Source organism: Chionomys nivalis, chromosome X (genome assembly GCF_950005125.1).
Source record: "Chionomys nivalis chromosome X, mChiNiv1.1, whole genome shotgun sequence".
In the NCBI taxonomy this organism is placed as follows: Eukaryota; Metazoa; Chordata; class Mammalia; order Rodentia; family Cricetidae; genus Chionomys; species Chionomys nivalis.
Window position 1 is genome coordinate 21,315,451 of NC_080112.1, and position 50,689 is coordinate 21,366,139.

Consider the following 50,689-nt stretch of genomic DNA (forward strand, 5'->3'; position numbering starts at 1 on the left):
TTCTTTGTAGCTTTGGAGCCTGTCCTGGAACTCCCTTTGTAGACCAGGCTGGTCTCGAACTCACAGAGATCCGCCTGCCTCTGCCTCCCGAGTGCTGGGATTAAAGGCGTACGCCACCACCGCCCGGCTATGTGTAGTTTTTTAACTGGGGTATTTGAAGGCTGGAGTCTGTTGAATGAATAGAAGATCACCAAATCTTCTCCTCCATACTCTTTCACCAAACCTGGTCCATTTTGCCTCTTTAAGAGTTTTCAAATTGTACCCGTTTTACGTATCCTCGTGTCCCAATCACCTTGGGCAGTATTCTTTATCTGTGACTTAGCTATCCGGCCTGCTCTTCATAGTAAGTGGTGTGGGGCGGTTCTAACACCTAGACATGACAGATTCCCTCTCATGCTCAGAGCTCTGTAATTCTCTGTTGCCTGTCAGATAGATATCAAGCTTCTGTGGCTGGAATTTAAAGTCTGTTTTCACCTGGCATCTGTAACTTCCTGCCTCCTTTCTCACATCTTGTTTACCTCTGCCCTAACCTCAGGGGCATTCAACGACATGCTGGTCTTTACTTAAAAAAAATGCAAAACCAATTCTTATCATTTCTCACCACATTCTTAACTATGAGGCCAAGGCCTCATCCTTTTTCACCTGGATTATTGAAGTGGACCAGAGAGCGAAAACCCTGCTCAAACTGGATCAAATACTGTCTTCCGTCTCAAAACACTTCACACTTCTGTGACTCCTGACTCGTTCAGGTAAACTTTGCAGTCCTCACACAGCCCACCAATTTCCGTGTCTACTGCCTCATTGACCTTTCTCCATGCTGTCCATCCCTGCTCTGGAAACAGGGCAAATCTGCTTCCTCCGCTCTCCTTTGCTGCCTCTACCTACACGGCTCTCTCCCTATCAAAGCAGTTAATTCGGATTGCTGTGCTCAAAGGGCTCTTCCTTGGAATGACTTCTTTGAATGTACTCTGTAACAATACAATGCTGAAGCAATTTTAATAATGATTGTGTGAATCTGGAGATCTTTTTGGATAAGGTGGGCATTTTAAGAATAGTAAGTTGGGGGGCTGGAGAGATGGCTCAGAGGTTAAGAGCATTGCCTGCTCTTCCAAAGGTCCTGAGTTCAATTCCCGGCAACCACATGGTGGCTCACAACCATCTGTAACGAGGTTTGGTGCCCTCTTCTGGCCTGCAGACATACACACAGACAGACTATTGTATACATAATAAATAAATAAATATTAAAAAAAGAATAGTAAGTTGGAGACTGGAGAGATGGCTCAGAGGTTAACAGCATGGGCTGCTCTTCCAGAGAACTTGGGTTCAATTTCTAGCATCCATATGGCAGCTCAGAATTGTCCGTAACTCCAAGCCTTTAATCCCAGCACTTGGGAGGCAGAGGTAGGCAGATCTCTGTGTGTTCAAGTCCAGCCTGCTCTACAGAGTGAGTTCCAGGGCAGGCTCCAAAGCTACAGAGAAACCCTGTCTTGAACCCCCCCACCTCACCAGAAAAGAACAGTAAGTCTTCCTTAACATAGGATGTTATATCATTTCAGTAATGCTTTGTAGTTTTTACCATACAAGTCTTTCATATCCTTGATTAAATTTGTTCCTAAGTATTTTGTTCTTTTTATTTTATTTTTATTATATTAGCATTTTGCCTGCATGTATAAATGTGCACTATATGAATTCATGGTGCCTACATTGAGCAGAAGAGGCATCAGATCCCCTGGAACTGGGGTTACAGATGGCTGTGAGCTGCCATGTGGGTGCTGGGAATCAAATCTGGGTCCTCTGGAAGAGCAGCCAACACTCAACTGCTGAGTCATTTCTCCAGCCTCAACTATTATATTCTTTAGATGTGGTTGTTAATGAAATTGTTTTCTTAAATTTTCATTATAGGCATAGCAAAACAACACATGTGTATGTGTGTGTGTGTGTGTGTTTGAACTCAGTAATTTTATTGTATTTGTTCACTCCAATAGCTTTCTTAAGAATTCCTTGGGGGCTGGAGAGATGGCTCAGTGGTTAAGAGCATTGCCTGCTCTTACAAAGGTCCTGAGTTCAATTCCCGGCAACCACATGGTGGCTCACAACCATCTGTAATGAGGTGCCCTCTTCTGGCCTGCAGACATACATACACACAGACAGAATATTGTATACATAATAAATAAATAAATATTTAAAAAAGAATTCCTTGGATTTTTCTATATAGAAAATAATGTCATTTATAAATAGAGAAAATTTACTTCCTCCTTTCTGCTTTGGTTTCCCAGGGCTGCAATACCAAAAAAGCCACAGGATAGGGATCTTGAGAAGCAGAATTGATTTTCTTGCAATTCTGAAGGCTGATATCCAAGATCATGGTGCCGCAGGGATCATTTTTTCTGATGTCTTTCAACATCTTCTTCCTATGTCTTACCTAGTTTTCTCTCTCCTTGTGTATCTGGAATGTCTTTTTTGATAAGGTTATCAGTCTATTAGATGGAAGCAATTCAGGAGGTGGATTTTGGTTCATATTTTCAGAGATTTCAGTCCATCATGGGGAGGTATGGTGGAGTTCATGTTGGCCAGAATGGATGGCCATGGCTCCATATATGGCACCAGAAGAGGGCTCTGCTGGAAGAAGGAAGTCCCTGGGTACAGGCATTGAAGCTGACCTTGGCCCCTGACTTCAGTCTGCATTTTCTGCTTTGCTGTTCTAGATGCCATTCCTTTCCTGGTGTGATGGGCTGGAATTTCTGAAATCATGAGTTAAAACAAGACCTTCCTCTCTAAAGTTGTTTCTTTAAGGTAGTTTGTCACAGCGATCAGAAGAGCAATCACACATAGAGAAAATGGTACTGGGAGTCCTTTGCTGTTATTGAGCCCTCACCACATGATGTACGGTCCTTTGCACTTGTTAGCAGGAGGAATGCGGAAGAGTTTGGAGCTGCAGGCTAGAGAAGCCCTAGAGAACATCAGCAGAGATTAACAGGCCATTTGGGTTGCGGGGACAAAAGACCAGAATGAGTGTACAAATGCTGATGGCAAACATTATGCCCTTGAGGATTCAGATGGGAATGAGGAATCTATCAGGAATTGGACCTGAGGTCATTACATTCTGGCAAAGAATTTGGCTACATTCTGCCTATGCTCTCAAAACTGGTGTGAAGCTGAATCAATTGCATGCATGTGCCACACAGACATACGTGAGTGGAAACACTTATGTATATAAAATTAAAAAAACCCAAATACAATATCAAAAAGGAAATTTTCAAGAAATAATGGACTGATATAATTGGTAGAGGGAACTTGACCACATCATACATCATACCTTTCAAGTGGAGGCATCATTATTGCTTGATGTACTTACCTTTACAGTGAGGAAAGGCAGGGTTGGTTTTGGCTCACGGTTACAGATGTTTCAATCCATTTTAACAAAAAAGGCATGAGACACAGCAGGTGACAAAAAGCACAGATCAGAACCAGAGCTGTAGAGAGACCTTCAAGACCTGTTTCCAGTGAATGCCTTCTGCCAGGCTGGCCCCATGGCCTGAAGCCTCTCCATCCCTGTGTGGCTAAGTAACACTTCAGATTTGTTCAGCGTCTTTAGCCACCAGGGAGACCCAGATTAAAATGACTTTGAGATTCCATTCACAGCCGGGCGATGGTGGCGCACGCCTTTAATCCTAGCACTCGGGAGGCAGAGGCAGGCGGATCTCTGTGAGTTCGAGACCAGCCTGGTCTACAAGAGCTAGTTCCAGGACAGGCTCCAAAGCCACAGAGAAACCCTGTCTCAAAAAACCAAAAGAAAAAAAAAGAGAGAGATTCCATTCACATAACCAAAATGACCATTGTCAGAAATACAAATGGCAGCAAATGCTGTCAGGGATGTGGGGGAAAGGAAAGCCTTCTATATTGTTTGTGAGAGTCTAAGCTGGTGGAGCCACCTGGGACTGCCATATGACCAGTGATACAACTCGTGGGTATGTAACCAAAGGACTCTGTATCCTACCTACTACAGAGGCACTTGCCTCCCCATGCTCATTGCCGCTTCATTCACAAAACCTAGGTAATGGACTCAGTCTTCACGTCCCTCATAACACCTGAATGGCTAAGGAAAAATAAATGCAATGGAATTTTATTCTGCTCTAAGGAAAACTAAAATTCTTAAATTTTCAGGGAAATGGATGAACTAAAACATTATATTGAATGAGGTAACCCAGACTCAGGGAGACAAATGCCACATGCTCTCTCATGCAGTTTGAATTGTTAGTGTTTGTACTTAACTCAGAGAGCATGTAGAAATTACACATTAGAAAAGGGATTTTTGGGAGGGGTGCATTAAGGAAGAGAGATTCTAGCAACTAGGTAAAATGAAAGAAGAGGGGGAATACTGGAGAAAGAGAGGTTCAAACAGCAAAGGGATGGTGGGATTAGGAAACAGGAGAATGGGAAGCAGAAAGGTTAAACAAAATGAACAGTTTATGAAGTCATTGGAAACCCACTGTCCTAAAGCTCAGTGAATACACAGTTGGACGGGATAGCAGAACACATGTTCTATGAAAGAAAATGGAAGAATACCTGGGGATTAAAGATTTAAATGAGGATGGGGAAGGGAGGATGGAGGAGAGGAGAAAGCAGCGGTTATTTAACCAAAATTAAGAATGTATACAAAACATTGTGGAGGGTCTGGAGAGATGGCGAAGAGCGCACTGGCTGTTCTCCCACAGGACCCAGGTTTCATTCCCAGGACACATTTGATGGCTAACCACATCTGTAACTCAAGTTCTGGGAACATCAGACATCGTCTTCTGGCCTCTGTGAGCACATGGTGCACAGACAGGCATCCGTACAGAACACCCCTACACATAAAATAATAATTAAAAAATCAAAGAAGAAAAAGACTTATAAAATGCATTAGTTTTTAAGCTAATTTTAAACAATTAAAGAGGGTAATGGGATGGCTCAGAGTGTAAAAGTGCCTGCCATCGCCGGGCGGTGGTGGCGCACGCCTTTAATCCCAGCACTCGGGAGGCAGAGGCAGGCGGATCTCTGTGAGTTCGAGACCAGCCTGGTCTACAAGAGCTAGTTCCAGGACAGGCTCCAAAGCCACAGAGAAACCCTGTCTGGAAAAACCAAAAAAAAAAAAAAAAAAGTGCCTGCCATCAAGCCTGGTCTGATGCCTGGAACTCACATGGTGGAAGGAGAGAACTGACTCCAGCCGGCTGTTCTCTGCTTCACATGTGCTGTGGCATGTGCACACAAACGCACACACACACACACACACACACACGCACGCACGCACACACACACACGTGCATGTATACAAAACAAATAAAATGCCATTAAAATTATTGAAAATATATCATTGAAAATAGTTTGTACAGAGGTACTGGGCATGTATGAACAGAACACATAGGCTATTAAATGAAAATCCCAGTGCCAGGCATGTGATAGCTCCCCGAGGTTCTGCTCGGGGAGACCGCAGAGGCTACCTCCCAGACAGCTTAGGCCACTGTCATTGCTCTTGGCTGCCTACCATAGCAAGATGGTAAGACCCTATTGCTGAAGACAGCACACACTTTTGTTTTTGGACATTTAGGTTAGCTCAATCATGAACTAACCAGGTAGCTTCCTCGCTGTTGGCTAGCTTTTATAGTGCCAGAAGGTGCTATGCAGGCAGCCAGGGGAGGAAAACATATCAAATGTTCTTACTCAGGGCTGGACCCTACATGCTACATACAATACTCGTATTTCAGGCAAGATGTGGCCTCTGGTGAGACTGTAGCATGACTGCTGTGCTGTTGTGTGAGAGACCTTTCGTGGGGTGATGCAACACACACCCACACAGACACCCCAAGAAAGGGAGCCCACAACAGACGAAAATAATGATTGCTCCGATGTCCGATTTGGTGAAACAATGCGGGTTTTTTTTTTTTTTTAATCAGGGTTGCTAACAGGAGTATGGATATGGGTTTACTTACAAGGATCGGGGGTTACCTCAAAAGCAGGTGCATCACCAGAAAGCCCACCCCAACATGGGTGATAATTCCTGAAAACCTGCAACCCTGGAGCTCTCTATGCAGTTTGTAGCAGCTCCACAGGTTTTTACAAAATGATTTCTTTCTTTTTATTTATGGACATTGGTGTTTTGCCTACATGCATGTCTGTATGAGGGTGGCAGATCCCCTGGAACTTGAGTTACAGACGTTGTGAGCTGCTGTGTGGGTGTTGGGAATTGAACCTGGGTCCTCTAAAAGAGCAGCCAGTGTTCTTAACTGCTGAACCATCTCTCCAGCCCCAAGTTCCATGGTTTTTATTTGTTTGCCTGCGACATGACCTTTTGTTTACCTCCTGAGGCTCCTGAGCCTCAACTTCCCTACTGCAACACTTTTCAATTTGAAAGGAATGTTGAAATCCGAGGAACACGCCGCACAGCAGGTTTTTAGGCGCGACGAGGGGGGTGGGGGGAATAACCAGCCACTTTCAGGTTGGATTTGAGACCTGCAAACCTGCTCAAAAGTCCATGGCTGAGCAGGACACAGGACCTAGGGTGGAGCCTACTATTGTTATTTTGCTAAATGGCCATGTTGTCAAATTGCCTTATAAATTCTTATATTTAGATCCATAGATCTGTGTTGCTCTCGATTGTGGTCAGAGAAGCCTGTTTTTGCAGTGGGCGGTGGTTAACTTAGAGACTCAGAACTGGTTAAAACGATGGTAATAAGTGACCATGAGTGCTTAGCTCTGCTTGGATCTCCCTCTCTCTCTTGAGACAGCGTTTCTCTATGCAGTCCTGGCTGTCCTGAAACTCTGTGTAGACCAGGCTGGCCTTGAACTCACAGAGATCCAGCTGCCTCTGCCTCCAAGTACTGAGTTAAAAGGCATGTGCCATCACTGCCTGGCTTCTTCTTTCTATTATTATTGTTATTGTTATTATTATTATTATTATTATTATTATTATTATTATTAATTTTACATCCTGACCACGGGTTTCCTTCCCTCCTCTCTTCCCAGTCCCTCCCCCAGGCTTCTGTCTTTTTTAAAGAAATGTATTTATTTTATGCATATGGGTGTTTTACCTGTATGTATGTCTGGGTACCATGTGCATGCTTGGTATCAAAGAAAACAGAAGAGGGTGCTGGATCCTTTGGGATTGGAGGTATGAAGGCTATGAGTTTCATGTAGGTTCTGGGCATTGAACCTGGCTTCCATGAAAGAGCTGCCAGTGCTCTTAAACACTGAGCCATCCCTCCAGCTCCTGGCTATATGATTCAACTCCCTCCCTGAGGCTCAGGGAATATTGTGGAAGGGGGGGGTGGTGGAATGAACGTCAGAGCCAGAGGATGGGAGGAGACCTATGAAATGCTGTCTTCTGAATATGGCGTGGCCCTTGCACTTAGGAACTCACAGCAGCTGCGGCAACCTGCAGAAGACCTGCCAGAAATCAGGCCAGTTAAAACTCCAGCAGGGATGAAATGGGGTCATGAAGCCGAGGAGCTCTTGGTGGTTGATGGCTACTAGAAGATAGAAAGTCATTTTTCTTTGGAAACGTGACTACAGGTAAGCTCCTCATGCTTCTGTGATGGCCTTTCACCCACGCACTGATGGAGGAAGGTCATTGGTTAAAAAATAAAGAAACTGCTTGGCCCTCATAGGTTAGAACATAGGTGGGTGGAGTAAACAGAACAGAATGCTGGGAGGAAGAGGAAGTGAGCTCAGACGCCATGTTCCCCTCTCTCGGGCAGATGCAGGGCAGCTCCTCTCAGAGGCAGACACGATGAAGCAAGCCGCCAGGTCAGACATGCTGAATCTTTCCCAGTAAGACTGGTGCTACACAGATTATTAGAGATGGGTTGATTGGTATATGAGAATTAGCCAGTAAGGGCTAGAGCTAATGGGCCAAGCAGTGTTTAAAAGAATACAGTTTGTGTGTTGTTATTTTGGGGCATAAGCTAGCCAGGCTACCAGGAGCTGGGGCAGCAGGAACACAGCCCGCAGCTTTTACTATAATGCACAGACAACACTGATTTGACTCAGTGAGTTATTTATAAAATAATGAAATAAATAAAAATAAAATAATAGGACATGAAGTAGGGCGGAGGATGTGTTTGGCGATCTTGGGGAATTTGGAGGGAGAGTAAGGTGTGGATATGTATACAGTATGACATTCCCAAAGAATAAGTTATTGTTAAAAATTACCTCCCCTAGTAAACCTGAATATACAATAGTAATTACCATAAGTTACAAAGAGCTATGGCATGGAAAGTGGATAAAGGCAAGGTTGGATTGTAACAGTGCCCCGTACCTTAGCACAACTGACTCCATGATGGAAATGCCATTCAGGCCTTAAAACTCAGCACGTAGACAGCACCATCTGCCAAAACTAAAAGGCCTAACCTATCAAAGCCCATAGTTCTGGGAAAGTCTCTAAATGTTCTGAGCTTGCTTTTGGCTTCTGTAGGTTTTCTTCTGCCTGACTCTTCTTGTTAACTGAAGCATGCCAACCCAGAACATGTTTCTTTCTTTCTGTGTTTATTGTGTCTTGAAAGCTCACCCTGACTCACCCTGAGAAAAGTTTGGTGCTACACTGGGTTCCAAAACACCCAGTGTCGTCGCCCTCAAGGCAAGCTGAAAAGACTCTACTGGCTTAAAGCCACGTCTGAGCAGTGTTCTCTGGTGGGTACCCCACAACAGGATTTGTTCAGTATAGACTGTATGCATGTGGACAGATCACACACTGGGTCGAGCTCCGGGAGTCCTCCCGAAGAAAGGGAGGAGAGATTGGACAATCCAGGATGTTAAGGTCATGACGGAGGAAGCCACAGAGACAACTGACCTGAACTTGTGGGAGATCATGAACTCTGGACCAAGAGTTAGGGGGCCTGCATGGGACCTACCTAGGCCCTCTGCTCGTGTGTGACAGCTGTGTAGCTTGGTTTCTTTGTAAGGCTCCTAGCAGTGGGATCAGCACCTGTCCCTGGCACTTAGCTGGCTTGAAAGGAAGAGGCCTAAACTCAGAGACTTCAACTTAAAAAGTTTAAGGCCAAGGAAGGTGTGCATCCGAACAGACCAGGATCCCAAAAAGCCAGTACGTGCAGTAGAAACAAATCCCAGTGCCATTATCAATGGCTTCTCAGTCTGCCCCCATTGTCCTGGATGGAGGGGGGAGGGCCTTGGACTTCCCACAGGGCAGGGTTCCCTGCCCTCTCTTAGGACTGGAGGGGGAGGGAGGAGGGGGAGTGGGGGAGCGGGAGGGGAATGGGAGGAGGGGAGGAAGTGGAAATTTTGAATGGTATTATTTATAAAGCAATAAAAAAAAGAAAAAAAAAGTTTAAGGCCAGCCTGGTCTATGTAGTGAGTTCTAGGTCAGTTGGAGTTACATAGTGAGACTCCCTATCTCAAAAAAAAAATGTTCCTTAAAAAAGCCATATTTTTATTTATGTGAAGAATGACATGGAAATTTTCATAGGGGTTGCATTCAATGTATATATTACTATAGGAAATACTGACATTTAAAATATTAATTCTCACAATCCATGAGCACTGAACCTTTGCATTTAATTTGTCTTTTTCCAATTTATTTCATTAGTGTTTTGTAGTTTTTATTGTGTAGGCCTTCCAATTTCTTTTTAAATTTATCTCTATATGTTATAATATTATATTTAAACTTTAAAAACATCTATTCATTTCACTTTGTGTGTTCTGCCTATATTCATGTATTGTGGCACATGTGTCCCTGGGGCTGGCAGAGGTGTTGGAGTCCCTGGGACTGGGGTTACAGATGGTCAGGCCACCGTGCGGTTGTTGGGAATTGAACCTGGGTGCCTTGCAAGAGCATCACATACTCTAAACCCCTGAGACATGTCCCTTGCCCTTCCACCTTATATTCTGAGGCAAGGTGTCTCATTGAACCCGAAGCTTGTTCATTTGGCTGTTTAGAATAGCTGGCCAGTATGCCCCTGGTCTTCCTCTGTCTACACCCCACACAACGCTATGGTTTCTGTTGCTTGCTGCCATGTCTGTATATTTAAGTCACGTATGGAGCTCTGAACGCAGGTTCCTGTGCTTGGGTGGCCAGCACTTTACTGAGTTGTTGCCCCAGCCTCAATTTGTTTCATGTTATTTAAGAATTTTGTGTCAACATTCATCAGAGATACTGCCTTGTAGATATTTTTGGATAATATCTTTGTACACCTTAGGTATGTTGTAACATTGTTTTCAGGAAGAGTGTTAGGAAGTATCCCTTCAGCTCTTTTTGCAATTTTTTTCTTGTTGTATTTTTTAAAGATTTATGTATATAACTGCTCTGTCTGCATGTTCCTCTGCTCGCCAGAGGAGGAGGGCACTGGATTCCCTAATAGATGGCTGCGAGCCACCATGTGGGTGCTGGGAATTGAACTCAGGATCCCTGGAAGTGCTCTTAACTGCTGTGCACCTCTCCAGCCCCTTATCTTGTATTTTTTTTAAAAAATTAGTTCTTTGAGAATTTCAAACAATGCGTTTTGATGTATTCAGTCCTCCCCCAACCCCTTCCAAACCCTCCATTCTCTTTCCACCCAACCTTGTGTCCTCTTTCTTTTCCTTCACTCATCAAGTCCAATTTGTCCTGCCCACAGATGTGTGACCTTCCACTGGGTTCTGGTCAATGGACCAGTAGCTACAGTCTTAACGAAAACTGACTCCCCCTCTCCCGGCAGCTGTCAATTGTCAATAGTTCCTTGGCTAGGGGTGGGATTTAAAGTTCACCTCTTCATGCTGAGATTTATTCTGGCTTGAGCTTGCACAGGGCTTGTACTGTGTTGTCATAACCTCTGTGAGTTCACGTGCGCAGTTGCCCGGTTGGTGTCTAGTGGCTACTGTTTCCATGGAGTCATTCACCATCTTTGGCTCTTACAATCTTTCTCTCTCCTCTTCCGCCAAGATCCCGAAAATTGTGAGAAGGGGGTTGCAGTGTAGATGTTCCTTTTAGGACTGAGTGCTCTGCAGGCTTTTATTCTCAATGCCTTGGCCAATTGTGTGTCTCTGTGTTAATTGCATCTATTACTAATAGATGCTTAACATTTCTTTCCATAATGATTGACAAGGTATTGCTATTCTTTTTCCATACACTTATTATTTGTGTGTGTGTTTGTGTGTGTACATGCTATAGTGTGTATTTAAAGGTCAAAGGGCGCTCAAAGGTTGGTTCCCTTCTTCCACCATGTGGTTCGTGAGGATTGAATTTAGATCTGCAGCCCTAAACAGTAGGTGCCTTTACCCTCTAAGCCATCTTACCAGTTCTGGTATGAGGTCTTATTTGAATGTCCTAAAATATTAATGCTGCAAATTACAGTCTCTCTTCCCCCCAGCCCCGAGTTTTTTGTTTGCTTTTGAAAGCCTTAATAATGTGTTTGTTTAGTGACTTCTCCAAACTGATTTTGTGAACACTGTATTCCGTATGCGTACCCACTGAACTCTCTGCTTCTTAGATGGCATTTTTTTCAAGTTTTTGTATTTTTTTTTTAATTGAAAAAAAAATTTTTTCCCCCGCTTCCTCCCAGCCTCCCATTTCCCTCCCCTTCCTCCCGCCCCTCCCCCTCCCCCCACTCCTCTTCTCCTCCCTCTCCAGTCCCAAGAGCAGTCAGGGTTCCCTGCCCTGTGGAAAGTCCAAGGTCCTCCCCCCTCCATCCAGGTCTAGGAAGGTGAACATCCAAACTGTCTAGGCTCCCACAAAGCCAGAACATGAAGTAGGATCAAAACCCCGTGCCATTCTCCTTGGCTTCTCGTCAGCTCTCATTGTCTGCCATGTTAAGAGAGTCCGGTTTTATCCCATGCTTTTTCAGTCACAGTCCAGCTGGCCTTGGTGAGCTCCCCATAGATCGGCCCCACTGTCTCAGTGGGTGGGTGCACCCCTCATGGTCCTGACTTCCTTGTTCATGTTCTCCCTTCTTCTGCTCCTCATTAGGACCTTGGGAGCTCAGTCCGGTGCTCCAGTGTGGGTCTCTGTCTCTATCTCCATCCATCACTAGATGAAGGTTCTATGGTGATATGCAAGATATTCATCAGTATGGTTATAGGATAGGTTCATTTCAGGCTCCCTATCCTCAGGTGCCCCAAGGAACTAACTGGGGACATTGCCCTGGGCACCTGGTAGCCATTCCAAGTTCAAGTCTCTTGCCAACCCTTAGGTGGCTCCCTTAACTAAGATATAATAGAGATTTCCTAAACATACATTCAAAACACGCATCCACTCCCCGAAACCCCTCCTCAAATCAAAACCAAGATTTATAAAAAGGTGTCAAAAGTAAAAGAGAAAATTTATTTTCTTTGTTTTGCAAAAACTGCCGTATTTAGGGCAGTGTTGGCTTAAAAATCAGCTTGTGGCGGCATCTTAGGGTCCGCTCAGTTCTTCTCTGAGCACTTACTTTCAGAAGTCGACCATCAATGCTTTTTCTTTTGAATATTCTTTTGTTTTTTCAAGGCAGGGTTCCTCTGTGTAGCTTTGGTGTCCTGGAACTCCCTTAGTAGACCAGGCTGGCCTCAAACTCACCGAGATCCCTCCCTGTGCTTCTCCCGGCCTGGAGTGCTTGGGATTAAAGGTGTGGAAACCACCGCCCAGCTTCTTTTGAATATTCTAATCTCCCATCTGCGTGTTCCTAGTTTTTCTTTCGTTAATTTTGAGCAATCCAATCTTAATTCTTTTTTAAATAAACATTTTATTCATTCTTTGAAAATTTCATATATGTATATAATGGTGATAGGCTTTTTACTGCTCTTCTTTTGCAATGCTTCATCTATCCCTCATAATTAGACTATTTTTATCGGTTCTGATAGTTTTATAAAAGCATATAATGAATGCATTTTGATCGCATCACCCTCAACTCTTCCCCTTACTCCTTCCAGGTCCACTCCTACCCCCTCCCAACTTCGTGTGCTTTTTCTGAGTCTAATTGTGCTGCTCACACTTATGGATGTGGGCCATCTACTGGAGCAGCTCACAATACTTTCTTGTTTGTTTTTGAAACAGGGTCTCTTTACACAGCCCTGGCTGTCCTGAAACTCCCTATGTAGACCAGGCTGGCCTCGGATTCACAGAGATCTGCCTGCCTCTGTCTCCTGAGTGCTGGGGTTAAAGTTGTGCACCACACTGGTTTACACAATTTTAAAACATGTTCTTTGGCCTGTAAAGTCCTAGAGTCTGGGAGTCATGTGTTTCGTCATTCACTCAGTTTGCTTAAAGCAGCCTTTTCTTCACATTCTGCTGACGCTTACTTATCTTCCAGGTCTCACTTCTGCCCAGAAGCCTGTTAGCCTCCACTTTTGAGCTTCTACAACCTTCTTTTGTCTCATGTTTTTAGGTTAAAAATACGTTTGTGTACCCAGAACCGGCCGAGGACTTGATATGTAGACAAGGCTGGCCTCACATTTGCAGCAATTCTCTTGCCTGTCTCAAGTGCTGGGATTGTAGGCAGGTACTACCAGGCCTCGCTTGCCTTAATTTTTGTTTGCTTCACCAAATTGGGACTAGTTCTGATTAAAAAAGAAAACCTACATAACCCAGTCACTGTGGTGCAAGGCTGTAATCTCCCACTCAGGAGAGGGAAGCAGGAGGGGCGCAGTGGCTTGAGGATTACAAATTCAAGGCCAGCCTGGGTTATGTAACAGCACCAACAAAATAACAAACAAACCCCAAATTGAATGAAAGAATGAATCAAAAAATAAAACAAAATAACTGAAGCCACAAACACTTATTGACAAGGTCCGGGGTGCCAGATCCTGTTATGGACTAGAAATGTAGATTGGATCTAGCTGGGATCCATACTCCTGAGTGTTGCTAGCGAAAACGACAGCACATGGAAGTGCTGTGCGCGCTACCTGACGCAGTGAGGCCCTCGCTCGAGACAGGGTTTCTCTGTAGCTTTAGTGCCTGTCCCGCAACTAGCTCTTGTAGACCAGGTTGGCCTCGAACTCCCAGAGATCCACCTGCCTCTGCCTCCCGAGTGCTGGGATTAAAGTGGGATTAAAGGCGTGCGCCACCACCGGACGGCTGCAGTTTATTGTTAATGGGTTAGCAAAGTTTATACCTGTTCGTAGATTTTTTTGACATAGTATCCACATTGGCCTCAAACCCGTGATCATACCACCCAGATACCACTTACTATTTTCTTTCTTTCTTTCTTTTTTTTAAAAACAAAATCCAAAACACTCTGCATCATAGGTTTTGTTTACAGTGTAGTCCCTGAACCAGACTTTGGAATTGTTAGAATGCAGTTTCTCAGGTCTCATTTTAATCTGTGCACACAGAATCCCTGCCAGTTCAAGACCCACAGCAGTCTTTGTTTTGACCTTCTAGGGCTCTGGGGTTCGTATGCCTCTATAGAAGTGGGGCTACTGCGCGGACAGCTACTACACATGAAAGACCCCCGGTAGGGACCTTCCCTCAGGTGGAGACCCCGGACCCAGAGACCAGGCCGAGACCACGGGTCGGATGCAAACTGTAAGAGGTTTATTAGGTAGACACAGGTACCTGCGGGCGGCAAAGTCTTTCGGAGGACTTGCGCACCTGCAGACTGGGAGGAGGACTTTTTATAGGAAAGAGGGCAGCAAAAAGCAATTTACAGAAGCAGAAGCTTGGTTATCGGAATGAGGCGGGGGGGCATGAATGGTTTTCCTCTCCCAGCATGGATGTCTGGCAGCAGACATCCTGCTCTTATCTTATAGGTATCCTACTTTGCAGCCATCTTGCTTTGTAGATGTCCTATCTTATAGATATCCTGTTTTCCTCTCACGAGAGCAGGCTAGCTGCTGATCTTGAGAATCTTTCAAGCAAACAGGACGTTCTCCCGGGGAGCCTGCTAGCTGCGGGTTCTGAGGAGGGAGTCTGTAGGGTCTTTCACACGAACCCTTTTTCTTCCCAGCACCTCTTGCACCACATGTTCCCCACTAGGTTCCAGATTACATCAGCCTCGATTTGGGCCCTCCCTGGTGTGCGAGCACTTGCCAGCCGCTCAGTCCACTAGCTGCGAGGAAGGTGGGGCCCCATCTAGACGTGTGGAGGAGCGGGGCGCCTCAGCTAGGAGTGGGCGATCTGTGCTGCAGAGCTGCGGGTACAATGGCCAAACAAATATTCTTGGGGACTGTAGCTTTTCTTGTATGTAACTGTCTCATAAAACCGCGAGTCTGGAGGCATCACCTTCTTAGTACTAGGTTTTCTCCATTTTTTTCCCCAATCACCGGGAAAAATCAGAGGGGGACCCCTGGGGCCCGTGGCTGTGACACTCCATCATTGGTCGGGCCAAGGCGCATGCGAACCAGTGACAAAGACGTCACTGCAGCTGGAGGAGACTTTGGGGAAGGGAAGTGTGAGAGCGCAACCTGGTGGGGAGCTTGAGCCAAGAGTGCAGGACGTTGAGTTAGGGGAGCGAGAAGGACAGAAAGGGAGGAGTTTTGGATGTGTGGTGTGGGGGAGTCCTGGGACTAGGCCCCGCAGAGGTGAACCGCTTGTCCAAGCGGCCATAAAACCACCCGAGGGTGGATAGGCTAGTGGCCGCCAGGGGGTGACCGTGCCCGCAAAAGACTGCAAGAGGGCTCCATGTAGTCTGCAACATATATTTTGAAAGCCTTTAGTTTTGTATCGGCTACCATTCCTGCCTTGACATACTAGAGAACATGGATGCTACGTGACCCGCCTTTGTCAGAGCAGAGCTTACTGAAGCGCTGATAGAACCTGACATATGATTAAGAGCCTTGACTGAAAGATGAGACTGGCTAAATAGATCAACAGCTGGAGGATAGTTCACAGATGACAACGTTCAGATCTTCATTTTTTTTTAACTTCATAGAGAAGAAGTTTTCAATGTCCTCTAGTTAATCCCAAGCCCCCACACTTTTTACATTGTTGCAGTTCTGGTATACACATAAGCCTATATCCTTAGTTACAGCATAATAAATTTTCCCTGTTGCTATAGAATCTCCACAGCCTTCGTCCCTAGGTAATAGTTGTAGAATGTTCCATCAGACAGCTGGGCTTAACTCGTTTGCTTTTGCTGGATGTCAAGACAACTTCCCAGTCCTCGATCAGGACAAAAAAATAAATAAATAAAAAATAAAGTCCCTACAAGGAATGGTCTTGTGTTTAGAACTTTTGCTTCTTGGGAGTGTACACGGATATAAGGGCATTGATGTTGAAGCACAGTCTCTGGGGAAATACCATAAACATTTTTTAAGGATTTTGTTAAGTCGCTTCCCAAAAGGGATCATACTGGTTGACTTCAGAGGTCAAATCAGAAATCGGCTCTGGTGACTCTGGGTCTGGTCTGTCTCCAGGCTGGGTTTAATTTCCCTGCCTTGCAGCCGCGCTCAACTTTATTATTAGTCTTGACCTTTGGGGCAAGGCAAACACACACCAAAGGTTCAGGGACAACTTTAGCAACTACGACAGCTGACATGGTGAGCCGCTGCAGCTCATGTTTCAGGCTTGAGCAAGTGGCTCGGATGAATTTGCCTTGTTGAGGGGGGAATCTGAAATGAGGAACAGGTTTGGGAGGGAGTGGATGAGATCAGTTTTAAATATGTTTAGTTCTAAGTACCTTTGGGATATCTAAGGGGAGGTAGCTAGGAGACAGGCGTACATATGGATAAACAACAGCCTGCCCTTCTCTGAACTCCCAGGGCCCCCTGTCTACATCTCTGTGGTTTATGTTGCCTTTTACCTTGTAGTGAGTGACCCTGGAGCTTCTTCAGGCTGGGATAAGGGCCTGCTGTGTGTGTGTGTGTGTGTGTGTGTGTGTGTGTGTGTGTATTTCTTTCTCGGGACCCAGCACAGTATTTTCTACCTTGAAAACTTTGAATGATTCCTGTTTTCAGGGTTCTGACCCGAGGAGGAAAGTTTAGAAAGATTGACAGAGTTCTGGGAAGGCTTCCTGTAGGAGGTGGCATAATGTTACTGTTAACAATTATGACCATTTGTTGGATCATTACTATATGCCAGTCACTCTGTGACCTACGTACATTGGAGATGTCACTTCTTGCCTGCCATCCTTACATCTCTTTGTGTGTGGAGTCTGGGAGTTCTACTCACAGACAGCTCTTCCTAAATGGTCCAGTAGGGAGTAACTATGTACTACATCTTTCCCTTCGGGGCACAGCACCTGAACCAAGTCCAGTGCCACCACCTGGGAGTGAGTGGCCCAGCTTTAGTAGATGAGGTGGGCCAATCCGATCTTCTCTCCTTGGGAATGTGAAATAAGAGATGCAGAGAGATGTTGCCAGTTAGTTGTGGGGAGCTAAGCCGAGAGGTCCAGTACAGCAAGATGCTGGTTGGGTTGGGAGTGCTATGGACTAGGTCAAGTGCCTGTTGAACAGCTAAGTGTGGTTGGCTAAGCAAGGAGCATGGGGCAGTTGTGCAGAGAGAAGCAGACATGTAACATGGCTGAGTCAGATTAACGACAAACCTCTAGAGCAGAGCTTCATGCCACGTCTAGACATTTCCCGAAGCTCCAGGCACAATGAGCTCTCTTTGTACTTGAATTCCTATCCTTGGATTTCTGCTTCCTGATCTTGCTTCATTTGGTGTCTGTTTCTTGCATCCAAAAGAGGCCCAACCCAAGCCACCCTTTACATAGATTTCATTTCATTTGTGCTTCATCCCCTCCCAGGTGAGTGTTCTTTTCTTCGTTTTACAAATGAAGAAACTGAGGCTTAGTGAGATGAACTTGACTAAGTGATTTACCCAGTCTCTCTGGTTCTCTGCATTTATTTTTTTTAAAGCATCAATGTAGCATTGTTATTTAAAATTGCTACCAGTATTTTATTTATAAAAACCTGAAAGAACATAAAGACTTAATCGCGTCTGATCTTACCCGATCAGACTGTCAATCAGTCACTCTAGTTCACCGCATCATTTTCTAGTTAGACTGCTTTTCCTCTTGATTCTGGTGGTTGGCTCCTTCATGGCACTTAAGTCTCAACTTGTTTGCCACCTCCTCCGAGAGGCCTTTGGTCAACCTCACAACATGAAACCACCTACCCAAATCATTTCCCCATTGCTATCTGTTAGATTTTTTTTCTTTTCCACACAGACTTTTTGCTGCCTGAGATTTTCTTGCTCATTTGTATAATTTGCTTTTTGTCTAGTTTCCCTTCCAAAATAGCTACCAAAGCCTCACCCGTATCCTCAGGACCTAAAAGATACTCCACAGGACAACTTAAATAACTATTTGATGAACGAACGAATGAATAAACTAAAAAAGTCCTTAATCAACTCTTCGCTCCCAATGTCAATCCCCAGAGGGTAAATAATTTCTTCCATATCTTCTAAGGCATATTTTATGACTCTATAATCATGCCTATATCTCTATATAAAGATAAGTATGATCACATAATTTTTTAAACCAGTGAAAATTCTGTAACTTTCTTTTTTAAAACATAATATACAACAGTTTATCAATAACATCTTTATGTATCAGAACCTTATTAAAGTGATAGCACCATATAGTATGGCAGTATGTTTATATACTAGAAATTATGTAACCAGGTTTCTTAGTGGGTGTTATTTTTCTCTTATTATTGTAAGAAGTAATGTTCAATAAATATTCTTGTCGAATACATATTTTCCCAAATGTTCTGCAAACCCATTTTTTGTCTTTTGACTTTCCTTGTCACATATGCGATGACCAATTTTATTTAAAGTTACATATGGTCATGTATATAACATGTTGGTAAATTCTTTTATAGAATCTGGGTTTTATTTTATGCCTTACAAAAATGTTACTAGTTCCAAATGCTGATATCAATAGTGATTTATCCAACCTTCCTGCTAGTACTTTCATGGTTTTAGTTTTACAGTTAAGCCTATGTGGAATTTATTTTGGGGTAGGGTTGGAATAGGGGTAGTTTCTTTGCCCTTGAAATGCTATGTCTACTTATTTTTTTTAGTATCATCCATTGAGTAATTTCTTCAACCCATAGAACTGAACCATGGTTCTTATCCTTGAGTTTTCATATGCGCTGTGCTTATTTCTGTCCTTTGTCGTCTACTCCATCAGTCTGAGTGTCTGTCCCTGTATGGTGCCATCCTGTTTTAATCAACGCAACTTTATAATACGTTTTCATAGTTTGGAGGGTAACAGTCCTCTGATTCCTTTTTCAGAAAAGTTTTGCGTATGTCCACGTAGTTTTTCATGTGAACTTTATGGTTCTCAAATACATGTTGAGATTATGAAAGATTATGTTGGGTTTGTCTGTCAGTTTGGGGCGTGCCATCTGCATATTGATGGCATGGAGTCTTCCTAGCCCAAAGGAAGCACTGGTTTTCTAATTATTCAAGTGCTCTCTGTTTCTCGGCACCATTTTCAAGTTTTCTAGCCTTTCTGAATATTTCCTAGTTTTGGTTGCTGCTGTGTAGAAATCCTCCCCCATTGTCAGCCTGTACTTGTTATGGAATAATGATTATTAGCACATCACTAAAATACATTATTGCTTCTAATGCATTTTCTACTCATTTCATCATATTTTCAAATTATATGGCCATGCCATCAACAAATACGATTGCTGTCTATTTAAAATTTTATATCTCCTTTAATTCGTTTGTCAATTGTATTATGTAGTGTTTTGAGAACAGTCTTAGTGGCGATGATGTGAGTTTATCTCCATTCCTGGCTTTATTAGAAAGTCTCACATTTCATTATTTATCATGATACTGATGTTTGGTTATAAACACATTTTTTTTTAAAAAAATTATGCTTTTGTTTGGGAATATGTACTTTGTCCAAGGCTTTGATGTTTTGAGAACTCAAACACTTTTGAAATCCTTGAATAGCATGAGTGCTAGAAGTTGTTTGCTCATTAAAGGGAATCTTGATTTCTTTCATTGAATAATTCTGAGTAAAGCCCCTCTAAGTGTTTATGTGCAGACTTTTGCATAAATACAAGTTTTATCTCACTTGAGTAAGCACCAGGGGTGTAATTACAGGATCATAAGGTAAACACATGTTTTGTTTTGTAAGAAATAGCTAAGCTGTCTTCTGAAGGGACTGTGCCACTTCGCGTTCCTCCCAGCAGTGCCTGAGAGTTCTGTTGTTCTGCATTCTCACCACCCCCTGGTGCCTTTGAACTTTGGAGTTGAACAGTTGTAATAGTTTTATTATTGTTCTTGTCTGACCTTTTGGTGCTCTAATGAAATAAGCAAAAGAAGCTGACAAACAAGCCTTGCATGCTTTCTCTCATATGAGAAGTGAATCTGAATCTAGAGTAATGATAGGAACACAGACGAGTCAGAGGCTGGGAGGTGGGCAAGAGGGTAAAAGGAAGATGGAGCTGGGTGGTGCTGGCTCATGCCTTTAACCCCCACACTTGGGAGGCAGAGGCAGGTGGATCTCTGTGAGTTCGAGGCCAGCCTGGTCTATAGAGTGAGTTCCAAGACTGGTTCCAAAACTACAGAGAAAACATCTGTGAAAAATCAAAACAACAACAACAACAACAACAACAACAACAAAAGAAGCTGGATAACATGTATTGAAGCAGATTTGCTACCTGAATATCTTCTTTGATAAGGTGTTTTCCAGGCATTCTGACAATTACATTTTGTTTATTTATTTAGGTTACATGTTTGGAGGGCATTCATGCATGTGCAGGTGCTCATAACTGTGGCTCATAATTGCAAAGACAGGAAAAAGTCACAGGATGGTCTCTATCATTCTCCATCTATTCCTTTTAAGCATGGTCTCTCTTTGAACCTGTGGCTCATGTTTCTTCAGCAAGGTAGAAACAAGCAAAACACAAGCAATGCTCCTGTCTCTGCCTTGCTAGAAGCTGGGGTTACGGGCATGCTTGGGACATCCAGGTTGTTATGTGAGTGTGGGAATCCAAACTCCAGTCCTCACGATTGTACAGCAATTACTCAACCACTGAGCCATCTTTCAAGCTTCATTTTTTATATTTATTAGTTATTTGTGTATATGTGCATGTGTGCATATGCATGTGTATGTTTTTGAGTGAATGTAAGTGGATGCACGTGTGTGGTCATTCATGTGGAGGTCAGGGGACAGTTTGCAGGAGTCAGCTCTCTGCTTCCATGTGTGGATTTTGGAGATCAAACTCAGGTCGTCAGACTTGGAGGCAAGTACCTTTACCCAAAGAGCCATTTTGCCTGCTCACTATTTTGCCAGGTTTAAAAGACTCAGTCATTATGGTTGGGGATTTGACTCGGTGTTGAGCACTTGTAAGTATTCACATGATCCAAGAGAAAAAATAAGACATTTATTTTCTTATAGTTGTGCACTGAGAATTTTTTACTTATTTCGAATAGCTGTCCTTTATGAAATACCTTTTGTGAGTAGTTTTTCTCGTCTTAGGACTTCTCTTTCATTCTCTAGACAATGTCTTCCACAGAACAGAGCAGAAGGAGTTTTGTTGTTTTTGTTTGCTTTTGAAACAAGATCTTTTTTTTTCTTTTGAGACAGGATCTGCCCTTGTAGCCCAAGTTAGATTGTAATCTATGATTCCTCCACCTCAGTCTCTTGAGTGTTGGCATTACTGGCATGTGCTCCTATACCAGGTTGCTGTTGAGTCGTTGGAGTTCCTTATATCAATCCTTATATTAATCATTTGTCACATATATAGTTTGAAAATATTTTTTCATATTCTACCTGTCTTTACTGTTGATTAAGGTCCTTTACTCCCCAGGAAATTTTTAGTTTGCAATACTCCTTCTGTTTGTGCTTTTATTGATTATGCTTTTGAGGTTTTCTTTTAAAAACACACTTGTCCAGATCAATAACATATTGTATTTCCCCTGCATTTTATTGTAGTTGTTTAAAGGTTTTAAGGCTTCCATTCTGAGTTGGTTTTCATGCATGCTATGAGACAGTGACAAATGTTACTCCTTTGTCTGTGGATATTCCGTTTTCCCATTTTTTTTCTGATGGTGTGCTATTGATAGACATTTATAAAAATCAGTTAGCTAGAAATGTGTGGGTTTGCTTCTGGGTGGTCAACACTGTTCCATTGGTCTGCATGCCTGTTTTAAATGCCAGTCACCACACTAGTTTGCTGGTTATGAATATAGTTGTAAAGAAGTTGCTATGAATCAGACATGGTGGCACATGCCTTTCACCTCAGCACCTGGGAGCAGATGACAGATGGGTCTCTGAGTTTTAGGGCAGCCTGTTGGACAGAGAAGAGAGACTTCTAGGACACCCAGAAAACACTGTCTCAAAAAGTAAAAAGTAAAAAAAAAAAGAAATTGTTATGAAAAGAGCAACAGAAACAGAGGGAGGCATGGAGGGAGGGGGAAAGGGGGAGAGAGAGAGAGGCTGTAGATGTCAAAAATATCTTCCTCAAGATCCACTACTAAGTTTTAGTATCAAAATAGCACAATCTTGGCATGAAACAGAAACAAAGAAAATCGCAGAATAGAGACCACAGGGAAAATGACCTAGTTTACAACCAAGTGAGTCTGGTCACACTTGGCAAAAATGGACGTTGCAGAAAAAGACATCCTCTGTCACAAATGAGTCTGGGGGAACTGAAACAAACATGCATGCAACAGGCACACTGACCCCTAGTTTTAATCCTCTAGAAAACCTGGACTCAAGATGAATTTTAGGCTTTAATATAAGACCTGAAATTCTGAAACGATTAGAAGGAGGCATAAACAAAATACTTCAAGATATAAATACAGGGAATGTTTTTTCTAGATAGGACTTGCATAATAAAAACAAACATTAGTAAATGAGATTGTATCAGATCCAAACACTTCTGCACAGAAAAGGAACAAGAGAGTGAGCAGACAATCTGCAGAATGGAAGGGACTATTTTACCAGGTATTTATTTATCTGTGAGAATTTATATCCTTAAAAAAGCCGAACCAAAAAAAACCCAAAAAACCAAAAGAACCAAAAAAAAACCCCAAGCAGTTTAAAGCAAAGATTTGCAAATAGTCTCAAGAGTAGCTTCTCAAATGAAGAGATATAAATGACCAACTGATAAATATATAAAAACTGCTTCATGTCATTAGCTGTCATGGAAACACAAGGCAAAAGCACAAAGCATTCCCCTGTAAGCACAGATAGAGTGGCTGTTATAAATAGCCCCGTCACCAAAGAAATGCTAGTGAGAGACATGGGAACCCTTGCACTGCTTGTAGGAATGGAAATTAATACAGCCATTAAAGTAGGGGCATGAAGCAATGCTTTGACACTAGTATTCACCTTTTTAATTTATGCCCAATGGCATTTTGGAGGCTTCTGGGAGTATATTCAAGAAATAAAGAGAAGAGAAGACCCCCAAATGCCAATGGGCATAAATTAAAAAGCTGCAATAATTTAATCTCATTGTGAATACCTGGTCAAAAAAGTCAGATGAGTACTTGGCAGCCATTTTCAGGATGCCACTCTCTTTAATGGCTGAATACCACTCCACTGTATGATTACGTCATATTTTGTTTGCCTACCTGTCAATTTAGGGACACTTGAGTCCACAGTTTTGCCGTTTAGATATTTTTAACTTAATTTAAATATTTATTTTACATACCAACCACAGTCCCCCTCCTGAATTCCCTCCCCCATCCACTCCTCTGAAAGAGTCAGGCCTCCCATGGGGAGTCAACAAGGCCTGGCCCATTAAGTTGAGGCAGGACCAAGGCCCTCCTGGCTGCATCAAGGCTGAGAAAGGCATCATCCCACCATAAGGAATGGGCTCCAGAAGGCCAGCTCACATTATAGATGTTTATGTATTTCTTTTGCTATTGTTCCTTTTTACCGTTCCTTTTTTATCTATGTAGGATTGAAATTTCTTGGTCATGCAACTGCCTAAGTTTTCACGCAACTGCCAACAGTTTTCAAAGTGGCAGCACTGTTTTCCAAGTGCAATTTCTGTGTCTCCCCGCTGGCATTGGTCGGTGTCCATTCTTTGTATTATAGCCGTCCTCATGAATGGGAAGATCAGAAAAGCAAAGCAGCCAAGCCACTGGAAGCACTTACCTCTACCAAGGCTCAGACGGACAATGGGGAGATCCCGCAATGCTCTCCACCGACCTCAGACTCCACACTCCACTGAGTTCCTGTCTCTTCCCCCTTATATTCCTCTCTCTGCCCAGCCATATCGCTCCTGTCTCCACCTCCCTAGTGCTGGAATTAAAGGTGTCTGACTCCAAACACTGGAACACCTTTGTGTGAGCTCTGTTTCTCTTTTAGACAGATTCAATCTTACATAGCCCAGGGTGGCCTTGAACTCACACAGAACTCACTTCTGTCTCTGTCTCCCTGGGATTAAAGGTGTGTGCCACCACTTCCTGACCTTCATGGTTGGCTAGTATGACTGCTTTGCCCTCTGATCTTCAGGCAGGCTTTATATATTAAAACACAGATAATATACAACTATAGGAATTGCTACCTCTTTGTGACTTTTATTCCTTTTCCCTCGTGTTTCGTGATGTTGAGTGACTTTTCACATGCCTGTAGGCTTTTTTCATATCTTTGTATATATTCCTTAGTATGCTTTATATATTCTTTACATAAACTTCTTATGCATAATTTACAAGTATTTTTCTCATTGGGTGTATTATCTTTTCAATTTCTTGTGGGTATTCTCTGAATTATTCATTCATAATGAGTCTTGTTATGTTGTCCAGGCTAGCTCTAAATCTGTATATCTCCTCCCTTGGCCTTTCAAGTAGCTGGGATTATAGATGCATATCACCATGCCTTACTTGAATCAAAATCATTAATGTTTGGGTATGATGTGTCAGTCTGGAGAGCTATTTCCTCAAAGTCCAGAATAATGGTATACATATCACACACACACACACACACACACACACACACACACACACACACACACATATGTATATACATACATACACACACAAATATATATTTTCCTTTGTTCCAGTTTCTTGGGTCTCTTTTTCTGGATGTTTATTAGTTAACTGGTGTACTCTCTGTGTACACAATTTTATTTCCTTACATTTTACTCACTATTTTCCATTTATTTATTTAAGAACGTGACTGGATCTATTTTCAGGGGCACAGTGTTTTTCCTTTATGTAGATACTTATTAAAGACTTGGATGTTTTTCTGCTGCTGCTTTCTGAATTTACTCTGTCTCCTCCTGTCTCCATTTCACTGGCACATGTCTCTCATTTTAGGAGAACCTTAACATGTCACTTCTGTAGAAAGATGTGTTGAAAAGTTGAGTGAACATTCCACGTGGGTAACAAGGAATCATCAAATTACTTTTGACCCCCAGGCAGTGTGATGTGGGCAAAATAGCTTTGGCAGCAAGAGAATACTCAGATCTTTGTAACTGGAAGTCTTTGGTTTGATGATTTGTTTTATTTACTTTTTTCTTTTTTTAATTTTTATTTATTTAATTTTTTTTATTAAAAATTTCTGCCTCCTCCCCGCCTTCCATTCCCCCCTCCCCCCACTCCTCTCCCCCTCCCTCTCCAGTCCAAAGAGCAGTCGGGGTTCCCTGCCCTGCGGGAAGTCCAAGGTCCTCCTGCCTCCACCCAGGTCTAGGAAGGTGAGCATCCAAACAGGCTAGGCTCCCACAAAGCCAGTACCAGTACGTGCAGTAGGATCAAAACCCAGTGCCATTGTCCTTGGCTTCTCATCAGCCCTCATTGTCCGCCATGTTCAGAGAGTCCGGTTTTATCCCATGCTTTTTCAGTCCCAGTCCAGCTGGCCTTGGTGAGTTCCCAACAGATCAGCCCCACTATCTCAGTGGGTGGGTACACTCCTCGCAGTCCTGACTTCCAAGGTCCAAATGAGGAGCAGAAGGAGGGAGAACTTGTTTTGTTTTTTTTCAAAACAGGGTTTCTCTATGTAGCCCTGGCTGTTTTGGAACTCTGTAGGCCAGGCTGGTCTCAAACTCACAAAGATCTGCTGGCCTCTGCTTCCCCAGTGCTGGGATTAAAGGTGTGTGACACCATCACGGGTTTGACGTCTTTAATCTTACCAACTGAAAAATCTCTATACTCCTATGTTGCCTCTACTCTGCCTCATGTCTCCATGTCTAAAGCTCTCAGCTTCACTTTGCTCAGAGACTAACTCCAGGATTGTCGTGGAGTGGGGAACAGTAGTTGATAAAATGACAGGTAGGTTTCGATAGTCCACTCTACAAGTTCTAGAATAATCCTAAAAGGCAAAGCTCTGCACATGTCTGGGGAAAATTTCTAGATTGCATTCATTGAGGTGGAAAGACCCAATCTAAATGTGTGCAGCACCATTCAAGTGGCTGTGATCCCAGACTAAATAGAAAGGAGAAAGCAAGCCGAGCACCAGCATTCATGGCTCTCTTCTTCCTGACTGTGGCTGCAATATGGCCAGCTAACTGCTTCGTGATTGGCTGCCGCGCCTTCCCTGCCATGATGGAGTATAACTTCAAACTATGAGCTAAACTCAACCATTCATTTCTAAATTGATTTTTGTCAGGTGCTTGTCACAGCAACAAGAAAATAACTAAGACATGTCTGGTCGCCATGTAAACAGAATTTTAACCAGTATCTCTCTTTTCAGTCCTACATCTGACTTTCACTTTCCAAAATGCCCTGTGCTTCTGATTCAATAATATCCACCTTCACAGATACAACCAGGCTTGAGTTTATATAGACCCAGTGGTCCAAGATACGTTAGCATTCTAAATGGACCGATAGACACGCTTCTTTCTAAAAAAAATTTATTTGTGTGTGTGTGTGTGTGTGTGATAGCAGAGGTATGGAAGTCAGAAGACAACTTTCCAAAGTTGGTTCTCTCCTTTCACCTTGTTTAACAATCAGAGTCCTTCTTATTCCATTGTGTACTCCACGTCTGCGGCCCACCATGGTGATTTTTCTGTCTCTACCCACCATCATGCTTGTAGTGTAACCGGCCTATCGGGTCAGTTATTCTAGGGTTGTAACCCGCCTGGCAGGTCAGTTATTCCAGGGTCCCGAAGAGGCGCTATCTGAATAGACATGGGCGGGAAAGAGGAAGGAGACCAAGCAGAGTTCTTGTCAAGGTTTCCGTTTATTAGCATAATGGTTGTGGTCTATATAGCCCTTGAATGAGGAATTTGGCTTGGGATGGGGGCAGGGGCATGGCGAGGGCAGGAAGGGGTCTTGCAGCAATGGTCATGAGTCGACACTTGGTCACGAGTCGTCGGTCAGGAGGTCATGAGGAGACGCACCTAGTGTTCTCTAGCAAGCAGAATCGTTCCTTTTGTGATTCCAACCACAAACAGTTCTCTAGATAGTTGGAATGTGGGGCAGGTTCTGCTAACAGATAACTCTCAAGATAGTTGGGTGTGGGGTGGGCTCTGCCAACAAACAGTTCTCAATACAGTTGGGGTGTGGGGCTCTCTGCAAACATCCCCAGGACAATGGTCCTTGCCATCATCCCTGGAAAATGGCTCCTGACATTGTAGGAATGCTGAGATTACAAATTTAGATGTGGTCTACAAGAGCTAGTTCCAGGACAGGCTCCAAAACCACAGAGAAACCCTGTCTCGAAAAACCAAAAAAAAAAAAAAAAAAAAAAAAAGATAGTCATCAGTCTGACTACAGAGCAAGGTCAGTTTAGGCACCCTCTCCTCTATTGCTTAGGGTCTTAGCTGGGGTCATCCTTAAGGATTCCTGGGAATTTCTCTAGCACCATGTTTCTTGTTAGCCCCATAATGGCTCCCTCAATCAAGATATCTCTTTCCTTGCTCTCATCTCTGTCCTTCCCTATCTCAATTATCCTGTTCCCTCGAGCTCTCCTTCCCCATCCCCTTCACCCCTCTTCTTTTTCTTCCACCCTCCATTCTCTCCCGACCCCCATGCTCCCAATTTTGTCAGGTGATCTTATCTATTTCCCCTTTCTAGGTGGATCTATGTATGTTTTTTCTAGGGTTCCCCTTGTTACTTAGCTTCTCTAAGATCATGGACTATAGCCTTGTTATCCTTTGCTTTGCAGCTAATATCCACTGATGAGGGAGTACATACCATGTTCATCTTTCTGGGCCTGGGTTACCTCACTCAGGATGATTTTTTTCTAGTCCCATCCATTTGTATGCAAATTTCAAGATGTCATTGTTTTTTCCCATTGAGTAGTACTCCATTGTGTTAATGTACCACATTTTCCTTAATTATTCTTCAACAGAGGGCCATCCAGCTTGTTTCCAGGTTCTGGCTATTACAAATAATGCTGCTATGAACATAGTTGAACAAATGTCCTTGAAGTATATGATAGAACATCCTTTCGGTATATGCCCAAGAGTGGTATTGCTGGATCCTGAGGTAGGTTGATTCCCAATTTTCTGAGAAACTGCCATACTGATTTCCAGAGTGGTTGTACAAGTTTACATTCCCACCAGCAATGCCCCTCAGGGCCCACCAATAGTTGCCTCTAGATCTATAGCCAGACTAAAGATGAGCAGGCTCCTGGAGGGGAGGTAGAAAGTGTAGTGCAGGAGGAGATGCATTACGCTACTAAAGAGCTTAACGAGTTTGCTAATTCATTCAAGCAGAAGTCTGGGGATTATGTGTGATAATGGATTTTAAGCATGTAAGATAATGGTGGAAGAAACATAAAACTGGATCAGGCTGAATTTATTGATATGGATCCACTTAGTAGAGATTCTTGTAACAAGTCTTTTTCTGTCCTGCTAGCCAGTTCCAAATAATGACACAGACACTTATTATTATGAAAGCTCAGCCTATAGCTTAGGCTTATTCCTAACTAGCTCTTATAACTTAAATTAACCCATTTATATCAATCTACATTCTATCACATGGCATTACCTCTCTTCCATCTTGCACCTCCTGTTTCTTCTCTGTGTCTCTGGGCGACTCCGGCTTGCCTATATTCCTCCTCTTCCTTCCTCTCTCTGGAAATCCTGCTTATACTTCCTGCCTAGTTGTTGATCATTCAGCTTTATAATTACACCAGCCACAGCAATACTCTTCACACAGTATACAGCTATCCCACAACAGAGTCTAGGTCTAATATGAAAGCTTACACAGTTAAAAATGTGTCAAAAGTTTGTTAAACAGTTGACTGAAGCATTTGTCAAAAGATGGCCTACTGAAAAGGAATTGGAGATGCCTGATAGCCCTTTGTTAATGTTGATGAAGGGATTTTAAGGCTCAGGGAAACTGGAATGGTTGAGTGGGTACACTGTGTAAATCCTAATCCTCCACAATGGGAAGGCCCAGAGACAGACCCTTCACTAATCCTATAAGATGCAGAATGGTGAGGGGCACCAGCACATCTGATGAGCTTTGCTGTTGCCCTTTTCCTTGTGTCAGACCTTAGGGCTGGAGATGCTGCTGCTCAGTTGGATGAATTAAATGCAGTGGTTTAATTGGACCCCAAGATAGCAGGAGCCAGGTGGCTGCACTGAATCACCAAGGGCAAGGTGGTCATAGTTATCAGGATGAGCAGCATTGATAAAGCAATGCCCACAATGGCTTAACCAGTAATGCTTTCTTCGGGGAGACAGGCACAATTAGAACATGAACACATGCCCAGAGCTTGGATTTTGTAGATAACAGAAACTGTTCCACAGTGCCTGTGTAGAATGGGGGTTTGGCTCTGTGCTTGGAACCTTCCCAGGAGTTGGGGTATATTCTGTTTTTTTTTTCTATCCTGAGGCCAGAGGACCCTGGTGGGGACTGCAGCTGCTGTTCCACAGTCCAGGACTATTGAGCCCTTTAATTCTATTGCAGTACAATCTTTCCCTTCTGGTCAGCACCAAGGCCTAGTACTAACTGAATGACAATTGAATTGGTATGAGTTGATTAAAATTCCCAGGGATTATAGGATCTTGACTGGCCTGTTTGCCCAAATCAATGTTAGTATTGGTTTCTGGACTAGCTGGTCTTCTTGACAGATGAAGCCTAATATGGGGGAGGGCTAGCACAAGGTGGGAGACAGCTAGGTCTTCCCCACCCATGCATATTTCAGGTAGGATTCAACAGGCTCCCTGTGACCGAAAAAGCTGAGTCTCCTTATTCGATTATCAAACACCAGTTCCTGTTGAAGAATTTAACAACTCTTGCTTAGCTTTTGTGTTTCCAGTAGCCTTGTCTCTAAAATGGGTTTTTCACAGAGGAACCTCTGGGCTCTGTGAAAACTAGTAGATTCTCTTTTATTTGTGCATGTAACTTGTGGGAATTTAACCATCATTCAATGAGTAGACATAGATCCCAGAAAGGAGACATGGATCCTCTGTTCCTTTAGCCTGCCTCAGTTCTCACCTGCTTCTCACAACACTGGGGTAATTATAATGTTTAAACATTAACATTTTCTTACCCGGTATGGTACCTCAAGCTTACATAAAGATATGGGCATCTTTCATGATTCTGAGATTTGTGTTTTTCTCTATACTAATGTTCTTTCCCCATAACCTATGGAAGGTAAGTTTAAATGTGATGGCAGTGTTTTTTTTTTTCCTTTTTTCTCTTTCTTCTTCTTCTTTTTTTGTATTTATACTCTATTTAGGACCCAGCTTCTGGAAAATGGATTTCATTTTATAGGGATGGTCATAAGGTAGAAAATATATACATATAAATTTTAGTCTATGTTTAGAAAGTTGTTGCGTTTGAGTGATTATTTAGCTTTGTTTTTCTAGGGATAGTACTCTTGTTCACATCCTGTTTTGTTTCCTGCCCCTGCTAGTTGTAGTGATTTAGACAAAAGACAAGGAAGACAAACTGTCCTTTTAGGAAGGAGCTATTGTTTATGTCATCAAGAAGAATGACGACATTCTTGGTGTGTGAGGGAGTGACTGGGCTTGCATTCGTTATTTTTTCTGTAATAAATAAATCTAAAACAAAAATAAAAATAAAAAGAAAAGAAACTAGATCTTCTGTAAAGAAAGATCAGAAAGATTGGGATACCCTTCATTTTCATCACTTCCTACACTTTCAGTTTGCGCTTTTCTTTCCTCAGTGGGCCCTATGTCATCAACAACCCCCAAAGATTTTTTCCACTTTGTCTGGAGGGTAGATTCTTTTAGAAAACACCAAAATGTTTCCCATTTAACCTTACCTCTTCATTTTGGCTTCCTTGGAACTGAGTTTCCAAGGCAATCTTGAAAGATCCACCAAACATTCAAGTAGGTTTTCCAACTGTCAGATTACTTTTCGAGGGCAAATTATTTACTTGGGGCTAAGATCCAGGTGTTTATTCGGGCATGAGGATGTGAGGAGACGTGATGATAAGGAGGGAGTTTTCATTTAGTTTTAGATGGCTGGGAGCTTTTTTTCTATAAATAAATGCTTGATTTATTCTAAACTGTTATGCACCAATTAACATGATTATGTGGTTTGACTAATTTGATTGCTAATGTTGTGGATTGCATTGATTACTTTGAGAATATTCAACCAACTTTGTATTCCCAGAATTATCTCTGGTTGTGAGATATTACTATTTTTATATGTTACTGTATGTGATTAGTTACTGTTTTCTTTTCAAGATTTCTATATTCATAATTGTGGGAGGTTTTGATAAAGTTTTCTTTTATTCTGTAGTGTCTTTGTATGTTTAAATTAATGCTGGCCCCATATATTTTCTGAGAAGTATTATTATTCTTTTGTTTTCTAGTAGAGACTGAGAAAAATTGGGATTATATCCTTTTTAAATATTTAATAGACTTAATGAAGGCACTTGGAAGTAGATAGTTTGTTTTCTACAAGTTATAGAATGATTTAAGCTATTTATTTTGACATGGCTGAGTTTTGGTGATTTATGGTATTTGAGAAATTAGCCCATTTCATCTCATTTTCAAATTAAAGTGAAAAATATATTTGAAGTACTCCCTAATTATGCATATAATATCCTCAGGCTCTGTAGTAATATTATATGCCCCCTTTCACTTGGGATTTTGATTAACTGGGCTTTATTCTCTTTTCTGGTCAGTTTTGTCAGATTTATTAATAGTGTGGGAAAATTGTCTGTATTCTGTCAATTATATTTTAAATAAATGCTGATTGGCCAGTAGCCAGGCAGGAAGTATAGGTGGGACAACCAGACAGGAAGTAGAGGTGGGTCAATGAGAACAAGGAGAATTCTGGGAAGAAGGAAGCCCATTCCTTTGCAGTCCTGTCCCATCCACAGAAGAAGCAAGATGTAACTGCCCTGCTGAATAAGGTACTGAGCCATGTGACTAACATAGACAAGAATAATGGGCTGATATAAGTTATAAGAGTTAGTAAGAAGTCTGAGCTAATGGGCCAATCAGTTTGTAACTAAAGTAAACCTCTGTGTGATTTCTTTGGGACTTAATGACTGCGGTAACAGGGTAGGGCAGAAATCCCTGACAACATATCAATAGTTTTAATCTTGTCAGAGAGTCAATGTTTCCTATAACTCGTTTTATTCATTGTTCTTCTGGTTTTAAATTTTACTTAATTGTTTCTTAACCTTATTTCTTATCCTCTTTAGCTTGATTTAGTTGTGTTTTCTTCTTTTTTCCTCTAAACTATCCCAGCAGAACCATGAAGCTTGCAGTATGTTGCATTTTCATTTTTATAAAGGTCAAAATATCTTCTACTTCATCCTTTTACTTTTTGATGTATGGATTATTTAGAAGTATTTTGTTTATAAGTATTTGCAAAATTTCAAGTTGTATTTCTTTTTTTTGGGGGGGGGGGTTCGAGACAGAGCTTCTTTTTGTAACAGCCTTTGCTATCTTGGAACTTGCTTTGTAGATCAGGCTGACCTCGAACTCCCAGAGATCTGCCTGCCTCTGCCTCCCGAGTGCTGGGATTAAAGGCGTGCGCCACCACCACTGCCTGGCTTCATGTTATATTTCTCTTATCTCTTTCTACTTTAATTCAGTTGTTGTACAAAAAGATACTTTGTGTGATTTCTATTCTTTTAGGTTTGTTAAGGCTTGTTATTAAATCTAGAATATGGTTTTTCTGGACCAGTGTTTCTTGCAGAATTGAAGAGAACGTGTATTCAGATGCTGAGTACACTGTTCTCAGCATCTTAGAATCAGAGAAATATGCTCAATTGTACTCTGCTTTCATTTTCTATATGTCCTTGATGATTTTCTACCCACTGATTCTACAAATTGCATTTTTAACATCTTTTAAAATCTATTCAGTAGATTGATTTTTTTCTGAATAAACTGTTGATTTTTTTTTTCTGGGTAAGCAAGGATCACACTGGCCTGGGGTAAAGATGATTTTTCTTATTTACAAACTGGATTTTTTGTGAGACAGAGCCTTATTGTTTAGCCCTGGATGATCTGCAACCTGCTATGTAGAGTATGCTGATGTTGAACTCACAGAGATCCACCTGTCTCTGTCTCTTGAGTGCTGGGATTAAAGGTGTGCGCCATCAGCTAAATAGAATGTTTCACATTTGTTTTCTTTGCATTACCTAACTAGTTAGAACTCCTGTTTTATTGCCTAGTACTTGTGAGAGTAGATGTTCCTTTCTTACTTCTGGGGGTTTTCACGTATGTCATTCATGACATTGACATGTCTCCTGGTTAGACATTTATTGTGAATGGAGTTTGGAGTTTTTGAATGCTCTTTCTTAGCATCTAGCATTATAATTTTATTCTTTAAAAGTGTTGGGAGCTGATGAGATGGCTTAATCAGTAAAGTGTTTGTCACATGAGCATGAGGACCTGAGTTCAAATCGCTGGCACCCATGTAAAGAACCGGGCACAGCACACCTGTAATCTCAGTGCTGAGGTGGAGAGACAGGGGGAACCCCAGGCCTTGCTTACCAGCCAGTGGAGAGGCCAGAGGCCTATTCTGGACGTCTTCCTGCTTGCTCTCTACCCCAGTTTTTGAAACGAGGTCTTTCACCGATTTGCTAGACTAGCTGGCCAGTGGGCTCCAGTGATCCTGTCTCTGCCTCCCTAGCGCCAGGATAACAGGTCCTCACCCCGACCCTTGTGTAGGTGCTTCAACTCACTTTCTCTGTTCCCTGCTGCAAACTTAAAGACTGTTTCAAAGTATGGGAACTTTCCCATGGAGCATTTGCAATTAAGTTGTCAACATGATACTCTATAATTCTGAATACTTTTGTTTTGCAGCACAGTTGCATTTACAGGAGATCCTCAAACAGGTAAATCGACTCGCGATAAAAGTGAGATGAGTGCCTTCCTCTTCTTGTCAGCTGCCTGAGGTGACTGTGAAGATGGTTCGCTCCTCTCTTGACCCAGAAAACCCTACAAAGTCATACAAATCAAGAGGATCAAATCTTAAGGTTGACTTTAAAAACACCTGTAAAACAGCCTAGGGTATGTATATATGTAGGTATATCGAGGGTATGCACATCCGAAAAGCCACCAAGTATGTCACCTTAAAGAGGCCATGTGTGCCTAATGGTGGCGTCAGCAGGTGCGCCCAGGCCAAACCATGGGGCTGAACACAGGGTGGGTGGCCCGAAAAAGAGTGCTTAGTTTTTGTCGCACATGCAGAGAGCAGCGCTGAAGCCGCGCATGACCTCCTCGTCCCACATAGAGACGGTCCTCACTGAAAAGGAACAAACTGTCCCAAGGAGGAGGAGAGTAACAGAAGAAAAAGACGTTCCAGAGGAAGCTGTAGAGACAAAAACTTATGGCATGGGAATAAATTCAGGATAAAATAAATGCAGATAAAAGAGAAAAAAGTGAGTCTAGCAATTATCTGGTCTGGAGGTTAAGCTCAGTGATGGGGCATTTATCCAGGATTCACGAGGTCCTGGGTTTCATTCCCAGAAGTGAAAAATAGAGTAGAACTAGTCATTGCCTTCGAGGGACAACGAGTGCTACTCTCTCATTCTCAAAGGGCTCCGTATCTTATTTGCTTTAATTTTTAATGAATAAATAAAAATTCTGTATTTTTATGGCATATTGCCATGATATTTTGAAATATGCAAACATAGAATGACTGAATAGGATTACCATTTCTTTATTATTTATTAGTTGTGCTGAGAACATGTAACACCTATTCTCAGCAATTTTAAGTATATTGTTATTAAATATAATCTTTATGTAAAATAAATCTCTTGAAATTATTCCTACTAAATTCATATGACATCTTGCCAATTCTGCATGAGTACTTTAATACAGTTTTTCTTTAATTAAGACAATCTTCTACACAACCCAAATGCAACCAGTGAATAAAGTGAATTAATTACATTAATGTGTTATTACCATGTAATTATTATTCATTAAGTTTCACATGCTGCCATGATAATATTCTTTACATAGAGAGGATTTAGTTAAAATCATGTATCATACAATTAATTTTTTATTTATCTTGTATTCGTCAGTTGGGAATAATTCCATTGTCTTTCCTTTCCTTGAGTCTCAACACTTTTGAACATATAGCCTAGTTGTTTTGCATGCCTTAATTTTGGTTTGTTCATAATCAAGGTCAAGTTGTGAATTCTTGGCATGGATATCATAGGCTTGATGTGCTTTTGTAATTGCATGTATCAACTGGTATACGGTTAAGTACTTCCTATTACTGCTGATGTTACTTGGATCACCTCACCAGCATGGAATATACCAGGAATTTTTATGATAATGTTTGCAGTTTTTAAGAGTTTGGGGCACAGCTGGGTGGTGGTGGCACATACCTTTAATCTCAGCACTCGGGGCAGAGGCAAAGGCAGGTGGACCTCTGTGAGTTCGAGGCCATCCTGGTCTACAGAGTGAGTTCCAGGACAGCAAGTACTGTTTCACAGAGAAACTCTGTCTCCAAAAAACAAAAACAAAAGAGTTTGGGGGTTGGTGAGATGGCTCAGTGAGTAAAGGCCCTGAAGCTTAGCCCCTTGACTTTGATTCCCAGAACCCACATGCTAGAAGGAGAGGACCAACTTGTACAATGTCCTTTGACCTCCACACTTGGGCCTTAGCACGTGCACCCTCACTACCCTCCCCCACACAAAATAAATAAATGTAAGAATTTTCTTGGAGGTACTAAAACCTGTGATTTCATCAAAAAATTGTGTTTATTTATACTGACTTGTGGTTTATTGTTTTGTTAAATGTGTTATAATTGGATTCTACCATCATATATTTTGGTGCTTTAATTTTCCAGATCTGGTAAATGGGAGACCCTTCAAGTTAGCTCCTATGTTCCTTTGACATGCTTTCGTTATTCTCTGCGTACTTCCTGCAACTCCCACTTCTTCTAGCATGAAACAGTATTGACAAGCACTAGTACCCCAGGTATTCTTGTTGCCCCAGCACTTAGGAGATGGAGGCAGGAGGTTCAGGAGTTCAAGGCTACTCATGACCACATAACAAATTCCAGGCCAGGCTGGACTAAATGAGACCCTGTCTCAAAACAAAACAAAATACCAAAAAAAAACCCCTCATCATAAATAGTAGTCCCAGTACTTTGTGTGTACCATTGCATCAAGCTCTCTCAGTGAATAAAGAATCCATGTGCATGTGTCTCTGTGTACACGGCTACAGCTCTACTGTCTTTTTCTTCATTACACCGCACAGCGCTTCAATGATGGAGCAATATCCTATTGCAGTACATATACAGTAAATCGTGTCTTTGCTTATGAGAAACTTCCTTCTACTACAACAGTTATGCTGCTTATTGAGACATAGTTGGGTTATAAATAACTGCACATCTTTTAAATGTATGATTTGCTTTTTCTTTTTCTTTTTCTTTTTTTGGATATTTCGAGACAGGGTTTCTCTGTAGTTTTTGGTACCTCTCCTGGAACTAGCTCTTGTAGACCAGGCTGGTCTCGAACTCACAGAGATCCGCCTGCCTCTGCCTCTCGAGTGCTGGGATTAAAGGCGTGTGCCACCACCACCTAGCTACTCTCTTTCTTTTTTTATTTGCTGTTTTAACATTTGAATTTATATTCATAAAATCCATCTTCACAATCAAGATCATGAAAATACCCTACACTTTCAAAAGTATCTTTCTAGAATAAGCTCTAACCAGATTTCTGGGCCTCTTTTTTTCCAATCAAAGTTGGGATGTAAAACTAACTGTCAAAACTTAGCAGTTGTAAATGTTTTACATTCCTGGTTGAACAATATCAACATCCTTGCCATATCCGAGTCTGTTTCTTAAATTTCCCGTCTCATCAATCTGTGTTTCTCTTTTTGTGTAGTGTACCTTGTAAAACTGGGAATAACTTCTGGGAATGGTCCTGCGGGGTTGTGGTGGTCAAGTGTGGAGGAGGGAGGACACACGTAGTCTCTTCCTATGATTAGATTTCAGGGTTTCACGAGCCTGACTTTGAACTTTGAAGTTTGATATCTACCTCCTCACAGAGGGAACACAGTCCGGCATTTTCCTTCCTTCAGGTGGCTTGGGCCCTCATGAAACATCAATAGCTTGGGCTCTGGTAAAACAATTTGACTTTTTGGAAATCCCTGTTAAGAACAGGATGCTTCGGCACATTCCAACGTGTCTTCTTTTCTGTGCTCCTGATAAACCCAGGGGCATTTAGCCCTGATAATCATTGTGAGAATCATCCTTTGCTCCTGCGGGTAAAAATCACGAGTATGGGACCCCTGCTGCTTGACGATTTTATACTTAAAATTTGTATTGTTCCACCACCAGATAAACCACATCATTTTTGAAGGAGAATGACACATTCTATTGAAGTCTATATTTCAAATAACTAACGTAGAAACTAGAACAAAGTCAAACTGGTGTGCAGGGTCAAAGACACAAGTTTACCAAATTCAGTTAGCGTACAGAAACATACACATCTGTTAGAAAAAGCCTAGGGATGAATGAGGAAAATAATAAGATTTATTATTACACTGCCGCTCCGAGAACAGAGGATGCACTTCCTTCCAGACGACTTAGTAGATTGCAGCCGCAAAGAATCCCTGATGGATAACCAGAAGTTGAATTCATGTGTACTGGTCTCTTCTTCTTAAGTCTAGAATATCATACAGTGTGCCATTTTTAGTCTAATGTGCGAATGACATGACCCCATGTAGCTATTTCACGCTGTTTCCCATCTTAACTCAATGCAGTAAGGCCTGAGCCAGCCTGAACAGTAACAACATTCCCACCCTGAGAAGCAACTACCAACAATTGCAGGAAAGCAAGCCCTGGAGTTTAAGGCATCTTTTTTCATTTTTTTACAGACAGGGTCTCATGTAGTCCAGGTTGGCCTCAAACTTCCTATGTAGCTCTGGTTAGCCTGGAACTAGACATTGTTGTCATCACCTCTCTAGCCATCTTTAGGAAATACTTGACTGAACCTAACACTCTTCTCATTTCCTTGAGAAACAAGCTTTGAAAAAATAACAAGAGAAGCTGTTATGATTATTTAATTAATAGAAGGCAAAATAACTTTTATGTAAGTATGTTAAGAAAACCAGATACCATTAACACAATACTGTCAAATAAGCTCAAACAAAATTAATTTTCAGAATTATTTCCTAAAAAGATACTTGTAGGTGCTTTTTGATAGTTGTGACTCATAGATGATCATGAGAATTTGATCACGTTTGTCCCTGAAGCTGAATTTGGCTCAGATAACAGCTTTTTAACAAGGAAATAATGGCGCTGTTTTTTTTTTTTTTTTTTTTTTGATTTTTGAGACAGGGTTTCTCCGTAGCTTTTTGGTTCCTGTCCTGGACCAGGCTGGCCTCGAACTCACAGAGATCCGCCTGCTTCTGTCTCCCAAGTGCTGGGATTAAAGGTGTGCGCCACCACCGCCCGGCTATGGTGCTGTCTTGATGGAATAAAAACTCAAATAATTGAGGGCTATTCATTAAACAGATCAAATATTTAAAATTACATATGGTGTAACCTTAGGATAGTAACTATGTTACACTGGTCTAAATATTGAATTGTTGATTGCTCTTTTGAGAGATGTGGTTGAGGATGACTTTGAAATCCTAGTCCCCCTGCCTCAGCCTCCCACGTGTTGGGATTGTAGCTAAGCCACCACACCTGATATTGCTGCTGGGGAAGGACCATTCATCAAGAAGAGCGTGCAGGAAATTGCCAGCACCGTGAGCAACTACTACACATTGGTGGTGTCAGTGCTGGACTGACAGTCAGCTAGGTCTACTTTTCCAATCACAAGGGGCTCAAGAACAACAGCTCCCCATAGGTTTGAGTATGTTGTCTCTTTGTTTTCATTAAATTCAAGGAAGACTTTAATTTCTTTCTTATGTTCATAGCAGCATTGTTTGTAATAGCCAGAACCTGGAAACAACCTAGATGCCCTTCAATGGAAGAATGGATGAAGAAAGTATGGAATATATACATATTAGAGTACTACTCAGCAGTAAAAAACAATGACTTCTTGAATTTTGCATACAAATGGACAGAAATTGAAAACACTATCCTGAGTGAGTTAAGCCAGACCCAAAAAGAGGAACATGGGATGTACTCACTCATATTTGGTTTCTAGCCATAAATAAAGGACATTGAGACTATAATTCGTGATTCTAGAGAAGCTAAATAAGAAGGTGAACCCAAAGAAAAATATATAAGCATCCTCCTGAATATTAACCTTCATCAGGCGATGAAAGAAGACAGAGACAGAGACCAACATTGGAGCACTGGACTGAAGTCTCACGATCCAAAGGAGGAGCAGAAGGAGAGAGAGCACGAGCAAGGAACTCAGGACCGCGAGGGGTGCACCCACACACTGAAGCAATGGGGATGTTCTATCGGGAACTCACCAAGGCCAGCTGCCCGGGGTCTGAAAAAGCATGGGACAAAACCGGTCTCGCTGAACATAACGGACAATGAGGACTACTGAGAACTGAAGAACAATGGCAATGGGTTCTTGATCCTATTGCATGTAATGGCTTTGTGGGAGCCTAGGTAGTTTGGATGCTCACCTTACTAGACCTGGATGGAGGTGGGTGGTCCTTGGACCTCCCACAGGGCAGGAAAACCTGCTTGCTCTTTGGGCTGAGGAGGGAGGAAGACTTGATTCGGGGAGGGGGGAATGGGAGGTGGTGGTGGGGAAGAGGCAGAAATCTTTAATAATTAAATAAATTAATTAATTAATAAAAAAAATTCCACAGGAAATGAAAAAAAAAAAAGAACAACAGCTCCCTGAACGATGGGCATGCCCAGGTGGCCCTGCAGGCGGGGAACTTGGTACATCTGGGAAGCTTGGCCACCAAGATGGTGGTGACTGACCAGAGCCCCGTATTCATAATCATCAAGGAAAAATCACTACTCAGTGACCCTGGATGTTCTGCACCAGGTCACCAAGTTTGGCACTGTCCTCAAGGCCATGGTCTTCTCTGGGAACAACTGGTTCCAGGTACTGCTGCGCTGTGCCCTCCACATGGGCATCCAGGGTGTTGAGCTGTCTCTGGACAGCCAGAACATCTACAGTGCCTGCTGCACACCACACACCAGCTTCTCCAAGCTCACTGTGCTGGTGGTTTTTATTTGTTTGTTTGTTTGTTTATTATGTGTACAGCATTCCTTCCATGTATGCCCGCAAGCCAGAAGGGGGCGCCAGGTCTCATTACAGATGGCTGTGAGCCACCATGTGGTTGCTGGGAATTGAACTCAGGACCTCTGGAAGAGCAGTCAGTGCTCTTAACCACTGAGCCATCTCTCCAGCCCCTGTGCTGGTGGTTTTTGTCAGCTTGACAACAAATCTAGAAATATCTGGGAAGAGGGAATCTTAGTTGAGAAACTACCTCTATGAGTTTGGTCTGTAGGTAAATCTGTGGAGGGTATTGTCTTTTTTTTTTTTTAATTTTGTTTTTTGTTTTTTGTTTTTCGAGACAGGGTTTCTCTGTGGCTTTGGAGCCTGTCCTGGAACTAGCTCTTGTAGACCAGGCTGGTCTTGAACTCACAGAGATCTGCCTGCCTCTGTCTCCCGAGTGCTGGGATTAAAGGCGTGCACCTCCATTGCCCGGCTGAGGGTATTGTCTTGATTAATGGTTGATGGGGAAGAACCCAGCCCACTGTGGGTGGTACCACTCGTGTGCAGGTGGTCCTGGGTTCTATAAGGAAGCAGACTGAGCAAAGCCCTGAAAGCAGGCCAGCAGGCAGCATTTCTCCATAGCCTCTGCTTCAGTTTCCACCTCATTGTTCCTGAGTCCCTGCCCTGACTTTCCTTAGCGACAGAGAATGCTCTGAGAGGTCTAAGCTGAAATAAATTCTTCCCTCCCTGCATTGCTTTTGGTCATGGTGTTTTATAACAACATCAGAATTGTAACTAAGATACCATCTGCGACATTAAGTACAAGACTCATGACTACACTCCCAAGGCCCGCCTTGGACCACGCCACAGCTACAGCATTGTCGTTTTTGACCCTAACGCTTACTGACTGCTTCTCTTACAGCCTCCAGCAGGCATGCCGTTGGCTGTAGATGTGACTATAGCAGGCTGCACTGCTATTCCAAGTCGGACAGGTGCCAGGGATTCCATCTTTCCGGTCCACAACCTGAACACTTAAAGTCACACAGCCAAACCCCTTTATTCTCTTCGGTGTTTATGGTTACGTGAGGCAGACGAAGATCTTGTTCAACAGAAGGAGAATATGCTGGTGCAGAGGGAAGGCAGCGGCCAGGCCCAGCTGCAGTGAGCCTCCTTCAACAAGCGCAAGCCGCCTCACGTGGGCCAGGAAGACCGGGGCTTCACAGAGGACTGACAGCTCACCACTGGCCTGCTTCAGGAAGCTGGCCTCCAAGTACTTTCAAAACTTCTTCCTGCTCTCTCCTGTATCTCTCCAACATCCCTCCCTCAGTGTCAGAAGGAGATCCTCAAGAACCTCTTCTCAAGCAACAGGGAAGTGGCCACGGGCTTAACATTTTCCCAGTGATTTTAGTCCTGGCTCCCTGCTCTCTGCCCCATCCCTGATACCCTGAACCCTCTGACCCATCACCTCCAGCAGAAGGACCACAAGATGGTCTGATCCAGATGGATTTGTTGGAGGAGGCAGTGCAGGCACCAACCAAGCTGCACACCCATAACCTGGGCAAGCACCACTACGTGCAAGTCCTCCAAGTCTACCATCTGGTTGCTGGTGGGCAGACAACAGCTTCTGCCATTTCAAGTCACTTTTAAACACATCTGAATTTTCAGATGATGACATTGTACAGAAGAGATCCTCCAAATTCCACCAGAAAACTTCTAGAAACCTCCAGCAACTTCAGCAAAGTGAAAGGGCATGATGTCAACTTGGAAAAACCAGTAGCTTTTCTATACATTAAAAACAAACATACTGAGGAAAAGAGCATGGACACACCCCCATTTATAATAGCATCAAGGAAATAAAATATCTTGGAATAAACCTAGGCAAGGATGTGAAAGATCTCTATAACAAAAACTTCAAATCCCTGAAGAAAGAGATTGAGAAAGAAACCAGGAAGTGGAAAGGTATCTTTGTTCACAGGTTGGTAAAATTAATACTGTGAAAATGGCAATCCTACCAGAAGCAGTTTACAGATTCGGTGGAATTCTAGTCCAAGTCCCCACGATATCCTTCACGGAAATAGAAAAGAATTCTAAAACTCACATGGAGTCAGGAAAGACCCTGGATAACCAAAGCAATCCTGAGCCAAAAGAACAATGTTGGTGGGATTGCTCTTCCAGAATCCAAGATATATTGCAGAGGTATAGTAGCAAAAACAATACGGCACTGGTATAAAGACAGCCATGTTTACCAATGGAACAAAATAGAAGACCCAAACATGAGTACTGATAACTACAGCCATCTGATATTTGACAAAGGGGCAAAAAAAAAAAACCCCATACTCTGGAAAATTACAGCATCTTCAACAAGTAGTGCATAAAAGAAAACTATGACCACATGCAGACGAATGGAATTAGACTCATATCTATCACCCTGCACAAAAATCAGATCCAAGTACGCCCTCAACTTCAATTAGAAACCAACCTGAAACAAGAAAATCGTTAAAATCATTAGAAGTAAACATATGTAGTAGAGGGGAAGGGAAGGGAAAGACTTTCTGACCAAGATTGCGTTTGCTCAGGGATCAAGGTCACCAGCTGACAACAGGGACCTTATAAAACTGCAAAGCTTCTGTGCAGCCAAGGAAACAATAAAGTGAAGAGGAAGCTCACAGAATGGGAGAGAATCTTTGCCAGCTCCACATCTGACAGAGGATCAATATCTAGACTATATGAGGAACTCAAAGAACAAAGAGTCAAGGAAACAAACAACCCAATTAAAAAGTGGGTAGGGATGTACACAGAGTGTTCCAACAGAAGCCAATAAAATCAGCTTCTTCCAAAAAGGGTTCCTCTTCCTTAGCAATTAGGGAAACGCAAATTAAAACAATATCAACTGTCCACCTCACGGCAGTCAGAGTGGTTAAGATTGACAAACCACAGACAACAAACGCTAGTGCAGATGTGGAGAAAGAAGAACCTGAGTTCACTGTTGGTAGCAATGCAGACTGCTGGTCCCACTCTGCAAGTCAGTATGCAGAATCTTCAAAAAGCTAGAACTAAATCTACCAAATAACTTAGCTATGCCACCCCTTAGGCATATGCCCAAGGGCTATCCTACCCCACAGATCCTTGTGCAGCCATGTTCACTGGTTCTAGATAGCTAAGAAATGGAGTCAGACTAAATGTCTTTTAACTGACATGAATAATGAAGATATGGCCTAAGAAGGTCCAAGAATCCAGTGTTGTTTAGTCCACAAGGCTGGGTGTCTCAATTGGTCTTCAGTATATGCCAGAATCCCGAAGAAGGAGGTTCTAATGGCAGTGGACTTGCCAGAGAACGGGGGGGGGGGGACGAGGGAGGGAGGGAGGGACAGCAAACAGGCAAAGAGCAAGCTTCTTTTTCCATGTCCTTCATATAGGCTGCCAGCCAGATTAAAGGTGGATCTTCCCATCTCAAAAGATCTGGAATAAAACTGGGCTTTCTCACTTCAAATGATTTAGTTAAGAAAAATGTCCTGCCTTGGGAGGCAGAGGCAGGCCAATCTCACCTCCAGGCGAGTTTGGCGGCCTGGCCTGCACCATGGGCTCCCTATGCTGTTCAGCAGCGGCAGCTGCCATCCTGATCCTCGCAACCAAGTGATGGGATGCTCCTGTGTCCATGACCAGATCAGAGGCCCTTGCCATTCTCAGCTTCTGAGATTTGTGTGACCTCTTCTGTGGGTGCAGACCTGTGCCTATCAATGTTTCCAGTAGACCAAACATTTGGAACTTTCCCCATTTATACACAGTTTTCTGCAACATTTTGTAGCCATGATACAATGTCACGACTGTATTCTAAGCTTCTATGTCTTCACACTTTACTCCTCCTTCCTCTTGGCCAGATTACAGGTGGGACTCAAGCAGGCACAGCCTCTACCTGCCTTGTCTGGAGAAACAGTTTTGAAACTGTCAGGGTGTTTCTGCCTCCAAATTTTGTTTCTGCTCATCTCTTACTCGGGCCCAGGTGGAAGGGCTGATGTCCAGGTATTAACTGTCCCCCCCCAACACCCACCCCTATGCTTAGTCTGTCTTCCAGGGAAGGTGTCCCTTGACTTCAAGGTTCTGTGAAGAAGCAAGGCAAGAGTGTAAAAATTTATGATTTTTATACCTGTGGGAGGAGTCAATAAAGCGTTTTTGTTGTTGCTGTTGTTATGGTGATAGGTGTATATACATACATACACAAATACATATGAATATACATACATACATACACACACACACACACGCACACACACATATATATAAAATAACTATAGGCTCAGTTCCCTGGCCACACACATTCTACCCTGATTCCAACAGTGTGTGTGTGTGTGTGTGTGTGTGTGTGTTCCATTAAAGACACTTTAAAACCTGTTTTTTTCCTTTGGAGCTGTAGAGGCACCCGGAAGACTCAGTAAGCTTCTGTGCCCTGTGGTGGGTGGGGGGGACACATTAAAATAAATGGAACTCTTTTCCCCCCCGACATCTTAGGGAGGCTGCAGTGGTCGTCGCCACTCTCCAAACTTCATCATGCCGCCCAAGGATGACAAGAAGAAGAAAGATGCCGGAAAGTCGGCCGAAAAAGACAAAGACCCAGTGAATAAGTCCGGTGGCAAGGCCAAAAAGAAGAAGTGGTCCAAAGGCAAAGTTCGGGACAAGCTCAACAATCTAGTCCTATTTGACAAGGCTACATACGACAAGCTCTGTAAGGAAGTTCTCCAGCCGTGGTCTCTGAGAGACTGAAGATTCGCGGTTCCTTGGCCAGGGCAGCTCTTCAGGAGCTCCTTAGTAAAGGGCTTATCAAGCTGGTTTCAAAGCACAGAGCCCAAGTAATTTACACCAGAAACACAAAGGGTGGAGATGCCCCAGCTGCTGGTGAAGATGCATGAACAGGTTCAATCAGCTGTACATTTGGAAAAATAAAATTTTATTAAATAAAAAAAAATAAATGGAACTAACATTCAAACAGTGGGATTTCAATGTCAAGTTTACCTACTCTAGAACTCACCCTACTTTGATTATAATAAATATAAAAACTTTAAAAGTTTGTTTTATATAGTTAACTTAAAGTTTAACATAAATTCTTTTAACAATTGAGAAGAAATTCCAACAGATAATTTTCAGTCCCCACACCTGTCTCTAGTAGAAGTAACAGCTCATACGGAAGGCATGGGCATTGGTACTTGGGCTTACTGAAATGCAAATGTAGCTTCAGTCACACAGTGGTCTGTATATTTGTATAAAATTGGCAGTAAGGTATTCTGATTAATTGGAAGCTTATTTTTAAAATTTATTTTATTATTTTATGTGTATGAGTGTTTTGCCTGCACACATGTTTGGTGCCAGCAGAGGACGGAAGAGGGTGTCGAATCTCCTGGAACTGGAGTTACAGACAGTTGTGAGCTGTCATGTGGCTGCTAGGAGTCGAACCTGGGTCCTCTGGAAGAACAGTCAGTGCCTTTAACTACTGAGCCTTCTCTCCAGCCCTGGTAATTTACTTTTAATGGTTATAGCAGAGTGACCATAAGAACACCCAAGATCAATTAGGCCTATTAATTCCTTGCCTCTGCTATTTCTGCCCCATCTCCACAAAGTTACTCTAAGAGACCAACGCCAGTGCTTGTTCAATCCTGAACATCTTCTAGTTACAGTTTTATGTATGACCAGCCTGGACATTGGAACAATAATTGCCCCAATACGAGACTTTCTGTTTTTATGCTTTGTCCAGTTAGTAAATTAGTCGCATGTGGGGAGAGTGACTGTACCTCTCTCCAAGGAAGGGAGGGCCATCAAAACACATTAAGATTGAACTTTGTAGCCTAAAAGGCTCACCCTTCTCCAGCGATGTGTCTGCTGGAGCTCCTCTATGAGCTCCTCTATATGCTGTTAGACCCCAGCATCAGAACAGGTCCCATCATCTACTTGGTTGATTCCAGAATAATTCTTTCTAGGGCAGGTAAAGATACTTCTTTTCTATTAGAACATTAGGGCCACTTGCTCTGTCCTGCCTGAATTTCTTTTCCTCTCTTATCTCAATAGTTTGGGTCAATGACATTTCTCTCAACCTATGCTTGCTACTTTGTTGTCGTGTACTTTGGGGACATTGGTTTTCTGCCAGTCCTTCCTGATCTTGACTTCTACCCAGTTAACTTTGTTAGGAAGAGATATTATGTCCAATCTCCAGACTACATTAATTTCATGAATCACCTTATCCTCATTTCCTTGACCAATCAGGACTTCCCAATCCTCTCTGTCCTCCAGTTTCTCTCCCTTATTAACACCCTGTCTCTGTCTGGGGTACATGGACCACAGTGTTCTCTAAAATTCTTCCCATTTTCAATACACTTAACTGATGACTCTGATTCCTACATAAGTCTCAATACCCCCGCAAACTAAAGTCCTTCAAAGGACTCCAACCTCTTCTCCAATTCTTTCTTTATTTATTTTTTTGAGACAGGTTTCTCTATGTGTAGTCTTGGATGTTCTGGAACTTTCTTTGTAGAACAGAATAGCCTCAGACTCACAGAGATCCACCTGCCTCTGCCTCCCGAGTGCTGAGATTAAAGGTGTGCGCCACCACCACCCAGCTTCTTTCCAAATTCTTAAAGTCTAGCATCCTTATGCCCAGCAGTTCCCCATGTAAATCCTCCCATTCCCATTGCCCAGGATCTTGGTGACTCCTTCCATCTAGCTTGAGGTCTGAGGCTCATTAATGAGATTGCTGGTCTTCTACCCCCTGTTGTCTCCAACCCACACACCCTCTTCAGCACCAGCCTCCATCACAATCCCTGTTTCACTGTCTTAGATCTTAAAGATGCTATCTTCATCACTTCACATAGCAGAATATGGACTACTATTCTTCAGGTTAAAATGAACTCCATCAGCTCCCATTTGTATCAAAACCTCTTACTCTGGGGCTCTCCTAATATTCCATAAAACTTTCAATTGTTCCCACATCATTTCCTTTAAACTCTCTAGCAACCCCCAGACTATCAAAAGGCCTGATGACTACAGGAAGGGATAGCTAGCTTTACAAACTCAACAGTTTAACCCATTTGAGTTATAAACAATGTAAAAATATATTATTCCACAACTCAAAGTCTGCTGTGTTTTTATTATAGCAACTACTTTTTCCAACCAAACAATACAGTCTACAGATGGTAAGAAATATTACCATGAGTAGAAGAGAATCTGACTCATGCTTGGGAATAGGTCTCACCAGAGGCTCCCTCTTCTACCCGTACTGTTAAACTTGACATAGCACCCTCCAGTATCCCTTCACTGGCAGCTACAACCATAGGAGGACTTTACTTCCTATTCAAAAACCTTTCTCATCACCCTCTGCAAGGCAGAATACTGCTAATCTCTACTTGGCTTGATTTACCCCTTTTCTCCGCAGAACTGAGGCATTTTCTGTGTCGCTATCACTCTGAACACTCATTTATCTGATACCTGCCTTACTCCCCCATCCAACTGCCCCTTCACAAACCCTTGAAGAAAAACCAGTCCTTGATGATCTCTGGAAGCGAATGAGCTAGGTCTCAGGACTCCTTCCAGAGGTGCTATCTGGTGTGGGTCTTGGCACTCAGTCCAAACAAACTTTCCCTGTCTACAAGCCAATATGTAAGACAGCCCACTCTCTCAGCACGCGGAATACAAAGACAGCTAAACTGTCTGCTAGGGATGGTACTTCAAAACCAGCTGGCCCTAGACTTCCTAACAGCCAACAAAGGTGGGGTCCATGCCCTGCTCCAAGGGAGAATGCTGTTTTTATGTCGGTGAAACCAGGCAGGAACTGCGGACCCTTGATGCCATTATTTAAAAGGCCAATAATCTAGAAAACTACAAAAAATTGGGGCTTATACTGGTTCAAGTGGAAGTCAAATACCTGGTCCTGGTTTTCTTGGTTAACTCCCTTCCCTGGCCCTATTCCTGTTTTGTTCCTTATCCTGCCTTTTACCTTTTTGACTTTCATAAGGAGAAATCCAAACTCTTTCAAAAGGATCTACTGCACGAGACACTGCAGCTCCCCGTGTCACCAAGATGGCTGAGAAGGAGAGGGAGACGTGGGAAAGACAAAGTAACCAACTGTTGTTTTTTTTTTTTTTGCTTATTTTTAATTAATATTGTTATTTATATTTTATTTTTTTATTTAAATGTTACTATTTCTTTTTAAGTTTTCCTTTAGGGGGACACTACAAGAGTGAAGGGAGGATATGGACAGCCTGGGAAATGAGGGGATTGGGGTGCATGATGGGAAATTTCTAAATAATCAAGAAAAAATTATAGTAAAATTAAAAACGACCGTGTCCATCCTGAGACATCTGTCTGCTGATTCAGATAAGGACTAAATGAGGGAGATTCAACTGTTTTGTGCAATAGTCTTTGGAATAACTTTGTAACCGCCCTATGAATAAGTCCCTGGAGTCAGCCCCTCAATTACCTTACAGACAAATTTTTGAAATCTGTCTCATAACTGCCCTATAGGTAATTTCTTGTAAGTAGCCCTCCAACTACCCTACAGCCCACTCCTTAGAGGCAGTCCTGTAGCTGACCTGTGTGTAACTTCTCGGAAGCTGTTCCTAGCTTTGCTCCACCCTGTACAGACTCCAGCCCTGCTAAGAAGCCTACCTGTCTTACTGTTTGGTCTCTTTCAATCTATGGAGAGTGAGTTCATTTCTTTGCTTATCTGATCTTGGTGCAAATCTTGGCTCCCTTAAACTCCAGGCTCAGTTTCCACCTAGTAACACGCATACAATAAAAATGAAATGGGAATAATGCCCGAAGACTTCTCATTTCTTGTGTACACAGATTGCCTACGGAGGACAAGAGGGAATGGTCACAGTAGTTTTTTTTTTTTTTTTTTGATTGTTTGCTTGTTTTTTGTTTTTTTCTCTCAAGATAGAGTTTCTCTTTGTGACCACCCTGACTGTCCTGAAACTCACTTTGTAGATCAGGCTGACCTTGAACTCACAGAGATCTGCCTGCCTCTGCCTCCTGAGTGCTGGGATCCAAGGCGTGTGTCACCACTGCCCGGCGACAAAAGTTCTTTTAACAGTGGCTGCCAGCTGAAGTTATCATTGCTTTGGAAGATTGAGCAGAAGCCTAGTGTGGTTGCAAAGATGACCACTTCCTGTGAGAACAGATGTGCAAGCTTCCCAGTCAAATGTACTTTGTCAATCAATAGCGCTCAATGCCTGCCACCCACTGACTGCATTTCTGGGCAGTGTGGAATGGGTAAAAGTGTTTAAAAAAAGCTGATGTGGTGACATATGACTGCGCTACATGTATGTGTATATGATTATGTATGTGTACACATGTTGCTGTGATGAATGGGAAAATGTCTGACTTATGAATGAGAAAGACCTAAGTATGTAGTCTCCAATAAGTGAATCAGAGTTAGGTTATGACTCACATTGTCTCCTGTGGCTCACTGTCAACTCCATCACTTCCTAACAGGAAGGGACCCCATCTGAATCACCTGTGCCCCTATACTTCCCGAAGGCTGCCTAAAACTAAACTGATGTTAGTGAGTATATATGAAGGAATGGTGAGCCATCTTAACCCTTCATCTGAAAACCAAGGATTTGACTTGATGATACTTTGCGACTTTGCCATCCTATATCTCTATGGCAACCCACACGTACAGATTTCTGAACATTTACCAATACAGCATCTTCCTTAAGTTGGACAAGGTCGTATATGTCTGTAATCCAACACAGGGAAGCTGAGGTAGGAGTCACCACAAATTCAATACCTGTCCGACTACATAGAGTAGTACATCTCAGAAAATAAATCTTTCTCCCTAACCTTGATCCCTGAGCAAGCCCACACCAACTCAAATCTCGCCCTGAAGTGCTGCCCATGGGGAGCAAACAGGTGCCCATGTACTCATCTCATTTTGGGGACTTTTCGAGTGGAGATGCACACTTTTTTTTTTCTGGCCTGGCCCATTACCAGTCTTTTACTCCGCCCAGCACACATGAGCATAGTTCTCCATCCGATTCAGCCTGCTACAGTCAGAGCACAACAGCCCAGCTTGCTATCCTGCATTTATCTAATCAGGAAGTTCAATCCACAACCCAGGCTTTCCCTTGTTCATTTCAAACTTATGATCATCCTCGCTTTGGCTCAAGTCCCCCACTGCTCCACAGGCAGAATAGAAACAAATCTAGTTATCTCGGTCCACACTAGAATCCTTGAAAGCCAACCAGCGTAGACTAGGGTCTTTCTCTATTGCTCATAACTAGACATAATAGTCGGAGAATCAGAGACGGGGTCGTGCTGCCAATGAGGCAGTTATGTATTTAATATTGCCTAGATCACCCATCACTACAATACCTTTGCCCCCAGGTCTTCATAACAGGATGACCTTCTTTTCTCTAGCT

General features: G+C 42.7%; 1 pseudogene; it reads left to right on the forward strand.

Annotated features, from left to right (window-relative positions):
• Positions 1-44,802: 44,802 nt before the first annotated feature.
• On the forward strand, positions 44,803-45,220 carry LOC130868032 (40S ribosomal protein S25-like; annotated as a pseudogene).
• The last annotated feature ends 5,469 nt before the right edge of the window (positions 45,221-50,689 follow it).